We start from the raw sequence: 72,089 nt of genomic DNA, 5'->3' as shown, positions 1-72,089 counted from the left end.
GAATTGAGTTGACTCCCTATTACCCTCAGAGGATGACATGTTAGTATGAAAAATACCAAACTCATAGATTAAAATTTTAAATTTTAATTATGTTTTTCTCTTTAAACCTCAAGTTAATATATTGTTGGCCAGTGGGATCCTCTGAAGTTGACAACTGAGTCGTTTGACGTGGTCCCAATAGTCACTGATTGTTTCTTCTTTAACCAACACAACGATGTTCCAGGGTCTTCTTCCCCAGACCTGCAATGACCCATTTTTCTAAGAAGCACTAGTTTCTGTTAGTGGTAAATAATATTTTTAATACCATTATCTAGGCGATGGGTATTTGGTTAGTCATTGCTTCTAGGCTTCTTTAGTGGAGAGAGCTAGCATTTTTTTGTATACACACACACATCCTATAGTACTGCATAAAAATTCATGTCGATATGTCCTATTCAAATTCAGGACTATAGATTTATTTTTTTACATAATATCCTTTATATGGTAGTTCCTAATTCCAAACTAAATATCCTCTTTGTCAAGGACACAAGATATGATAAAATTACAATAACCTATAATTACTTTTGCCTTAGATATACATTGTTTTAAGAAGAACCCAGGCATAATGAGGTCCCTTTGGGTATGTTGTCATTTATAGATATTCTAGGAAAGAACTGCATTGAATTTGTCCTGCATTTCTTGGCCAAATTCCTGTAATTTTTGTTCTCTTTAGAGTTAAATTATACTTTAGCTTAAGACAATTTTTCTATCATCACAGATAGCATCTTCTTGTTTGGCTTCTCACTCTTCAGTTCCTTCAAAGTGTTAGTTGTGTTAGTTCCAAAAGTTGCTTCTGTAGTCCTATAATAAGCATTTCCTGTTTCCAAATAAATGTCTGCTTTGTTGAGTATTGGATGGTCAAATTGAATGTGAGTCCTGTCACTGTTATCAGCAGCTGTTAAGTAAGTAGAAAAATCAAATAATTATTAATGAAAATTCTTTGTTATACAGAGTTTTTTAATTTAATTCAGAAAAGAAAGATTCCTGTTAGCTGATAAGTAATAGAGTTGTAATGGAGGAAAATCACTACTGGAATACCCTTTCTTCGCCCTTGCAATGGTGGACTTTCCTAAATACTTGCAATTTGACATATTTTATTTGATAATTTAACTGACATGACTTAGTTGCATTATTCACAATATAGAAAAAGAATAAAAAATTACTCAGAGTATTTTTTACTATAAAAGTTCTGCATAACAGTTGTGACCAATTATCTTCTATAGAGTCAAAGAGTTTATTTTCATTTCCTAACATAAATATTGTTTTACATCATAAAATCCAAAAAAGATTATTTTGACAATTAAGTACTGACTGCTTTATATAATCTAGAACTTTATTATTTTAATATTGAACTTTCTGTTCTAAATATAAAATAAACTTGTGTTTGAAGCTATCAGAAGATTATAATTATTAATGTAAATATATCTTGAAGTTCATTTTAGAGTATTGGCTAGTCTTTAAATTAGTAGTTTAAAATGACTTTTAACACTAAAATTTTACTAAATAGTACTAAAATTTTGAACATAAATACATCAAGTAGATTGACTGGAATTGTAATATACTTGCAATTACTGTAAGAATTATTTTGAATAATAAGAGGTACCTGACAAAGAATGTAGAAAATTATATAAAGGATCTTTTGAAGAGGCGTTTGGATCCTGCCCCTCCCAGTGATTCATCAGCCACCTTCCAACAATGCATTTAATCGTGGTACCTAGGCATTCACTGCACACCAGCCAGGGAGTCAGCACTTTGCAGACTGTGAGGCTAAGGATGCCACCAGGATTCTGTGACCTGCTCTTTGAAATCTAAAAAAATTTAAAAGCAAGTTAAAAATCAGAACTTTACAAAAGTTTGACAAAGTTTTCAGCAAGTCTGTTTCTTCTCACTTAGAGACCTTTTGTATTTAAAAAAAGTCATACATATAACTTATATTGCTATAGTCAATGTAACATTGCAATTTCAATAAACTTTAATGATATCGAAACATGACACATTATTTTAGGAAGAAATACTGGTAAGTGATAAACAAATGAGTGATAAAAGGAATTTTTAACTACTGAAGTGAATTCAAAAATTCTGGTGATGTGTTTTAGATTATTAGAATATAATAAAAATGTTATTGGGAGATATGTCAACAATTTTGTAGTGAGTAGACATTGTCAAAGACACATAAAAATATAATATAAGTAAAAATTAATTAGTGTAGAAAAGCCTAATTTCTTTAATCTTTTTTGTAATTAAACAAATTCTAGTTATCACAAAAAGTATACAAAAAATGTAGTGGGGACTTACATTGGATGTGATGTCAGCAATTAGCTGAGTGTCTTATTTCTCATCTGGAATAACTGAGGTCCAGAAATATGAGGTGATTTCTCCAAGGGCTCACAGGTAGTTAGAGATGTGATTAGCAACCAGGATATCTGACTTTCCTTTTCAGTGCCAGTGTTCCAGCACCCATCTGTCTCTTAAAGATGTTTGTACAGACTCAGAACCCTGTGGGTGAGGCAGGGTGATTTACACAGGAAGAGGAATCAAGCCAGGTGAAAGACAGGAGGAACTAGCAAGTGCTCAGGAACCACGAGAGTACCTGCCCTCTTCCAGGCATGAAGATTCAAAGATTTAAAGCATTATGACATCCAGCTAAAGTTTGCCCTCAAGCCAGTCAATGGCCTTTTTGATACCCTAAAGGAATTTTAAGCCACTTAGACATATTCTGTATCTAAAATGGGTAGAATCAAGGGTGCGAAGTGGGGAGAGTGGGGGAGGTGAAAATGGAGACAACTGTACTTGAACAACAGTAAAAAAATGTAAAAAAATAAAATGGGTTCATATAGTATGTTCATAAATAGGAATACAATTTCAATTAGAGGTTAGATATTTTATGCTATGGAATAGTTGTAGACAAAAAGTCTTATAAAGAGTACTGAGTAGTTAGCAGGGTACTCATTATTATAGGGTTTATTTATTTACTTTTATTGATAGCTTTGGAGTTGTTTTAAGAAATCTGTATAATCCATCTTAGCAGCAGCCTCAAGAGTTGACCACTTTGCTCTTGTACAGTGCCTGGCTGAGCATAAAGCTCCACATTTTCTGAGGCTCCAAAAAACAAAGCTTTGACAGTTAAGAACCTGCTCACAGAAAGTAAATAATAGCTATGCATAGGTTTTGCTAGCTTCATTTTTTAATGATTTATTGTTTATGCTGTTATAGTTGTCCTAATTTTCCCCCTTCGGCCAACCTCCACCCAGCCTTCCCGCTGCTTGCACAGTCAATCCACACACCATTGTCCATGTACATGGGGCATTCATCTATGTTCTTTTCATTAACCCTTCACCTCCTTTCAGACAGTCCTCACTTATGTCCTCCTATCTTACTGTTGTCAGTCTATTCCATGATTCTATGCCTCTGGTTGTATTTTGCTCATTAGTTTATTTTATTCATTAGATTCCTCTTATAAGTGAGATCATATGGTATTTGTCTTTCACCACCTGATTTATTTGTTTATATAATTTCTTTATTTAACTTAGTATAATAGTCTCCAATTCCAATCATGCTGTTGCAAAAGATAGAAGTTACTTCTTTCTTTTTGCTGCACAGTATTCCATTGTGCAAATGTACCACAGTTTTTTGATCTACTCCTCTACTGGTGGGCATTTAGACTGTTTCCAAATTTTGGCTATGAACACAGGGGTGTATAAATTCTTTTGAATTGGTGTTTCATGATTCTTAGCAGTGGAATCACTGGGTCAAAGTGTAGTTCCATTTTTTTTAAGTATATTTTATTGATTATACTACTAAAGTTGTCCCAATTTTGTTATCCCCTTTATCCCCCTCCTCCCTGCACCTCCCATCCTCTAACACTGTCCCCCACCACTTAGTTCTGTTTATTGGTTGTATATATAAGTTCTTTGGCTTCTCCATTTCCTATACTATTCTTAATCTCTCCCTATCTATTTTGTGCCTACCTGTTATGTTTCTTATTCCCTGTACCTTTTCCCCCTATTCCTCCCCTCCTCCTCCCCACTAATAATCCTCCATGTGATCTCCATTTCTGTGATTCTGTTCCTGTTCTAGTTGTTTGCTTAGTGTTTGTTTTTGTTTTTAAGGTTCAGTTGTTGATAGTTATGGTTGTTGTCATTTTACTGTTCATATTTTTGATCATCTTCTTTTTCTTAGATAAGTCCCTTTAACATTTTACATAATAAGGGCTTGGTGATGATGAACTCCTTTAACTTGACCTTATCTGGGAAGCACTTTATCTGCCCCTGCATTCTAAATGATAGCTTTGCTGGATAGAGTAATCTTGGATGTAAGTCCTTGCCTTTCATGACTTCAAATACTTCTTTCCAGTCCCTTCTTGCCTGTAAGATTTCTCTTGAGAAATCAGCTGATAGTCTTATGGGAACTCTTTTGTTGGTAACTCTCTCCTTTCCTCTTGCTGCTTTTCAGATCCTCTCCTTATCTTTAATCTTGGGCAACTTAATTATGATGTGTCTTGGTGTGTTCTTGCTTGGGTCCAATTTCTTTGAGACTCTCTGGGCTTCCTGGACTTCCTGGAAGTCTGTTTCTTTTGCCAGATTGGGGAAGTTTTCCTTCATTATTTGTTCAAATAAGTTTTCAACTTCTTGCTCTTTCTCTTCTCCTTCTGGCACCCCTATGATTCAGATGTTGGAGCATTTAAAGTTGTCCCAGAGCTTTCTCAGCCTCTCCTCATTTTTTTTGAATTCCTGTTTCTTCATTCTGTTCCAGTTGGTTGTTTATTTCTTTATTTTGTTTCGAATCCTTGGTTTGAGTCCCAGTTTCCTTCCCTTCACTTTTGGCTCCCTGTATATTTTCCTTTATTTCACTTTGTATAACCTTCACTTCTTCCTTCATTTTGTGACTGAGCTCAATCATTTCTGCGAGCATCCTGATTACCAGTGTTTTGAGGAAATTCCATACTGTTTTTCAGAGTGGCTGCATCAGTCAGCATTCCCACCAACAGCGCACTGGAGTTCTCTTTTCTCCATGTCCTAGGCAGCACTTGTTGTTTGTTGATTTATTAATGATATCCATTTTGGCAGGTGTGAAGTAATATGTCATTGTAGTTTTAATTTGCATCCCTATGTTGGCTAGTGATATTGAGCATTTTTCTTCAAATGTCTGTGGGCCATCTGTGTGTTTTCCTTGGAGAAGTGTCTATTCAAGTCCTCTGCTCATTTTTTAATTGGTTTGTTTTCTGGAGTTGCATAGTATGAGTTCTTTATATGTTTTGGAGATTAAACCTATGCCTGGTCTATCACTGGCAAATATGTCCTGCCATACATTCAGTTGCCTTTTCATTTTGATGATGGTTTCTTTAGCCATGAAGAAGTTTTTTAATTTGATGTAGTCCAATTTGTTTATTTTTTTCCTTTATTTCCCTTGCCCTAGATGATATACCAGCAAAAATATTGCTACATGAGATATATGAAAATTTACTGCCTGTGTTTTCTGCTATGATTTTTATGCCATCACAAATTATATTTAAGTATTTTATTCATTTTGAGTTTATTCTGGGATATGGTATAAGCTGGTGATCTAGTTTCATTTCTTTGCATGTACCAGTCCAGTTCTCCCAGCAATATTTATTGAAGAGGCTATTTTTGCTCCATTGTATGTTCGTGCCATCTTTGTCAAATATTTATTGACTATAGAAATATTGGTTTATTTCTGGGGTCTCTATCTGTTCCATTGGACTATGTGTCTGTTCTTATGCCAGTACCACACCGTTTTGGTTACAGGGGCTTTGTAGTATAGTTTGATATCATGTATTGTGATCCCTACAACTTTGTTCTTCTTTCTCAAGATTGCTGAGGATATTAGGGGTTTTTTTGGTTCCACATAAATTTTGGAATATTTCTTCTAGATCTGTGAAATATGCCATTGGTATTTTCATAGGAGTTGTGTTGAATCTATAGATTGCTTTGAGTAATATGAACATTTTAATGATGTTAATTCTTTTAATTCATGATGATGGTATATATTTCCATTTACTCAGATCTTCCTTAATTTCTTTCTTGTGTCCTATAGTTTTCCAACTATAGGTCTTTTAACTCATTGGTTAGATTTACTCTTAGGTACTTTATTTATTTATTTTTCTTATTGTTGTGAATGGAATTTTTTCTTAATTTCTATTTCTGATAGTTCATTGTTGGTATACAAAAATGCCAACAATTTCTGGATATTTACTTTGTATCCCACTACTTTGCTGAATTCACTTATTAGGTTGAGTAGTTCTTTGGTAATGCCTAATGGGCCTTCTATGTTCACTATCATGTCATCTGCAAATAATGACAGTTTTACATCTCCTTACCAATTTGGATGCTTTTTATTTCTTCTTCTTGTCTGATCACTGTGGCTAGAAATTCTAGTCCTATGTTGAATAAGAGTGTTAAAAACAGATATCCTTATCTTGTTCCTGATTTTAAGGGAAATTCTTCTAGTTTTTGCCCATTGAAGATGAAGTTGGCTGTAGGCTTTTCATATATGGCCTTTTTTATGTTGAGGTTTGCTCCCTCTGTTCCTATGTTGCTTAGTGTTTTTACCATAAATGTGTGCTGAATTTTATCAAATGCTTTATCTGCATCTATTGATATGATCACATGATTGTTGTCTTTCCTTTCGTTTATGTGATGTATCATATTTATTGATTTGTGAATATTTTACTACCCTTGCATCTCTGGATTAAATCCCACTTGATCATGGTGTGTATACTTTTTCATGCATTGCTATATGTGGTTTGCTAATGTTTTGTTGAGTATGTTAGCAAATAAGTTCATCATGGATATTGACCTGTAATTCTCTTGAGTTTTGTATCTTTACCCTGCTTTTAGAATTAAGATAATACTGGCCCTGTAAAAACAGGTGGGGAGTTCTCCCACTTCTTGAATTTTTGGGAATAGTTTGAGAATGATAGGTGTTAGCTCTACTTTGCATGTTTGGTAAAATTCCCCTGTGAAGCCATCCAGTCCAAGGCTTTTGTGTGTCAGGAGATTTCAATTTTTCTGGCTGTTTTCAGTCTATTCAGGTTTTTTGCTTCTTCATGACTCAGTTTTGGAAGATCGAATGTTTCTAGAAATTTATCCATTTTGCCCAGGTTGTCCTATTCTTGGCATATTGTTCCCCATAGTAATACCTTATAATCCTTTCTATTTTAGTGATATCAGTTGTTACTTCTCTTCTTTCCCTTCTGATTTTATTTATTTGGGTCCTCTCTAGTTTTACCTGATGAATCTTGTTAAAGATTTAAATTTTGTTTATCTTTTCAAAAACCAGCTCTTGGATGCATTGATACTTTGAATTTGTTTTTTAATCAATGTCATTTATTTATGCTCTGATCTTGATTATTCCCTTCCTTCTAATCTATTGAGGATTTGTTCATTGTTGTTCCTCTAGTTCTTTTAGATTTAGGATAGGTAGTTTATTGAGATTTTTCTATCTTCTTTAGGTGGGCATGCATTGCTATGAATTTCCCTCTCTGGACTGCCTTCTCTGTGTACCATAGGTTTTGAATTGCTGTGTGTTCATTTTCATTTGTTTCCAGGTACTTTTTGATTTCTTCTTTGCTCTCATTGTTAAACCACTCATTATTTAATAAAATGTTATGTAGTCTCCATATATTTCAATGTTTTTGAGTTTTTTCCTTGAGGTTGATTTCTAGCTTCAAGCCATTGTGATCCATGAAGATACTTAATATGATTTCAATTTTCTTGAATTACTTGAGGTCTGTTTTGTGTCCTACCATGTGGAAATAATTCATGTGCATTTGAAAAGAATGTAAATTTTCTTCTTTGGGGTGGAATGCTCTGTAGATATCGATTAAGTCCATTTGATCTAGGGTGTCATTCTATGGTACAATATCCTTTTTGATTTTTGTTTGGACTATCTATCCAGTGTTGACAGTAGGGTCTTAAAATCCCCTATGGTGACTATATTGTTGTTGATCTCCTTAAATTCCTCTAAGAATTTTCTTATATATTTAGGTGCTCTTAGGTTGGGTGCATATATGTTTATAAAGGTTATATCCACTTGTTGGACAACTCCCTTAACTATTACGTTCTGACCTTCTGTGTTGCTTGTTATGACCTTTGTTTTGAAGTCTATTCTGTCTGATAAGTATTGCTGCCTCATTTTTTTTCTTGCCAACTTGCTGGGATATTTTTTTCCATTTTTCACTTTCAGCCTGTGTAGATCATTTATTCTGAGCTGGGTCTTTTGTAGACAGCATTTATGTGGATTGTGTTTTCTTATCCATTTAGCTATTCTGTGTCTTTTGTTTGGAGCAGTTAATGCACTTACATTAAGGTTATTATTGGTTGGTATTTATTCATTGTCATTTCCCTCTGTGCCTATGTTCCTTTCTCTTTCTCTTTATTTTCCTAAAGCAGTGTCTTTAGTATCTCCTTCAATTCTGATTTGGGGAAGGTGTACTGTCTTAGACTTTTTATTTTTTTTGTCTGGGAACCTCTTTATTATGCCTTCCATTTAAAATAAGAGCCTGTCTTGGTAAAGTAGCCTTGATCGCAGGTGCCTGCTTTTCATTACTTGGAATATTTCAAGCTGTTCCATTCTGGCTTGTAGTCTGGCTGTTGGGAAATAAGCTGATAGCCTTATCACAGTTGCCTTGTATGTTACTAGCTGTTTCTCTCTTGTTTCCTTTAAGATTCTCTCTTTGTCTTTAAACTTTGGCATTTTAATTGTGATGTGTCTTGGGATAGGCCTCTTTGGATTCATCTTGATTGGGACCGTCTGTATTTCTTGCACTTGCATGATATTTTCCTTCACCACATTTGGGAAGTTTTCTGTCATTATTTCTTCAACAGGTTTTCTTTTTAATTTCCACATTTTAAAATTGTTGTTCAAGTACAGTTGTCTCCATTTTCCCCCACCCCCCCACCCCAGCCATCCCCACTTCCCACACTTGACCCTACCCCCCTTTGGTTTTGTCCATGTGTCTTTTATACATGTTTCTGAAAACCCTTCCCCTCTTTTCCTCCATTATCCCCTCCCAACTCCCCTCTGGTTACTGTCAGTTTGTTCTTAATTTCAATGTCTTTGGTTATATTTTGTTTGTTTTTTTCTTTTGTTGATTATGTTCCACTTATAGGTGAGATCATATGGTATTTGTCCCTCACCTCCTGACTTATTTCGCTTAGCATAATGCTCTCCAGATCCATTGATGCTGTCGCAAAGGGTAGGAGCTCCTTCTTTCTCTCTGCTGTGTAGAATTCCATTGTGTAAATGTACCATAGTTTTTTGATAAACTCATTTACTGATGGGCACTTAGGTTGCTTCTAGCACTTGGCTATTGTAAATTATGCTGCTCCCTTGTGTCTTTCTTCTCCTTCTGTTATGCCTATGATGCAAATATTGTTATGTTTCATGCTGTCCAAGAGCTCCCTTAAACTATCCTTGTTCTTTATGAGTTTTTGTTTGTTTTTTTTGTTTGTTTTTACTGTTTTCTTTTCTACCTTATCTCCCAACTCACCAATTCAATCCTCTGCTCCATGTAGCCTACTTTTAATTTCTTTACTGTATTCTTCAATTCAGATATTATATTCTTCATTTCCACTGGTTATTTTTTTAAAGATTTTATTTATTTATTTTTAGACAGGAAGGGAAAGAGAAAGAGAGGGAAACATCAATGTATGGTTGCCTCTCATATGCCCCCTACTGGGGACCTGTCCTGCAACCCAGGCATGTGCCCTGACTGGGAATTGAACTGGCGTTCCTTGGTTCCCAGGCCTGTGCTCAATCCAGTGAGCTACACCAGCCAGGGCTCTACTAGTCTATTTATATTGTTCATGTTCTTTTTCATGCTGATGTAGTGCCCACTAAGTTTCTTGTATCTCCCATAAGGTTCCTTGTAGTTCTCCCTCAGTTCCTTGAGCATTCTTATAAACATTGCTTTGAACTTTGTGTCTGATAAATTGCTTGCCTCGATTTTATTTAGTTATTTTTCTGGGGATCCCTCCTTTCCTTTTCAATTTGGGGTTGTTTCTTTGTCTCCCGATTTTAGTGGTTTTTTTTTTTTTTCTATGTGCTAGATTATCTGCTTTGAATCCCAGACTTCATGTGGTGGACTTCTGTGGTAGGAGTCCTGTGGGACTCTGTGATGCAGTCTCCTTGATCTCCTGAGCTTGTTGCTTTAGTCATTCCATTTATGCAGTTAATATGGTTTCTCTGTTGTATTTAGTTCTAGATTGTTGGCTCATTCATTTTTGGGTTCTCTCCTTGGCTGGCTGCCTGAGTTTTTCAACTTACCTTGTCTTGTATGCTTTTGTACATGTGCTGACAGAACAAAACCAAACAACAGAGAAAACAAAACCCACACTAGGAAAAATACCACCCCCAAAACAACAGCAATATCAATGACAAATGAGCAAAGATTAATAAAGGTGGAAAGAGAATGAGAATAATAAAAGAAAAAATGAATATGAGATCACTAACAGATTTTAAGAAGATAGAAGAAGGAGAGATAATAAGAAACAATGCAAAGACTGGTAAAAATAAAATTTTAAATGAAAATAAGTATGAGAAGGAAGAATGCAAAATGGAGTAAAAAGAGGAAGTGTAAAATATGAGATTTGAAATAAAAAATAGTGAAGAATAGGAACAAAATTGAAGAAAAAGAAAAATGTTCAAGAGTTATGTGAGAGAAAAAATAATGAAAAAGAATGAGGTGGAATTCATCTCATCAGTTTAATGTTTGCTTGCTGGCTTCTCCTTCTGGCTACAGCTCTGGTGTTCTGAAGGTGGTTGTATAAGACAGTATCAGAGGTTTTCTCCATCTAGCTCTAGGCAGTCTGTTCAAAGCTACAAGTTATCCACAGCCTGTGGCTCTCTCCTTCAGGCTTAGCTGTATTTGGGGTGGTCCTTGCTGTTCTGCATTGCTGGCTTTTTATCAGCACAAGGCCCACTGGTAGGTCAGTGACCAAAGGCACCACAGATACTGCCTCCACCTGCCTCTGCCTGTGGTCCTGATGTAGGTTCTTAGTCTAGCTGCCGACCCTTCTGTCTCTGAGAGGGCTTCTGATGGATTTGGGAGCATGGAACCCCTGGATCTCCTGTGGGAGGTGCCATTCAGACTTCAAGTTTTGGTGTGTTCTCACATCTGAATCTGCCCCAGATTATTTTTATGAATTCAGCAGAGCAAAGCCCCTAATAGGGTATCTTGTGGAGCCTTTAGAGCTCAGAGTTTGGGACAGATGGTATTCCTAGGCAACCCAGTGAGGGGGAAGTACCAGTATGGTTCCCAGGAAAATGAATGGAATGACTGTGCTCTAAAGCCAGTCTCTAGCATCCCTGAGTCTGCCTCTGTTACTGTCTCATCCGCAGGGATTAAGATGCAAATTGAGGGAAAGTAAGAAAGATGCTGGGTGGGGCAAGCCAGATTTCAAAGGGAGTGGCAAGTGGGATTCCAGAGGATGGGTCTAGGAAGCTTTCAGAAACTGGGAGGAGTGGTTTACCCACAGGGTGGGGTCATTGTGTTTCCCTGGAGAGGGGCTTGCATTTCTCAAGAAAAGTGGCTGCTGTCCTATGGTGCTATATCCCAGCATGGGCAATCCAGCAGCCACTCCTTCATGCCTCTCCCCCAAGCCTCCTACTCTAGACTCTCCTCATATGACTGTAGACCATTCTGACCTCCTTTCTCCCAAGCCAAAGATGAGTGGCCAGGAATGTGAAACCTGTGTATTTGCCCCTTAGAACAAAATAAAGAAAAGAAAAGAAAAAAAGGTGGCTTTGTCTCCAGCAAGCTCCTTTCTTTAGTGGGCAAAAAACCCTGTGAACTTTCACCACTAGGTGTTGTGTGGACAGGTGATCCCAACACTGGCTCTCTATGCTTGGGATCCCAGTCTGAAGTCCTGTCTTCACTACTGACCAGGGGAAGCTCCCTCAGCCATGTGGTAGCCTCTGTTGCTACCTGTGAAATTGGTGCCAGCTGCCTCTCTTGAAAGTGGTATTGGCTCCTTTCACATCCCTGTCTTTTTTCCAGTCATGTGGGGGTTTCTTCTCATTCTTGGTTTAATATCTCCTGTTTAGGTAGTGCTTAGTTGTTTATTTTGGGTTGGTGTCCCCTTCTGCATTTTTATTTCACCTTGGTTCTGGGAGATGGTGCATGATAAACTCTTCTACTCCACCACCATTTTGCTCCCCCTTGCTAACTACATTTTGAAATTGAATTTGCTATTAAAATAAAAATTATTTAAAAGTACTAAGTACAATCCTCAAAATTAACCCTCATGTATTTAATCCTCATACCAAAACTTTAGCATTTGTTTTAAGCAATTTCCACTATAAGACATGTCCTTAATATAATATTTAACCTTTGTGTTGATGCAAAAATCAATAGTTTTTTTTTACCAGACTTTATTCCAGAATATGCAAAAAGGGGAGAAAAATAGGGTAAATATTTACTGACTGTATCAACACAACATCATAGACACAAAAAGCAGTGTGTCAGATGTCTCAGATGTCTACTTTTGATTGGGGAGATGACATGAACAACAATAGATACCAGTAAATTAGAAGTGTGAAATGTGACTTCTGGAAAAGCTGGAGGCATAGGCAGATATACTTCTCCTCGCATGACCAAAAGAAGGAAAACAAATTTAAAGACAAAAAATAACCAGAACTGCCAGAAAATCAAACTGTATGGAAGTCCAACAACCAAGGAATTAAAGAAGAAACATTCATCCAAACCAGTAGGAGGGGCAGAGATGGGCAGCCAGGGAGGAAAGGATGCACAGCAAGGCAGTGGCTGGAGGACCAGGCAGGCAAGGTGGCAGTTGGCACACTGAGCAGTCCCAAATTTGCATATGGATAACCCAGGAGAAACAACTGGGAAGTGAAACAGACTGTGTAACACAGTGTTCCAACATGGGGAAATAAAGCTTCAAAACCTCAGGTTGTAAAAACCTGTGGGGGTTGTGGCAGTGGGGGAAACCCCTAGCCTCACAGGAGAGTTCATTGGAGAGATCCACGGGGTCCTAGAATGTACACAAATCCACCCACCTGGGAATCAGCATCAGAAGGGCCCCATTTGCTTGTGGGTAGCAGGAGAAGTGACTGAAAGCCAAGGGGGAGTGCAGAGCAAGCAGCATTATTCTCTCTCAGACCTCTCCCCCACATACAGCACCACAATGCAGTGATGTGGGTTGCCCCACCCTGCAGAATCCCTAAACCTCCACCCCTTACAATGTACCAGGCCTGCTGAGACAAAAAAAATATGGCCCAAATGAAAGAACAGATAAAACCTCCAAAAACAGAACTAAGCAATGAAGAGATAGTCAAACTATCAGATGCACAGTTCAAAACACCGGTAATCAGGATGATCACAGAAATGGTTGAGTATGGTTGCAAAACAGAGGAAGAAGTAAGAGCATTGCAAAGTGAAATAAAGAAAAATATACAGGGAACCAACAGTAAAGGGGAGAAAACTGGGACTCAAACCAATGATTTGGAGCAGAAGGAAGAAATAAACATTCAGCCAGAACAGAATGAAGAAACAAGAATTAAAAAAAATGAAGACAGACTGAGAAAGCTCCAGGACAACTATAAATGTTCCAACATCCAAATCATAGGGGTTACAGAAGGAGAAGAGGAAGAGCAAGATATTGAAAACTTATTTGAAAAAATAATGGAGAACTTCCCCAATCTGGCAAAAGAAACAGACTTCCAAGAAGTCCAAGAAGCTCAGAGAGTCCCAAAGAAGTTGAACCCAAGGAAGCACACACCAAGGCACATCATAATTAAGTTACCCAAGATTAAAGATAAGGAGAGGATCTGAAAAGCAGCAAGAGGAAAGGAGAGAGTTACCAACAAAAGAGTTCCCATAAGATTATCAGCTGATTTCTCAAAAGAAACCTTGCAGGCAAGAAGTGGCTGGAAAGAAGTATTTGAAGTCATGAAAGGCAAGGACTTACATCCAAGATTACTCTATCCAGCAAAGCTATCATTTAGAATGCAGGGGCAGATAAAGTGCTTCCCAGATAAGGTCAAGTTAAAGGAGTTCATCATCACCAAGCCCTTATTATATAAAATGTTAAAGGGACTTATCTAAGAAAAAGATTATCAAAAATATGAACAGTAAAATGACAACAAACTCACAACGATCAACAACCGGACCTAAAACAAAAACAAAATATGCAAACAACTAGAACAAGAACAGATTCACAGAAATGGAGACCACATGAAGGGTTATCAGCAGGAAGAGGTGGGATGGTGGAAAATGTACAGAGAATAGGTAGCATAAATGGTAGATACAAAATAGGTGGGGGAAGGGGGTTAAGAATAGTGTAAGAAATGGAGAAGCCAAAGAACTTATATGTATGACCCATGGACATGAACTAAGGTGGGGGAATGCTGGTGCATGGGGTCGTGCAGGCAGAGGGGAGTAAAGGGGAGAAAAAACATAAGAAAACTGTAATAGCATAATCAATAAAATATATTAAAAAATAAAAATAAAAAAACCCTCAAATCCTTAAAAAAAGAGAAGTCTCCTATGTGTGCTGTGGTGTTATAGACAATAATATAATTGTAAAAAAATACTTCATTTTGGCAAAATAGGAAGGTTTTAGATAGATAGAATGGGGAAAAGATACCTCCAAGGGCATAGTTGTAGGATGTCAACTGGGGCATCGGGCGTGTGTGAAAACATCTCTTTATCCAGATTTGCTTAACCTCCAAAGGTACTGTGTACAAAAGGCAAAGATGTTTTGTATCTACAATATGAAAACTGGGAACTTTGCAAACATTCATTTATTTGAAATATACTTCTAAGTAAGCATTAAGAAGATCTTCATTTTATTTATTCAGGAGCTGAGTGAAGCTCAAAGAAGGTGGAAAGAATTGTCTTGGGGTTTTTTAGTCCTAGTCTAGTATTGTGTGCATAGAAATGCATCTCTCTTTCTTTGTGTGACTTTGGCCTAGAACTAACTGTACAACTCTCTGAGCACACTGCACTCAACACAAGACAGATAGAATTGACAGCAGTTTCTCAGTCACATAAACTCACAGCCTGCGGGGGAGGACAGGATTTCACACACTACACGTGGCTGTGCAGGGGTTGCACTCATGAAAAGAGTGAGCAAGCAGGGCTGTGAGAGGCAGGCTTTGCAGTATTAAGTAGTCAGGCAAGTCCTGGTCTCTGTGGTAAGCCATGACGGGCTACTTTGAGTAGTTTTGAGGGTTGGTGAGGAACTGAAACCTGTTCTTTAGGGATAGCAGAAACTGTATTTGGTCCATTTGAGAGGAGGGTTGTTCAGCTAGGGCACATTATATATAGGAGTGGAGCAGAGTAGGGAGAAGTACTTGAGGTTAGGCCATTCCAGACTCCCTTGTTTTCACATGTCAAGACAGCACATAGGATCAAGTTTAGGTCTTTTTCCACACCCTTATGAGACTAAGATAGTATTTAACTTTCACATGATCCTCAAAAAGAAGCTTTACTGGGAATAGGGTAGGGGAAGGTAGTTGCTCCTGGCTATGCCTACAATTGTTGGCCTCATTTTATATTTCTGGAACTTATCATCCTCTTGTTTATTTTCGGATGCTTTCATTTTCTAATTGGCTGCCTCCAAAGAAGGTAAATATCATAAAGGTAAGGGACCCTATTAATTATTTTATTCATTAATCTGTTCCCAATGCCTATGATAGTCTCTAGCATACAGCACATAGTAAATTTTGTTGAATAGAACAAATAAGCATAGCTCTAAATTATAGAACTGAAAGTATCTTATTTGGTGTGAAGGCCGTCCTCAATCAGATTAATATAGTAAACATTTAGTAAGGGCCCTTTCTCTACCAACTTTTGTTCTTAGAATATAGTTTCTACCATTAAGTAACTTCTGGTCTTGAGAAAGAGACAGATTAGTGAAAATACAATTGTAATACTTGACGACAATAGCTATGAGAAAAAAGAGCACAGGGATCTGAAGGTTTAAGTTGATGTTGCACTTGAATAATCAGAAAGGAAGCTATGATTGTTTTAAAAACCAGATAAAGAAAGGCCTCAACTTATTTTAGCTACAAATTCCTATTTTCTGTACTTCTTAAAAACAGGAAATGTCATCAAAGATATATCTTAAGTATTTTGTGATGGGATTTAAGATGAAGCATACATTAAAAAATTTAATATTTTTTAATCCTTGTATGAGTTTTGTCCACATATGAAATGAAGTAGGACATGAAAATGAAACAATCAAAGTAAATAATGAGATGTGGGTTCTCCACATGTAGACAACTATGTTGTTACCTATTTCATTTCTATCTTTGGAAATTGGTCAGATAGACTTATTGGCCAGTCAAAATGGGTCCTGTGGAGTCAGTGGCTTGCTAAGTGCATCCTTCCCATCCCAGAGAATTGAAAATATTTTCCCATATGCCTCTGTGTACTTTACAGAGGTCTGTGTTTACAAACAGAATGTGGAGTCTGAAATCCTGTTTAGTATAATTCCAATTCCTTTATGGCCTTTTTTTTACCCTTTAGCAATACAGACTAGTATAGAACTGTCTCCAAAAGGTGGGTTTATGTTCTCATGTGCATCCCTGGTTTCCCCTTTTTGAAAATTTAAGCAGGAAATTCACAGGATTTAAGTCAAAGTGCTCTACGGGGAGTCTTAACAGTCTTCATAGTGTGATAGAAACATATTGAGGCTGTGTTCCTTCTGTTTGAAGGCAATCTTGGGATTTTCCTGTTCTGTAGACTAAAGAAAGGGATTGATATTGTGAGTTTACCTTGGAATTCAGGAAAGGTAAGAATAATTGCTACAAAGAAGACATTGAATATAAAATAGGGTTTTATATTGTTCTGAATTATAAATTGTAAATCCCCCCCACCCCACGTTAAAGATACATTGTTAGATTGATACCAGCTTCATTCACATTTATTTGGATGGGGGAAGTTATGTTTGTAACTAGATATGCATTTATTTATTTTATGCATTTTAATCATGGCATTTATGAATGGGATATATATTTAAAATCCTTCAAAACATCAAGTCATATAAAGTAGATTTGGTTTATTTTTCTGTGTTTGAGATCCATTTTCTTTTGACTGAGTTTTTATTGTCATTGCCCTTAGGTAAGAAATACGTTATATAGGTAAACCAGAGAGAAGCCTGTTGGAGGTGGGGATAGACTTTGAAGCCACGAAATTGATCCTATGCTTTTCAAAGAGCAATATACTTCTGATTTTTTTCTTTCATTTTTTTTCGCATGTCATGAGTCAGAATTTGAGATCAGATTTTATCTCTCTGATCTTGCTTCAGTCTCCCTTCCTGACTACCCACACTCTTTCTTGTCTTATTTTTTCACCATTTACCCTAGGACATACTAATGGATAAAATTTATTTTGAGATTATCAAACTAAATTTCTTAAAACTTTGGTTATTTGCTTCTGTCTTTCAGATGTGAAATACTACCAGAACCTTAATTTCCTTTCAGATGGCTGCTTTCATCAAATCTTCTTATATGTAAATTATTTCTATTGTTCATTTTTTGAAAATTTTTCTTTTGAAACTAAATGGTAGTTCTTTTCTTTGCAGTTAATTTTGGGGGCTGTGTGATTTTGGTCCTCACAATTACTCTTATGCCCTCTAATGGCAGCCTCAGGTAACTCCTTTTGGATACAATTTCAAGAAAATAAGAAAAATATGTGATAACTTAAAGATTTTAATATTAATAACCTCCACACAGAAAGTATTTTTGCTATGGGAAAAGAACATATGTTCATTTACTAAACTTTGAAAAATAGATCTTCTGGTTGGTTTGCCATAGTTTTTATGGAATTTCTTTGTTTGTATGATTATTTTAAAAACTTGAATCCTTGCTGTTGTTGAAATTGTTATGTAGTGCCATTAGGGTGATAAAGTGTATTTTTTGCCAAAGTGTTTATTTGCTTTGGGATTAGTAAATATATAGAAATGCTTATTCATGTGTAGATAGGAATACCATCTTCATAAGTGGGCTTTGTTATATTTTGTTGTTGTTAGGTGTGAGTGATGAGGAAAGGAAAAATTCAAACTTGCTTCTTTGGAGACTAATGGCATCTCTTTCAGGGATGTATAGAATAAATATGAACTATTCTGCTAAAACACCATAACGTTGTATTGTTTTAGACCTGTGTGTTTATAGAACAGCTGGTGAAGAGGGCCTTAGTCTCAAACTTCGTGGGCTCTCTCAGGAAATTCACTGTCAAAGTTAAAGTCTTGAGGAAAAAGTTCACCACATCTTAAAAGTGTGCTGATATATCAGCTGTTTCAAGCTATGCATTATAAGCAGGTGCTTTTTAAGTATTGATTTCCTTTTTTGCTCCTCATTTTTGATGTTCTTTTCATCTTGTTTTTTTTCCCAGTTCAAGACGGTTGCCTTGTATTCAGTTGTACTTGTTCTGCTTCAATACTATTCTAGAAATGTAGCCTTTGTTCTTGATGATGGCAGCATGCAGAATGGAAACATCTTCCAAATGGTTGGCAAATAAATTTCCTCCCTCTTTATGGCTTGCTTTATGAGTCTTTGTTGGTTGGCCCAAATGAATTACATGATTCTGCCAAAATGCTCTTAGGAAAATTTTTGCCATTAGTGTAAACCTGGATTAAGATTTATAAGCATTGCTAAGACTTCCAGTACTACGTTGAATATGAGAGATGAAAGTAGACATCCCTATCTTGTTCCCATTCTAAGGGGAACACTTGTAGTTTTTGCCCATTGACTGCGATGTTGGCGGTGGGTTTGTCCTAGCCCTAGCAATCAGACAAGAGGAAGAAATGAAAGGCAAAAGTAACTTTATTTATTTGCAGATGACGTGATAATGTACATAGAGAACCCCAAAGTGTCCACCAAGAAACTACTAGAACTGGTAAATGGATTCAGCAAAGTGACAGGAATAAAAGGTTAATATCCAGAAATCAGTTGCATTTTTATATGCTGATAATGACTGTCATAAATGGAAATTAAGAAAACAATCACATTTACAATTGCTTCAAAAAGAATGAAATACCTAGGATAAATCTACCCAAGGTTGTTAAAGACCTGTACTCGGACAACTGTCAGACAACGAAGAAAGAAACTGAAGATGATACACACAAGTGGAAGCACACTCTGTGTTCATGGGTAGGAAGAATTAACATTATTAAAATATCCACGCTACCCAAATCAATTTATAGATACAATGCAATTCTTATCAAGATTCCAGTGCCATATTTCACAGAAGTAGAACAAATATTTCAAAAATTTTGAGGAACAACAAAAGACCACGCATAATAACAGTGTTCCTGAGAAAGAACAATGTTGTAGGAATCACACTACCTAATCAAATAACATTATAAGGCCATAGTAATCAAGAGAGCATGGTACAGTCATGAAAACAGACACATAGATCAGTGGAACAGAACAGCACTCACAGAAATAAACCCACACCTTTTTAGTCATTGATATTTGACAGAGAAGGCAAGCACATGCAATAGGCTAGAGATCGTTTATGTAAAAAACAGGTGTTGGGAAAATTGGTCAGATACATGCAGAAAAATGAAACTAGAAGAAAACATAGGCATTAAAATCTTGTAATTTCTATTATTTATTTATTTATTTATTTATTTATTTATATTGTTATTCTATTACAGTTGTCCCTGTTTTTCCCCTTCCTCCCACCTCTCCTTAGCACAACCCCCACTCCCACAGTCAATCCCCACACTGTTGACCATGTCCATGGGTAATTCATACATGTTCTTTGACTAATCCTTTCCCCTCCTTTCCACCATAATTCCCCTCTCCCCTCCTCTCTGGCCACCGTCAGTATGTTCTAGGTTTCCATGTATTTGGTTCTATTTTGCTTGTTAGTATTTTTTGTTCATTAGATTCCTCTTATAAGTGAGATTATATGGTATTTGTCTTTCACCCACTGGCTTATTTGACTTAGCATAATAGTCTCCAGTTCCATCCACGCTGTTACAAAAGATAGGAGTTCCTTCTCTCTTTTGGCTGTGTACTATTCCATTGTATAAATGTACAATGTTTTTTGATCCACTCCTCTACCGATGAGCACTCAGGCTGTTTCCAGCACTTGGCTATTGTAAATAAAACTGCTATGAACATAGAGATACATAAGTTCTTTTGTATTGGTGCTGTGGGATCCTTAGGAGATATTCCCAGCAGTGGAAACAGTGAGTCAAAAGACAGTTCTATTATTAATTTTTTGAGGAAATTTCATATTGTTTTCCATAGTGGTTACACCAATGCATTCTCACCAACAATGCACAGGGTTCACTTTTCTCCACATGGTTGCCAACACTTGTTTGCTAATTTATTAATGATCGCCATTCTGACAGGTGTGAGGTGATATTTCATTGTGGTTTTAATTTGCAACTCTCTGATGGCTAGTGATGTTGAGCATCTTCTCATAACTCTATGTGCCATCTGTATGTCCTTGGAGAAGTATCTATTCAGGTTCTTTGCCATTTTTCATTGGATTTTTTGTCTTCCTGCTGTTGAGTCATATGAGTTATTTATACATTTTGGAGATTAAACCCTTTGCCAATGTATCATTGGCAAATATTTTCTCCCATAGAATCCCTTCCCTTTTCTTTTTAATGATTTTTTTTAACCATGCAGAAGCCTTTTAATTTGACCCAGTACCATTTGTTCATTTTTACCTTTACTTCCATTGCACAGGGAGATATATTGGAAAAATATAGCTGTGTGGAATATCTGAAATTTTACTGCCCGTGTTTTCCACTACAACTTTTATGGTATCATGATGTATATTTAAGTCTTTTATCCATTTTGAGTTTTTTCTAGTGGGTTGTGTAAGTTGGTGACCTAGTTTAATTTTTTTTGCATGTACCAGTCCAGTTCTCCCAGTACTATTTATTGAAGAGACTATTTTTACTTCATTGTATGCTCATGCCCAAATTGTCAAATATTAATTGACCCAATGGTTTTATTAATTGAAATGGATTTATTTGGGGGCTCTCTATTCAGTTCCATTGATCTGTGTGCCTGTGGGCCATGACCAGGCTCTTTTGATTACAGTGGACTTGTATTATAGTTTTATAGCAGGTATTGTGATCTCTCCAACTTTATTCTTAAGATTGCCAAGTCTATTCCGGGTCATTTTTGGTTCCATATAAATTTTTGGAGTATTTGTTGTAGATCAGTGATATATACCTTTAGTATTTTAATAGGGATGTGTTGAACCTATGCATTCTTTGAGTAGTATGTACATTTTAATGATGTTAATTCTTCCAATCCTTGAACATGGTATATGTTTCCATTTATTTGTATCTTCCTCAATTTCTTTCTTCATTGTCCCATAGTTTTCTGAGTACAGGTCTTTTATCTCCTTGATAAATTTATTCCTAGGTACTTTATTTTTCTTGTTGTGATAGTAAATAGGAATTTTTCTTAATTTCTCTTTCTAATAGTTCATTGCCAGTATACAAAAATGCCAACAATCTCTGAATATTGACTATTTATCCAACTACTTTCATTGATTAGGTTGCATAGTTTTTAGGTAGAGACTATAAAATTTTCTACGTACACTCTCATGTTGTCTGCAAATAATGACAGTTTTACTTTCTCCTTTCTAATTTGGATGTCTTTTATTTCTTTTTCTTGTTTGACTGCTGTGGCTAGAACTTCCAGTACTATATTGAATAAGATTAGAGAAAGAAGAGAGGCTTGTCTTGTTCCTGATCTTAAGGGAAAAGCTTTTAGTTTTTGCACTTTGAATATGATTTTGGTAGTAGATTTCTCATATATGGCCTATATTATATTGAGGTATGTTCCCTCTACTCCCACTTTGCTGAGTGTTTTTTTTTAGCAAAAATGCATGCTGGTTTTTATAAAATGCTTTATCAACATCTATTGATATGATCATGTGGTTTTATTCTTCATTTTGTTTATGTGGTATATTACTTTAATTGAATTATGAATCTGTACCATCCTTGCATCCCTGGGATGAATACCACTTGATCATGGTGGATGATCTTTTTAATGTAATGCTGCATCCAGATTGCCAATATTTTATTGAGGATTGTAGCATATGTTTTCATTAGCAATATTGGCCTGCAATTTTCTTTCTTTGTTGATCTTTGCCTGGTTTTGGAATTTGGATGATACCCGCCTCATAAAAATAGTTTGGGATTCTTCCCCCTTCTTGAATTTTTTGGAATAGTTTAAGAAGCATTGGAGTTAGTTCTTCTGAGAATGTTTGGTAACATATGCCTGTGAAGCCATGTGGTCCAGTGCTTTTGTGTGCCAGGAGCTTTTTGATAACTGCTTCAATTTCACTAGTTGTTTTCAGTCTATTGAGGATTTTGGCTTCTCCTTGATTAAGTTGTGGAAGATTATATGTTAGAAATTTACCATTTCACACAGGTTGTCCAATTTCTTGGCATATAGTTGTTCACAAGTAATTTCTAACAATCTTTTGTATTTCTGTAGTATCAGTTGTTCCTTCTACTCTTTTGTTTCTGATTTTATTTATTTGGGTCCTCTCTCACTTTTTCTTGATGAGCCTGGCTAGATGTTTGTCAATTTTGTTTATCTTTTCAAAGAATTAGCTCCTGCCCTACCCTTTGCAACAACATGGATGGAATGGGAGAGCATTATGCTAAGTGAAGTAAGCCAGGAGGCGAAAGACAAATGCCATATGATTTCACCTTTAAGTGGACCCTAATCAACAAAACAAACCAGCAAGCAAAATATAACCAAAGACATTGAAATTAAGAACAATTTGACAGTAACCAAAGCAGAGGGAATAATGGGGGAGAGGGTGGAAGGGTATTCAGGAACAACTATAAAGAACACATGGACAAAACCAAGGGGGGGGCAGGTGGAATCAGAGGAGGGAGGTGGGGATGGCTGGGATGGGGGAAAAATGGTGGGGGTAAATGCAGACAACTGTACTTGAACAATAACATATTTAAAAAATAAAAATAAAATTAACATAACAGACCAGAAACATTAATTTAACATTATATTAACAGAAATTAGAAATTATTGATGATATTCTTTGGGGGTATTGCATGGCATCAAATGCAAATAAAAATAGACTGTGTATGGAAGGTCAAGTTCAAAACTCTGGCGAAGTCATGCACACAATAATACACATTTATACATTCTGGGAGATGGCCATCTTATCTTCGTTACCCCTACATGGTTATTTTTCAATGTAGTTTATTGAACTACTGGAGTAGTATTGAAAACTGAGTAGTTTTTTGATGTCATGGAGACAAAGACACTATGAAGACAAAACTAATGTGTTTGGATTTAAAGGTAGACAATGAACAGAGCAATAGAATTGAATTTGCAAAAGGAACGTGATGGAAAAATTTGTTTCATATGTCCATTTTTCCATTTGCTTTCCCCTGTTCTATACTGACACAAAAAGCATTAAAAATTAGCCATTTGTTTTAACAAAGAAAAGAAAGAATTAGCTCCTGGATTCATTGATCCTTTGAATTTTTTTTTGTCTCTATGTCATTTAATTCTGCTATGATCTTGATTATTTCCTTCCTTCTAATTTAGCTAGGCTTTGTTTGTTGTTTCTCTAGTTCTTTTAGATGTAAGGTAGGTAGTTTATTGAGATTTTTCTATCATCTTTAGGTAGGTTTGTATTGCTATGAACTCTCTCAGGACTGCCTTCACTGTGTCCCATAGGTTTTGAATTGTTGTGTGTTCATTTTCATTTGTTTCCAGGTACTTTTTATTTCTTCCTTAATCTAACTGTTAACTATTCATTATGTAATAACACGTTATTCAGTCTCCATGTATTTGAATGTTTTTGAGTTTTTTCCTTGATGTAGGTTTCTAGTTAAAGCCATTGTGATCTGAGAAGATGCTTGATATGATTCCAGGTTTCTTTAATACGTCGAGGCTTGTTTTGTGTCCTGCCATTTGGTCTCTCTCTGAAAATGATTCATGTTCACTTGAAGAGAATGCATATTATGCTTCTTTGGCATGAAATTCTCTAAATATCAATTAAGTCCTTTTAATCTAGGATGTCATTCAATGGCACAATATCCATGTTGATTTTTTGTTTGGATGATCTCTCTATTGTTGTCAGTGGGCTATTAAAATCCCTTAGAATGACTATATAGCTACAATCTCCTTGAAGTCCTCCAAGATTTTCCTTATATATTTAGGTGCTCCTATACTGGGTACATATATGTTTACAAGGGATATATCCTCTTGTTGGACAAGTCCCTTAAATATTATGTAGTGACCTTCTTTGTCTCTTGTTAGAGTTTTCTTTTTGAAGTCTACTTTGACTGATGTAAGTATTGCCACCTTAGCTTTTTTTTCATGTCCATTTGCATGGAATATTTTTTTTTCTTCCCTTCCCTTCCAGACTTTGTAGATGTTTTGTTCTGAGGTAGGTCTCTTGTAGACGGTATATATGGGGGTCATAATTTTTTACACATTCAGCTATCTTATGGCTTTTTTAAAAAAAAATTTATTGTTATTCAATTACAGTTGTATGCCTTTTCTCCCCATCCCTCCACCCCACCCCAGCTGAACCCACCTCCCTCCCCCATCTCCACCCTCCCCCTTGGTTTTGTCCATGTGCCCTTTATAGTAGTTCCTGTAATCCCCTCTTCCCACTGCCCCCCCCCCCCGTTATTGTTAGATTGTTCTTAACTTCAATGTCTCTGGTTATATTTTGTTTGCTTTTTTCTTCTATTGATTATGTTCCAGTTAAGGGTGAGATCATATGGTATTTGTCCCTCACCTTCTGGCTTATTTCACTTAACATAATGCTCTCCAGTTCCATCCATGCTGTTGCAAAGGGTATAAGCTCCTTCTTTCTCTCTGCTGCGTAGAATTCCATTGTGTAAATATACCATGGTTTTTGGATCCACTCGTTTGCTGATGGGCACTTAGGTTGCTTCCAGTACTTGGCTATTGTAAATTGTGCTGCTATGAACATTGGGGTGCACAGGTTCTTTTGGATTGGTGTTTCAGGGTTCTTAGGGTATAATCCCAGCAGTGGAATTGCTGGGTCAAAGGGCAGTTCCATTTTTAGTTTTCTGAGGAAATTCCATACTGTTTTCCACAGTGGCCTCACCAGTCTGTATTCCCACCAACAGTGCACGAGGGTTCCCTTTTCTCCACATCCTCTCCAACATTTGTTTGTGGATTTGTTTATGTTGGCCACTCTGACTGGTGTGAGATGGTACCTCATTGTGGTTTTAATTTGCATCTCTCTGATGGCTAGTGATGCTGAGCATCTTTTCATATGTCTCTGAGCCCTCTGTATGTCTTCCTTGGAGAAGTGTCTGTTCAAGTCCTTTGCCCATTTTTTAATTGGGTTGTTTGTCTTCCTGGAGTGGAGTCGTGTGAGTTCTTTATATATTTTGGAGATCAGGCCCTTGTCTGAGGTATCATTGGCAAATATGTTTTCCCATACTGTTGGTTCTCTTTGTAATTTGGTGCTGTTTTCTTTAGCCATGCAGAAGCTTTTTATTTTGATGAGGTCCCATTTGTTTATTCTTTCTTTTATGTCCCTTGCTTTAGGGGACATGTCTGTGAGGATGTTGCTGCGTGGAATGTCTGAGATTTTCCTGCCAATGTTTTCCTCAAGGACTTTTATGGTGTTACGGCTTATATTTAAGTCTTTTATCCATCTTGAGTTTATTTTCGTGTATGGCGTAAGTTGGTGATCAAGTTTCATTTTTTTGCACGTAGCTGTCCAGATCTCCCAACACCATCTGTTGAAGAGGCTGTTTTTGCTCCATTTTATGTTTCTGCCTCCTTTGTCAAATATTAATTGACCGTAGAGACTTGAGTTTATTTCTGGGCTCTCTGTTCTCTTCCATTGGTCTATGTGCCTGTTTTTATGCCAGTACCAGGCTGTTTTGATTACAGTGGCCTTGTAATACAGTTTGATATCAGGTATTGTGATCCTTCCTGCTTTGTTCTTTCTCAAAATTGCTGCAGCTATTCGGGGTCGTTTATGGTTCCATATGAATTTCTGAAATGTTTGTTCTATATCTGTGAAATATGTCGTGGGTACTCTAATAGGGATTGCATTGAATCTATAGATTGCTTTGGGTAGTATGGCCATTTTGATGATGTTAATTCTTCCAATCCATGAGCATGGTACATGCTTCCATTTGTTTGTGTCTTCCTTAATTTCTTTCTTCAGTGTTGTGTAGTTTTCTGAGTACAGGTCTTTTACCTCCTTGGTTAGATTTATTCCTAGATACTTTATTTTTCTTGTTGCTATATCAAATGGGGTTTTTTTCCTGACCATGACCAAGTGGGATTCATCCCAGGGATGCAAGGATGGTACAATATTCGCAAATCAATAAACATAATACATCACATCAATAACTGCAAAGACAAAGATCACATGATCATATCAATAGATGTGGAAAAAGCATTTGATAAGATACAGCACCCATTTCTTACAAAAACACTCAGCAAAGTGGGAATAAAGGGAGCATTCCTCAACATAATAAAGGCCATATATAAGAGACCTACAGCCAACATCATACTCAATGGACAAAAACTTAGAGCTTTCCCACTAAGATCAGGAACAAGACAAGGATGCCCTCTCTCACCACTCCTATTCAACATAGTATTGGAAGTCCTAGCCACAGCAATCAGACAAGAAAAAGCAATAAAAGGCATCCAAATTGGAAAGGAGGAAATGAAACTGTCACTGTTTGCAGATGACATGATAGTGTACATGGAAAATCCTATAGACTCCACCAAAAAACTACTCGACCTAATAAATGAATTTGGCAAAACAGCTGGATACAAAGTCAATACTCAGAAATCAAAGACATTCCTGTATACCAACAACGAAACTGCAGAAACAGATATCTTGTGTCTTTTGATTGGAACACTTAATCCATTAACATTTAAGATTATTATTACAAGTATTTATTCATTGCCATTATTTCCCTTTGTGCCTGTGTTTCTCTCTCTCTCTCTCTCTCTCTCTCTCTCTCTCTCTCTTCTTAAAGGTGTCTATTTAGCATTTTAAATGAGAGCATTGCTGGGTAGAATACTCCTGATTGCAGTTCTTTGCTTTTCATTACTTCATGCCATTCCCTTCTGGTTTGTAGTTGTTCTGTTGAGAAATCAGCTGATAGCCTTATTGCAGCTCCCTTGTCTGTTACCAGCTATTTTTCTTTTGCTGCCTTTAAGATTCTCTCTTTGTCTTCAAACTTTGTCATTTTAATTATGATGTGTCTTGGAGTAGGCCTCTTTGGGTTCATATTTGTTGGGGCCCTCTGTGATTCCTGAACTTTTATGACATTTTTCCTCACCAAGTTAGGGAAGTTTACTGTCATTATTTTTTCAAGCAGGTTTTTTTTATCCCTTACTTCTTTCTTCTCTTTCTTTTATCCCTATGGTGTAAATATTGTTACATTTCACATTGTCCTGCAGCTCCCTTGAACTCTCTTCATTCTTTTTCATTCCATTTTTTGTGTTTGTTGCTCTGACAGGGTGTTTTTTCTATTACATCACACTACTCACAATACAATCCTCTGCTTCATCTAGTCTGTTTTTAATTCCTTAAATTTTATTCTTCACTTCAGATATTGTATTCTTTATTTCCTCCTGTACTTATTCATAGTTTCTATGCCCTTTTTCATGCTGATGTACTTCCCACTAATTTTTTTTATCATGCTGACTGAGTTCCTTTAGCATCTTTATAACAATTACTTTCAACTCTATGTCTGATAAATTGCTTGACTTAATTTCATTTAGCACTCTTTCTGGGGATTCTCCCATGTTTTATAATTGAGTTTTGTTTCTTTATCTCCCCTTTCAAATTAGCTCTTTTTGTTTGTTTTTCTATAATAAATTGGTCTGCTTTAATTCCCTGTCTTCGTGGGGTGGTCTTCCTTGGTAGCAGTCCTGTGGGACTCAGTGGTGCAATCTTCTTGAACTCCTGAGATGGATGCTCTGAGGATGTTCTTTATGCCATTTATGTGGGCTCTCTTGTTGTAACTGGGATGTGATTGAACAAATTTGTTTTGGTTGTTGTTGGCTTGTTCATTGATGGGTGCTCCCCTCTGGAGGCTGACTGAGAGTCACAACCCCCACCATGACTTGTATGTTGTTGTACAGGAGCTACCAGAACAAAACAACCCATCTTACAAAACCTACACCAGCAAAAATACCACCAAGACACTACCATGATATCAACAACAAATGAGATAAGATCAATATAGGTGGAAAGAGAATAAGAATATTATACAAAATGAAAGAAGAATATGAGATAACTATTGGAAAGAAAAATGATTTTGAGAAGATAGGGGGAAATAATAAGATTACAGGTTAGAAACAAGGTGAAGAATGGGAGTACAAAAATTTACAACATAAATAAAATAGGTAGGGAATAGAGCAAAATGGAGTAAGAAAAGTGAAGAATACACAATGAGGTTTAGAGGAAAAAAAATAGTGAGAAAATAGGAGCGAAATTGAAGAAAAATAACCATTGCAGTGATATCGACCACAGATGAGCAAAGATTAATAAAGGGGGAAAGAGAATAGTATTATAAGAAAGCGAAAGGAAAGTAAAGGAAGAAATGATTGTGAGATGCATAAAAGAATATTTAAAAGATTTTAAAAGGATAGAGGGGGGAGAAATAATAAGCAGAAGGGTTAGAAACCAGGCTAAGAAAGGGAGAAAATAAAATTTAAAATGAGCAGAAGACAGGGAAGGAGAAAGGTGAAAGACTAGGACAGCAGAGAGTAAACTATGAGATTTAAAATAAAAAAAAAATAGTTAACAAGTAGGAATAATATTAAAGAAATGTAACAACAATACCAATATCAATGACAACAAAGTAAAAATTAATAAAGGTGGAATGAGATTAAGGGTATTATAAGAAAGGGAAAATAATGTGAGATGAATAATGGAAAGAAATATGGTTTTGAGAGGATGGAGGGAGAAGAAATAGAGTGAGGAATAGAAACAAGGTATAGAAAGAGAAAAAATAAAATTTGAAACAAAAGTAAGAAAGAGAAGGTTGAAGGCAAAATAGAGTAAGAGAATGGAAAAGTAAAATAGGAAATTTGAATTAACTAAAATAAAAATTAAAAAAAGAACTGAAAATATATATACAAAATAAAATAAAAATAGTGAAATAATAGCAAAAATTGAAGACAAAGGAAACAATTCTAAAAAGCTATGCAGGAGAATAAATAACACTAATGTAAAAAAACAAGGTTGAATTCATCTCAGTGTATCTATTGTTTGTTCTTGTACTGTCTTCTCCTTCAAGATTCACCCCTGGTAATGTCAGCTGGTGTCCTAGGCTTGCTTTAGGCAGCCTGTTTGGGGCTATAAGCAATCCACAATCTGTGGCTGTCTCTTTCAGGCTTGGCTGGTCCTCACTGTTCTGCCCTGCTGGCTTTTTATCAGTACTTGGCTCATGGTTGGTTCATCTAACATCTGACAGCACTGCATGTACCACCTCCATCTACCTCCAGAGGAGGCCTCTGTGTGATTGGCAGGGTGGGATTCCTGGATCACCACCCTCCTCCCATCCCTGCCAGCAAATGCTGTTCAGTCTTCAGAAAAGATGGTCTGTCCCATATTATTTTCAATCATGTATAGCTTCTGATGAATTAGCTGTCTGTTTCCCATGAGGGGCCAATCTTTGTAAAAGGGTCATCTCTTTCTTGCTTGGCACTGATGGCAGTTTGGTGTAAGATCCAAGGTTGCGTGGGGCCCTGAGTACCTCTTGCTGCACCAATTTCTTATCTGTCTGCTCTGCTATTTTCAGTGGAAATGGGCCCAAGGAGGATCCAGCATAGTATCTGATAAAAATTCAGTAAGAGCTCTTTTGGAGATTCTCTTTCTTTCTCCTGCTGCTATCCCCCTGGCAGGGGGTTCTTGAGCCTGGCCTTGCTGTTCTGTGGAGTTTACAATCCTGCAGGTCAGGGTTGTGCATGTGTTCCCCTTTCCAGAGGTTTACTCAACAGTGTGCATGCCCCTGCCTGGACACAAAGAATCTCAGGTCCTCAGTTCTTGCTGATCTGGCTCCTAGCTCACTGCTCTCTCAGGAGACTCAGACCTAAACCCTCCATTCTGCATACAGCTCCCTACTCACCACCTGTACTGGGTGGGACCACACAATCCCTTTGCCAGAGCAGCCTTCTACTCTTCCTGGTCAGCTGGAATAAGTGATCATGAGCTGCTCTTTGAATCTAGTTTCTTTGCTGGCAGGGCAAAGAAACTAGATTCCACTAGATTGTTCAGGTCATTTGTTGGAAGAACAGGTGAAAATCTGTGCTGGGGGCATGAGCAAGTGGGCTCAGCTTCCACCTACTCAGCTACCATCTTCTTCATCCCAAATCTTGTACATTCCTGGTAGCAATATTTTTTCTTATGTATCTCCTCAAGTAAGGGAAACAAAAGAAAAAATTGAAAAATTGGACTACATCAAACTAAAATATTTTTGCACAGCAAAGGAAATCATCAACAGAATAAAAAGACAACCCATGGAATGGAAGATCATATTCATCAGTACATATGATAAAGGGTTAATAATTAAAATTTATAAAGAACATTTAAAACTTAACACAAAAATAAAAAGTAAACAATTCCGCTAAAAAAATGGGCAAAGGACCTGAAGAGACACTGCTCCAAAGAGGACATACAGATGGCCAACAAACATATGAAAAGATGCTCAATGTCACTAATCACCAGAGAGATGCAAATTAAAGCAAAAGAGATATCATCTCACACCAATCTGGCTATCATCAATAAATCAACAAATAACAAGTGCTGGCAAGGATGTATAGAAAGTGTCCATCAGTAGATGAGTGAATGAAACAACTATGGGGCATTTACACAATGGAATACTACTGGGTCATAAGAAAGAAAATTGTATCTTTTGTGAAAACATGGATGGATATGGAGAACATTATGCTAAGTGAAATAAGCCAGTCAGAGAAATACAAATACCATATGGTTTGACTTATATGTTGAATCTAATGAACAAACTGAACTATCAAGCAAAAAAGAGGCAGACTCGTAGATTGAGAGCAGACTAAAAGCGCTGGGGTGGGGATTACTGTGTGTAGGGACATGATCGTGGAGGGTAAAGGGATATGTGGTAACTGAAAAGATATGATTACATTAAAAATAATTAAAGATATAAAATAGATTCTTAAACTCTTGCAAGCCTTTAAATACATATAAAAGTATCCTCAAAAAGATAAAAAAGAAATGTTTATAAAATTTTTGTCTCCTTAATAAAATTTAAATGTTTGTGATATTTTATTAAACCAAATATTGGAGTAGTCTTTAGAATTATGTATACATATAAAAGAGTCTAACACACAAAACTCTTCCAGTCAGGAATTGTAACACTAATTATAACAGCTCTCCTTTATAGAACACATACAGTGTGCCAGGCCCTACACAGCTCGCCTCTAATATTAACCTTAATTCTACCAAAAGAATTAACTGGTCTGCCCTAGCCAGGCAGCTCAGTTGGTTGGAGCATTGTCTCATATACCAAAAGGTTGTAGGTTCTATCTCTGGTCAGGGCACATTCTTAGGTTGAGGATTTGATCCCTGGCCAGGGTGTATAAGGGGGCTGGCAACTGATTAATGTTTCCCTCTCATATTAAGATTTCTCTCTCTCTCTCCCCCCTCACATTTCCTCTCTGTCTAAAATCAATTATATATATAATTATATGTGTTATAATTACATATACACACACTAGGGTGACCATTAAAAAATATCATCCTTAAAAAAAGAATTAACTGTTCCCATTTGACTCACAAGAAAACTGGCTCAAAGAGGTGGCTATTCTCTATCCAATCTTCTATCAAAGGACACTTCAGTTTTTTCCTTGTCTTGGTGAATGCAAATAATGATGCAATGAACACAATGGTACACATATGTTTATGAATAAATGTTTTCAAATTTGGGGGCTAGATACATAGAAGAGGGGTTGCTGGGTCATATGGTAATTGTATTCTTAATATTTGAAGGAACCGCCATATTGTTTTCCATAGTGACTGTCCCAGTCTACATTACCACCGGCAGTGAATGAGAGCTCCTTTTTCTCCACAACCTCTCCAACGTTTGTTATTACCCATCTTGTTGATAATAGCCATTCTAACAGGTATGAGGTGGTATCTCATTGTAGTTTTAATTTGCATTTCCCTAATAGCTAGTGAAGTTGAGCCTCTTTTCATATATCTGTTGGCCATTTGTTTGCCTTCTTGGGAGAAGTATATGTATTTTCTCTGCCCTTTTAAAATTTAATTGTTTCATGTTGTTGTTGAGTTGTATGAGTTTATATATTTTGGATATTAACCCCTTATTGGACATGTTGTTTGAAAATGTCTTCTCCCATTTGGTTGGTTGCTTTTTTGTTTTGTTGGTCATTTCTTTTTTTGTTCAGAGGCTTTGTAGTTTGATATAGTCCCATTCATTTATTTTTGCCTTTATTTTCCTTGCCTTTGAGGTCAAATTCATAAAATCCCCTCTAAGACCGAGGTTTATAAGTTTAGTAGCTATGTTTTCTTCTGTGTAATTTATTATTTCAGGTCTCATATTTAGGCCTATGATCCATTTTGAGTTAATTTTTGAGTATGGTGACAAGTGACATCTAGTTTCTTTCTTTGCATGTGGCTTTCCAGTTGTCCCAGCATCATTTATTGAAGAAGCTTTCTTTTCTTCACAGTATGTTTTTGGCTCTTTTGTCAAAATTTATTTGCTTATATATATGTGAGTTTATTTCTTGGCTCTTAACTCTGTTCTATTGTCTGTGTGTCTGTTTTCTGCCAATACCATACTGTTTTGATTATTGTCATTTTGTTGTGTAATTTGAAATCAGGGAGTGTGGTACCTCCAGCTTTCTAATAACATTTTTAATGCATTTGAATACCTGGGACTAAAATGAAGTTTCTTTATCTGGCAGCTCTAAGGGTTTGTACTAGTTTGGAAATGTGGAGAGGTGGAATTGTTTTCTAAAATTAACTGGGGAGAGAAACCTTGGCTAAGGGAGTTGGAGGGGCACTAAATACTGTGTTGAGAGCTATAAATATATCATCTTATTAGAAGCTCACAACAATTCCTATTGAATATGGATAAATTTTTAATCATCCATTATACAGATGAGAATCTGAGATTTAGGAGTAGCTAAATAACTTGCTTAAGTTCACACAGCTAATAAGAGATACAGGAATATGTCCAGCCCCAGAATCAATCATAATTGGCAGCCCCATATCCTTTTTATTGTGTATCAAGTGATTTTCATTTTAAAAATAACCACTCAGAAAAACTAGCATATTATAGAAGGAATACAGAGAATTGCTGCAATGAGGCTTGTTTGAATGAACAAAAGAGCACTGAAACTAACCTTTCTAATATTTGGAACATGGCTAAACTTCCTTCACACGTACTTGCTGAAAAATCATTTCGTTAAGGCAATTGTAATAAATTAACAATCACTAAGTGACAGAGAAGTAACAAACTGCATAGTAAATTATTTTGTTCTTATGCTGGATCCGGGGGGCATCCAGAATGACAATACTATTATTTGGGGGAGGCCTACATGTCGCTTATGGTAGGTTACCATATTATCACCCTCCCAATTTGAATAAATTAAATTCTTCATTTCATGCCTGAACAGAGAAGTAGTAGATAGCTTACTGATATCCATTCTAAGTATGCAGCTGTTTTATTGATTCCTCCTGGAGGAACTTGCTGACTTCAATAGATGATATAAGAATAAAGGAATTCAGCTGTTCATATTTCTCAAGGGCAGAGATATATGTCTTCTTTATCCTCCAGCCATGCAGACCTCTAAGCATCTTTTTCATAATGCATCTGGTTTCTCTATTTGAGCTATTCTCTTATCTTCAGATACTTTGTAGCACATCCCCAATGGAGCTGCAGTTTGCTACCTCAGCAAGTTAGCTGTAAAACTTAAAAACTTTAATGTTTAATAGTGAGAGTCTATGAGGATCTCTCTCCTAAGTGATGAATATCATAAAACATGGAATTATGTTAATTTCTGGTACTATTTAATGTATTTTATTAGAACAGAAAATACGACCTAAAAAACAAGAACACCCAGATCTTAGAATATGAAATTGTAAATTTCTACACAACTAAAGAATGCATTTACTTACATTTTAATATGGGTTTTAGAAACATCATTATTAGCTTTGGAAACCTTGAGTAATTATGGGGGAAAAAAGAATAAGGAACATGGCAGTGCCAGTTTCCAATCTGGTTCTGCTATCTGATAGCTTTGAGAAGTAATTTGCCTCTCTAAGTCTTAGCTTCTTCATTTATACAACAGCAGTAATAATGCCTGTCTTTTTATCTCACCAGGATCTTGTGATGGTCATGAAGTAGTGTATAAAAGCACTTTAGGAAGTACAGTCCTAAAAATGTAAATTATTTTTATCTTTTCTGATAGCCCTATCTGTGATTTTAGAAATTCCAGTAGCTTTATTATTTCTGGTTAACAAGAAGAGTTTGCAAACATGCCCCGAATCTCATCAAATGATGGCAGGTGATGCTAAATACATGGTGCCAAATACCTAGGAGCATTTCTCAGCTTCCATGATTTTTTATTGTTGAAATTATTACAGATGTCCCCCACTTTCCATGTTCTGGGGTAGCCAGAAACCTGGCCAGAAACAACCACATACACTTATTTAAGTGTGCTTTGCAAATTCTATTATTTTCTGCGTATGCATGATGTGAGAAAATTGGGAGGCCCTGTCAGCATTATTAAAAATGCCCCCCCTCTTTTAGAAGTTTATAATCTGGTACAGCAGCCTACTGGGTACTATGGATGTCATGTGAACAACTACAAAGCACAGGATTGGGTTGAGAAAGCTCAAGCACTGTTTGTGTCCATTGGAATGTAAAAGATTCAAATACATGGAGTAAGAATAATTTACCAATTCAGCTTTAAGCAGGCCTTGGACATGAATTGCATACAGAAGGAGATCCTTCCTGGCTGGAAATGGAAGGAGGTAAGATTCGGAAGGAAAGAAGATGAAGCTGATATGCTGTTTAAAGTGGGCCAAGTTAGGCTGCCATGAGAGACAGGTCTATTCTATTATATGGATAATTAGATGGATTATTTCAGGGACCAAAAACCTGTGTAGACAGCAAAGATGGTGGACAGATGGCCGTGACAGGTAGAGCTCATCATCATGACCATTGTCTCCTACCTTATCACACTTTAATGTTATCATTGATTTACTTGACAGCCTCACCCATCTAAATTGCAAGCAATTGGAATTAGCACTTCCTCTTCCTTGTCTCTACCCACCTCCTCCTTCTTCATCTTCTGTCTCATGTCTAATAAAATTTTCAGTCCATAGAAGATTCTTTATATAGCTTTCCTATAGATCAACAAATAATTATAAAATATAGATACAAAAATATCCCATTTCCATTAGCAAAAGCATCTATAAATAAACTTAACAGTATATCTGAGAACCTTTTAGAGACCATGAAAAATGAGGAAGTTCTTAGTTGAGAACTTTTAATAAAATTAATATGCAAGCGCTGACTAAATTAACGTACAAATTTAAGGCAAATTTTAATGGGATTATTTTTATAATTTGATAAATTGAAACATTTATATGAAAGAGTAAAGATATTAGAAGAACCAATTTTGCTTATGGAAATATACAAAGATACTTGTATTACCAGGTATCAGTAAGTAGTACAATGATATTAAATCAGTTTGGCTCTGGTGAGATAGATAAAGATGTGACAGAGAGGAGACCCCTAAAACAAATGTGTGTGAGTATACTCATGTTGAAGATATCATTTCAAATTAGTATAGAATGGCTAGCTCATTCAGGAAACAGTTTTGTGACAGCTAGCTAATTATATAAGACAAAAGTGAGATCCCTACCTCCCACCATAAAAAATAAAGATTATCATATTTTGGTAATTAAAACTCATGAGCTAGTGAATTAAATAATCTTATATTGGAAAAAGCATTTATAAACAGACCATATCTACATAAAATTACATTATAAAAGGGTAGCAGATTTGATTATGGAACAGGACAGGACACAAATTATTAATTTAGGAATTTTGTTTAATTCAGGCATCCTAGCTTTTTAACAATAGATTGTCAAAAAGGACCTTATAATTGTCAGCCCAATTTAATTCGTCACCCCCTTTTGTTTTAGGGAAATTGCATATTTTTTGTGAGAAATAGTCAATGGGCACAATAAACTTGAAAAAGAGTGCAAGAGAGCACACGCCCTGGAACAGGAGGGAAGAAATAGAGAAAGGGAGGAAGGATGGGAGAAGGGAGAGTGATAGAGGGGGGAAAAAGCACATGTTCAAAAGTTCAAAGATATAGGCTGTGGAAAAGTATGTTTTGGAAGTTTTATAGGAGGTTTCACTAATAAGGCAGCCTCTGAATTTGGATTCTATTTTTTGAGCAAAAGAACTAACTCCATGGTGTGGTATATGGGGTAACAATCAACCCAGAGTCACATACTTTAAGTGCAAGGTGCAGATGCCTCAAGCTGTGCATTATCTCATGCCATAAGGAAGAGAGAGGAGTATGGAAGCAGGAAGTCACTCCTCTTCACACTTCCACCACCAGCCAAGTGACCCAGTTTCCCAATCATTGTATATTTGGCATGCTCCCTCTGGCACAGCTCTTGATATTTATTTCACTTTTCACTTGGGTGCAAATATTATGGTAGCATGGAATAACTTGCTCATAGGACCGTACTTCTAGAGATGGCTCTATAGGTAAATTCTTCCTCTTAGGTAGAATAACTACAGATGGAGCAATATAAGTCCTGGAGGGCTTGTTAAACTAGTGAGTTCAACAGAGTTTGCTTTTTCTTTTACAATTATGTGAACATGATATACCAAAGGAAACCCAAAGACTGAAGTCTCATCTCAATGGAATCTGTGGTTTTGGACTCATGGAACATATTTAGGTGAAACTTACTTTCCCACAGCCGTGCCTTAATCTTCCCATGGCAAGGATATTTACGTCACTGCAGACAGCTTAGTGAACACATCTGCTTAATTTATTGCTCTGGTCAGTTCTGTCAGCAGAGCAAAAAATTAAAATAAACCTATTAGACTATAGTTATGTGATAACAAATTGAAACAGACATTCTAAAGGCTGAATTTTGAAACATAGATGGAATATGAATAAGTGGATGATGCTGTTGAATATTCATTAAACCTAAGAAATGCAATTTTTTACAAACTGATGCCTTAATAATGGTCACTACTAGAAAAATAGCAATATCATCCTATCACATCTCATGTCTGTAGAAAAATTTTATGAAAGGCCTAACCTTTTATAAAATGATTTGTAGGTTATAGTTAAATAGAATTAGAGCTAAATCAGTGGATTTAAGAATTCATAGTACTACTGTTTAATAGAGCATTAGAGATATGTTTTAGTCATTAATGTAAAGTATCATTTTGACATAGGTTATTTCAATTGGTAGAATTAATGATTAATTATTTTATAAATTAATCTTCTTAAGCATTTTATGATTGTCATAGAATTGGATATTTGAACAAGCCACTGAGCCTCTGTTTTTATTTTTTTTGAATAAGGGTGTGGAATAGTTTAACTTGAACTACCTATTCATCTCTAAACATAATTCCAATGATCTTTGAGAATGGAGAGCACATCGTATACCTTAGCTTTGCTGTTACCAACCAACAAACAGAACAAAATAAGCAAAACAGAAGTCTAGCATTCCTATGAGGACATTTATTTTGTGTGGTTCATATAACACATATGGGATTCCTACTGCCATAGGTCAATTTTGAGGGTCACTCTTTTCCTACATTTTAATATTTTTGAGATTGGGATTTGTTTTTAGTTTTTCTTTCTCTTTTTTTTCAAGAAGACAGTTTCGAATTTATTTAACCATCCTACTAGATTATTTTTATGTTACTTTCTCAGGTTCAGTTATTATAAAGTAGAGCAATGATAATCACAACACCATAGAATAGGCAGTAAATCAGACACAGAAAAATGGAACATTATCGAGAGCCCAGAAATAAGATCATACATGTATGGTCAAATAACTTTTGACAAAGGAGCCAAAAATGCAATGAAGCAAAGAAACCCTCTCCAGAGAAATAGTGCTAGGAAAATTAGAAAGCCACATGCAAAAGAATGAAATTTGACTACAGTTTGTCCCCATATACAATAATTAATTAAAAGTAGATCAAAGACCTAAATATGAGACCTGAAACAATAAATAGTAGAAGAAAATATAGGTTCTAAACTTATGGAGCTTGATCTTAGAGAAGAGATGACTTTAACTCAAAGGCAAGGGAAGTAAAAGCAAAAACAGATGAATGGGACTAGATCAAATTACAAAGCTTTTGCATGGCAGAAGAAACTGGCAATAAAACAAAAAGGCAAAAAACCGAATGGGAGAAGATATTTGCAAACAATTGGTCTGACAAGGAGTTAATATCCAAAATATGTAAAACACTCATACAACTCAACACCAAATAATTTAATTACAAAATGTGCAGATGACCTGAATAGACACTTTTCCCAATAAGAGTTACAATTGGGCTTAGTTTGAGATGTGATGGTATGTCATAACTCAATCTTTGACAGTATTTTTTTTTCTTGCAGGTACCTAAAAATAAGAGCTCAAAATAGTCTCTATGAAGTCCAAGGGTTAATGAAATTCAGTACACATCAAGCAATATGTTGCATGCTGAGGATACTTGGTTCCTGCTCTGATAAACTATCTATTCTCAATACATACAACTAAAACAGGAAGAATTTGCATAAGTGAAAAACTGCTTGAGTAACTGTCCTCATATTCTTAGGCATTTAGGTTGTTTCCAATATCTCTTTAAGAGATAAGTGGGCTTTTGATTTATCATTAAGCATTTAATTTTTTATTTTTATTTATTATTTTTATATTTTAATGTATTTATATTGTATTATCCCATTACCTTATCCCCTTTATTCCCTTCCCCCTGCAGTCGTAACACTGTTGTCCATGTCCATCAGTCCTTTTTCCTTTCTGCTCAATCTGTTCACCCCCCAACTGCCCACCCCCACCAGAGCTGTCAGCCTGCTCTCTATCTATGAGTCTGTCTCTATTTTGCTTGTTAATTCAGTTTGTTCATTAGATTTGACATGAGTGAAACCATATGGTATTTGTCTTTCTCTGACTGGCTTATTTCACTTAGTATAATGTTCTCTAGGTCCATCCATGCTTTCACAAAGGGTAAAATTTTCTTTTTTACGGCACAGTAATATTCCATTGCGTAAATGTCCCATAGTTGTTTTATCCACTCATCTACTGATGGACACTTGGGCTGCTTCCATATCTTGGCGGTTGTAACTAATGCTGCAATGAAAATAGGGGTGCTTATGTTCTTTTGAATTAGTGTTTCACGTTTCTTTGGATAAATTCCTAGAAGTGGAATTGCTAGGTCATAAGGCAGTCCCATTTTTAATTTTTTGAGGTACCTCCATAGTACTTTCCACAGTGGCTGCACCAACCTGCATTCCCACCAACAGTGCAAAAGTGTTCCCCTTTCTATACATCCTTGCCAGCATTTCTTGTTTGTTGATTTATTGATGATAGCCATTCTGATTGGTGTGAAGTGGTATCTCCTTTGGTTTAATTTGCATTTCTCTGATGATTAATAATGTTGAGCATCTTTTCATATCTATTAGTCATCTGTCCTCTTTGGAGAAGTGTCTCTTCAGTCTTTTGCCCAATTTCTAATTGGATTGTTTGCTTCTTTGATGTTGAGTTTTATAAGTTCTTTGTAAATTTTAGATATTAACCCCTTATCAGATGTATCAGCAAGTATGTTCTCCCATTCCATGGTTGTCTTTTTATTTTGTTGGTGGTTTTCTTTACTGTGCACAAGCTTTTATCTCCTCAAGCAAGAGAAAACAAAAGAGAAAAGTTAACAAAAGGGACTACATCAAACTGTTGTTAAACATTTCAGAATTTTGACATCAAAATGATTATTTGCTCACAAATAATTCTTGGTGAAAGAATGATTAAAACTATGCATTGTTTGGCTAGTAAGATTTAAAGTGAAGATTCAGAGGCATTATAAGTAAGTATATGCTTCTTGTAAATAACATGTTTAAATTATTTATATTACAGTAACTATTAAATGTTTTTGGTATTTTAATTAAAGATATAGCATTAGTTCTTAAAAAAGAAATTTAATATATGGATTTCACTTGTGAATAGCTAGGCCTAATAAGATGTAAATGATCATATAAACTTGTAACATGATTTTTAGAAATGCTACTTAACCAAACACAGTGGCATTATGGAAAGGAAGAAATGTTCACTGAGAAAGAAACCTAAACTTTGAACAAGCCTTGGGAGACATTTTTTTGGAACTAATCCTAATTTTGCTAAGGGATGTAACAGATGATCTAAGAATTCCTTTGTTTTCTGAGACACTATGATAAAAAGATAATTCATGTTTCATTGTGGTACGTGGGGATTTAGAAACATTACTCACACCCATCACCTGCTCATTGGTGAAAGATCCTTATGAACGTGCACATGTTTGTGAGCTTCATACATTCCTTATAAGTGCTTCTGATGTGAGTGTCCCTCTCTCATATAACTACCTCTAAAGCTTTATGGGCATTTTTTTTCTAGCCATTCCCACAGGATCTGGACATGAACATATCAGTTACCTCTTTTGGTAGACAAGTAAAAATAAATAAAGCATCATTTAATGCAACAGCTTTAATTTTCAAATAATATAAAATCAATTTGACAGGCCAATTAGGCCATTAGGAAAGGGCTGCAAATGGTATAATTAAGATACAATTTTAAAAACAAAAACCAATAAAAATTTACTTAAATATCAAAGAGATATTGATCATAGATTATTCCTTTTTGACATGATAAATTGGTCTGTTTTATTCATTATTATAGAGAGGAATAATGTTACATAGTCAACATTTCCAAATAGAAATTTTTGATTACAGTGATATTGGTTCCAAACCACTGTTTTTTTTTTTTTCTGGCAGAATTTCAGTATTACCACTACTATGAGAGAGAAAATAAGACAGCAAATTTCAGTAGGAGAAAGTGCCTGAACAACTATGCCACGTAAATCGGTTGCAGAGGTAAGCTAAACGATGAACAGAATGATAAAGCAGTGTATTTCAAATGGCTAAATCTCATAGGGTTTTTACCTTTAGCACTTCACTATCAAGCATTGCATGACCAAAATTTAAAGTACAAATTTCCATATAATCCTAATTGAGTTTTATTACAAAAAGTCTTCCTGTTCTAAACCATTTAGAGATGTTGCATACAACTCCATAACTAATTGGAGAATGGCCTCTAAAATATACTATCTAAATAGTGGGCGGACCTCAGCATGCTCAAGCACCTGAAACTGAACCTCATGGTGTCACTACGTTCATTCACTAGGCATGGGCAGTCCATATGTGTATAACTCTAGCTTAGTAAAAGTCTCGATGATATATTTATAGTGTGATTAAGAGACTATTGTATTGATAGGGTTATAAGGATCCAAGTTAAATTTCTGTTTGTAGAAGTCTGTTTTACTTGAAAGTATAACACTAGAAGTCCTTTTGGTGGTTATGTCATCATCAGAGTTGTGTCAGATAGCTATAAATGAGAAATGATCCTCAAATGAGCAGCCAGACATTCTGAGGAGGATCACACAATGACTAGGAAGTAGAACTTGGTCTTTTTGCTTTGAATGCTGCAAAGGTAAACTAAAGAACAAACGATTTTGTGGAAGTGGGAGTAATGATCGCACATCCATTCCTACTTGTGCTGCCACAGCTGCACCTCACCCTAAGCTCTGGCTTCATTCTCTCTCTCCTCATCCATTCTCCAACCTGCAGTCGAAGACCCAGCTCTGACCGTGCTTAAACCTTCAGTATCTCCCAATCTCTACTTATCATTGAACATAGTATTGTCATCTCTAATCACTGTCATGTACTTCATCTTTATTCATTTCATCTCTTTAGTTTTGTACTCCAGCCATCCTGGATTACTTGTGTTCCCCAGGTGCACCCTGCTCAGGATGGTGCACATGCTGCTTCCTCTTGGTGCCCGTTAAAGATCTCTGGGCTGCAGTCTGTAGAATCCTCAATACAAACTGTCTTAGACAATACATGTATTACTTCACATTTCAGAATATTTGAGACAGCTCCCCACAAGAACAACAAAAAATCATTGATAATGTCATCAAGAACTCAGATTCTTTCTTCCCTCTATTAACTTTGGTCATTAATTGCTTTTTCCAGGCTGGAAAAAAAAAATGAGTGTAGCAGTTCTAGGACAAAGTTCTAGCACAAAAATGTGAGTAACAGAAGAGAGTTAGAATTTGACAACAGGATCATTCCAGAACCATTGGAATTATCCTTGAACCTGTGGTTCTACACAGAGGGTGATTTTGTCCCCCAGCAGATAATAATTAATATCTGGAGATAATTTTTATTGTTACAAGAAAGAGGGAGGGTATGCTAGTATTAGCTAGTGACTGGAGGCCAAGGATGCTTCTAAACATTTTACAATGTACAGAGTAGCCTCATCATTCTCCTCTCAAAACCAAATGCAAAGAATTATCCAGCAGCAAATGTCAATAGTGCTATGGTTGGGAAACTGTACTGTAGACTGATCAGAACCATTTAAGGATCTGGGCAGAGGGTTTGCATTTTCTGAGGCATCTGGCTGTGTATGGGCTGGGTGCCTGGCTCAGAAAACTCAGGTTCTGTTGAGAAGAAATAAGAATGGGGAAGCATATTGTATTTGTAACCAAGAGTGTCCACTGTATCCTATCTACGTTTTTCTTTCTTTGTTTCTCATCACATGTCCATGTCCAAATCATGTATTCCAGGGGTGTCAAACTCATTTTCACCAGGGGCCACACTAGCCTCTCGGTTGCCTTCAAAGTGCTGAATGTAATTTTAGGACTGCATAAGTGTAACTACTCCTTAACTAGGGGCAGGGAGCTCGGCACTGCCATTGGGTAGAAACAAGGTGCCAGGCCAGATAAAACAAGGTGGAGGGCCGGATCTGGCCTGCGGGCCTTGTGTTTGCCACTTGTGATGTATTCTCTACCAAGGATGTCCAACCTTTTGGCATGTCTGTGCCACACGGGAAGAAGAAGAGTTGTCTTGGACTATAAATTATATACATTGAGACATGTTATCACAAAAAATCTCATAATGTTTTAAGTAAATTTATAATTTTGAGTTGAGCCTTATTCACAGCCATCCTGGGTTACATGTGGCCCATGGGCCACAGGTTGGACACCCTTGCAGGGACAGTACCCTTTTAAAGGACATCTTCCCTGAATATAGTCCCCCTTTCCACAGTGCTTTCTCCTGGATAGATTGTATGCTTCTCATGGACTCCTAAAACATGTAATACCTTAAATTATTATTCTCATCCCATGGAATTTTGATTATTCTTTACTTATCCAAATCTGTCACTAGTGTGTAATTTCTTTAGATGGTAAAGAGTATGTCCTTTTCACATAAGCATCTCCATCAAGAGACATGCCAAATAGTATGTGAGCAATAAGTGATTGTTAAATGAAAAAAAGTGACTCACATCTCTAAATTTATCTCTTTGTGACCCAGACCTCTGGGAAGTTCCTGAAGTTCCAGAAGTCAATCCTGACTTTGGGATCAAGAACCTGATGCAAAAATATAAAAGTGTACCTCATTCTACACCAGCTTTTTACCTTAACCCACTACTCCCAGATGGCTTCTAGCCATGGCGACCCTTCTGCGTTTAGCATACAAGTCATTATAGCCACTTCCATCATGAAAATTCCTGAGATGGCAGTCTTTTTTCTACTTATGGAATGAGTTTTTTTTGTTTTTCCAGTATGTTCTTATTAAGAAAGGGCAAAACAAAAGAATTTTTCTTGAGACCTAACACTAAAGGGTTAATTTGTAAAACTTCTATAAGAAAATTGAAGTCTTGGAAAATCTCTCTCTATTTTAGCTTTACCAACTGGTAGGAGGAAGAAAAAGAATTTTTTTTATTAACCATACAAATTTTTATTATTAGTTATTATTATTATTAATTTCTTGGCCACTATCTATAGACCAAACATTGTATTAAGGAATTCACATGTAGCATCTAATTAAGTCCTCACCACGATGTTATTCCTTATAATGGAAGAGGAAAGGGAGGCTCGGAGAACTTGAGTGTTCGGTCCCAATTCACTTCGCCAGTGTGTGATGGAGCCAGGATTCAAACAGTCCGACCCCATCAGAGGCATGCAGGAATGCCTGGGGCAAAGGACAGGTAGTTTAAGAGAGCCTCCCAGGTGATTATCTCATCTCCCCAGTCCTGCACATCTCAAATGATTAGGAGACAGCAGCTCTATGAGTCCTGTTTCTCTCTGGACACTTCCTGGTGCTAGGAAACAGGTCTCTTAGGCAGCCAGTTCCAGTGTGTGGTCCTTCCAATTGTTGCATACTTGTATATTGATACCATATCAGCCCCCCAGAACTGCCATCCTTGGATCCTGTTCTGTCACCCAGAGTCTCTTTCTCTGTAGATATTTGCAGGTGCTGGTCTTACGCTCCTGAATCTTGTGATTTTCAGGCTCAACAGCTTCCCGCCCCCTACACACATACCTATAAGCATGTCCCATATGACTTCACCTCCATGTCTCTATTGCCCTCCAGGTAATCAACACCCATGTAAAATACAGACATAGGATTGAGCTCAATGAAAAAGAATATTTTGACATGAAGAAGGTACTTCAATTACATCCTTACAGGATCAATTGTTATTTTTTGTTGAAGTAATAAAAACAGAATTTTGATTTGAAAGTTATCTGATAAGAATGTAAATAGCTGTTTTTCATGTTTCTTCACAGGAGCTTTATTTTTTAAAAACAATTATTAATATCAAGTGTATCTTTCCTTTCAAAACCAGAGGGTTTATAATAGATTTGTATTCATATAATTTTATTGTATATCAGAAAGCAGAATACATTCTCATTAAAACAGCAGGGGAAAGTAAAGAAATCTCAATTTAATTAAAGTGATGTTAAAGTTGATGTAGTTAGAAATGCATATGTGTTCAATGTAAACTGCATTTAGGGGTCTGTACGATGAAGGTAAAGTCTTCTTAGGCAGAAAGTTTTAATAAACACACAAACCAATGTACGATATTCTTGAGAGAAGATATTTAAATGAAGAGAAAATAAGTATTTATATGATTATTTTTAATGCACTATTTCAAATTACTTTTCATACATGGGGTACACCTCACATAATACTCTTTGAAATAATCCATTTTAGAATCTTTAGGTCAAATAGCACTGGCTTTTGTAGGCATCATAGGATCTTTATTCCATTCACTTGCCCCATCTCCACCATTATAATTTTGCATACAGCACTGCCACTTCCTTCTGAGCTCTTGAAATGGCCTTCTGACTGCTCACCTTCCTTCCATTCATACTCCCCATACAAGCCCTTCACCAACTAAAACATTGAAATCAGTATGTCATTAATTTTCTTGAAACCATTCACTAATTTTTCATGGTACTGACTAAAATTCAAAATCTTTAATTCAATTTACAATGACCCTTGTGGTTTATCTGCCTCTCCAGGTTCTCTCACGTTCACTAGGAGGGTCCTTGTGTCCCTGTTTTCACAGTGAGACTCCATGGTTTGGCTTTCTCACCTTAAGCTCTTCTAGTGATGCTTTTCTCTTGGCTCACTCTTTCAGCCATACTGGCTTTTGATTATTTGTTGCCTAAATAAACCAAGTTCATTTTCACCCTAGGGCCCTTAAATCGCTCTTTCCTCTGCCTGAAATCTTCTTCCCTCAGATATTTACTTGGCTGACCCGTTCTTGTCAGTCAAAACACAGTTAAAATATCAATTCCTTAGAGGAGCTTTTTCTGCCAGAACATCTATAGTGAACTTTCTCCTAACCCCGGTTATTCTCTATGCCGTGTTCTAACATTGTTTCTTAGAAAATCTATACTTGCCCCATCCTAAAATTGCAATCTTCCTCTACTCCCCTTCTCACCCTCCTCCTTTCTTTTACATTTATTGTTTTTCCCTACTGAGTGTGAGCTTCATGGAAAAAGAAAACATTTTTTTTGTTACCTCAGTACCTAGAATGAAACTTGGCATATAATAGGAATTTAATTATTGTTTTTGAATTTTTAATAAATAAAACTCCTCTTTAAATAGGAATTCATACAAACTGATGCTGACTCATTTTATCTACTTTTATTTTATTTTTTTAATTGCAGTTGACATTCAATATTATTTTACGTTAGATTCAGATGCATGTATAGTGGTTAACATTTCTATCATTTTCAAAGTGATTTCCTGCAATAAGTCTAGTAAACACCCAGTACTGTATATACTTATTACAATACAATTGGCTATATTCCCTATGCTGTATTTTATATCCCTGTGACTTGTTTCTAACTGTCAATTTGTACTCCTTAATTTCTTCACCATTTTTAACCAATCCCCAATCCCCTTCCTCTCTGGCAACTATCAGTCTGTTCTATCTATGAGTCTGTTTCTATTTTGTTTGGTCATTTATTTTGTTCTTTAGATTCCATATATAAGTGAAATTATATGATATTTACTTTTTTATGACTAACACTTCATTTAGCATAATACCCTCTAGGTCTATCCATATGCTGTCATAAATGGTAAGATTTTATTCTTTTTATGTTCAAGGAATATTCCATTGTATATATGTACCACAGGTTTGTTTGTTTTTTTTATCCACTTGTCTATTGATAGGCACTTGGGCTGCTTCCATAGCTTGGCTATTATACTTAATGCTGTAATGAATATAGAGGTGCATATATTCTTTCAAATTATTGTTTTGGGCTTCTTCAGAGATATACCAAGAAGTGAAATTTCTGAGTCATGAGGCAGTTCCATTTTTAATTTTTGGAGGACCTTCCATACTGTTTTCCTCAGTGGCTACACCAATCTGCATTCTAACCAATAGGTGTCAGGTGATATTTCATTGTGGTTTTAATTTGCATTTATGTGATAATTAGTGATATTGAACATCTTCTCATATGTCTATTGGCCCTCTGTACGTCCTCTTTGGAAGAATGGAATGACACAATTTAGAATTGGGATTGGCATAAAACAAATAGGGGAGGTGTTACCCACCCAGAGAAATCCAAAGTTTTTACTACATTTTTGTTTGTTTGTTTTTTGACAATCTCCTGGGAAGATGCTCTGTAACTTCAGAACCTACCTTTGCTAATCTCAGGTACCTTGGAGTGGATGTTGATAAGGGAAATGTCCCAAAGATACAAAACTATTCCAACCTTTCAAAACATGAGCTATAGTCTCTTAGTAATTTGGTCTACTACCAATTTTATACTCTGACAAAGGGGCATTCACCGAGGTCACTTCATGTAGTGAGACAAACTTGTGATATTGAATAAGATTTTGACGATGTCCAGAGAGACACAGCAACCAGTGATCACAAAAGTAAAAGTTATTTTTTCCCTTCTTCCTGAGGGTCATATTAACACCAGATATTGAAAACAGACACCATTGTATGAATTCATTGGAATGATTTTTTATCCTGTAATTACCACAATCGTAATGAAAAATGATCCATTACATGAAATCTGCCCTTCAGCAAAATAATGCTTATATTTTCCAAGAAGTGAGATAATGTGACTTAATCTATTATATATCCTAGATATAGATTCAGTGTTGACTTATGTCAATGGAATTGAACCTTCATCAGAATTCTGGAGATAAGCTCTTAATATATGATATAGTATATTCTTATAGAATTTCTTTTATGATATTCATCAAATGGGCACTAAATATAGTAATCCTAAAGTTTTCTGGTTCTCAAAGCCTTGCCATTATATTTATTTAATTAAACTATAGCCAACAATTTTAGAATTTTAGTATTACAGTTTTTCTTCCTATTCTCATCTATTTATAAGCCCTCTACATATTTCTGATTTTTTCAGTGCATGTGCTCAGTGAAAACTCATGCATGTTTCACTTAATAGGATTAATTATCAGCCTTTCACTAATTATAATTAATGTTTCCTCAGGTAATTGTTTAGTTAACTTTGGCAATCCACACATATAGAAGAGTATTTTGTAGAATAGTAGAGCATTGTGCTGCAAAATACAGTAAGTAGAACAAAGGTATGAATACTGAATAAAATAATTCAGAGCTCTAATATATTAAGCTTTTCTTATTTGTGTTGCTATGTACCTAATTGCAAATTGTTCAACTGAATATATTACATCATCTATATATGTTAATGATCCCTTAATGCAAACTTTATGACAGACAGTAAGCATTTGTACTAAAAATTACTATTAAAATATATAACTATTTTTCTCCTCTCTTAATAGATATTAGTGTTCTAAATTCTTATTAAATAGCTTATGATTTAGAAGATAAATGCCCTCCAAACTGGTAATTTGTATGCAAAACAAATGAAAAAGCGTTTTCTCAAGCATCTATCCGTTAATGTACAAATTAAGGCTTTCTTCATTTATAAAGCTTATTTTTTAACTTTTATTTATACCTAATGGTTAGTTTATATGTTACTACATTAAGTAGTCGGTGATTTGAAGATCCATATGACACTGAAATGGCCATCTTTTGAAATTATGGGATGCTTCGCTGCAGAGTCAGACGCTAATCTGCAACCAATTTGTGTCAGCTTCTGCATAGAAAAAATCTCAAATCCTCTCTTAAACCAGGAATCAAGTGAAGGTTTGCCTTGGTTTCATGAGCCCAGTGCAATTAGGCAGCACGTGAATGTGGGCCACATGCGTTTATTGCTCTTCGTAGCATGTGTTACTTTGATGTGTTAGGTCGGAAGGCTCACTCTTTCCTGGGCAGCCTTCCTCCTGGGTCTTTATGCTGCTTAGCAGTTGCATCCAGACTTTGAAACACAGCCTAATTTAGAGGTGGATGCTGCAGCTGCTGCTGTCATTTCAGACGACTTTTTTTTTTTTTGCTTTGATGTCAGCTTAGAATCTTTGGTGTTGTATCAGTAAACCAGTGTCTGTGATTCACAAAACTGAAAGCACACTATTTTAAGCTTTTGTTTTAGCCTTTAAATTGAATTTCAGTGCCTCCTAAATGATTAAAAAATTGTGGTTGAGCAAAAGTATATGGAATTCTGTATATTACTAATAGTACAAAAATTACAAATAAATAATATGTAGCTCTATTGGCATTAATTTAATAATTGAATTAATAGCTAAAAAACATTGATGATAAAATATGTGGAATGTAAATAAAGTGGCCTCTGGCTTCTTCATCTTGTTCTTTCTGAAACTGATCAATGGGAAACAGAGATTTTCCCTCCAAATGTTTGTCTGATTCATCTTTAAAGCATTTTGAATTAATTATTGCCACTTTGTTCTTTTGAACTATACGTTTTACCTTAGCAGAGCTCACTAAATCCTTTGGGGACAAGACAAATAATGGACCGGTTTATCTTCATTTTCACTAATTGAAACCACTTAGTCTGAGAAACTGTAAATCTACTAGCTTTCTAAGTTGGAAATAACATCAGCATCTCCAAATCGTCTGTTACTTAATAAGAATAGTTTCAAAGCCTAGAAGAGTGGATTTGGGGATTAGACATCACCAAAGCTCTAGGACCATATGGATAGATTTCCTCAGCTGATGGAAAACCAAAAAGGCACGGAGTATGCCTGCTCTGCTTGTGCTGTTGACAAGAAACACTTACCATGAGCGATCTCAGAAGAGCACCTGCCTATGTGTATGCAAGCATTTTCTTTGTGTGCTGTTATTTCACATACATTTACAGAGAAAAACTAACTGCAACTTTTTTGTGGCAATAAGGAAAGTCTAAATTTTAGTCCCCCCCCGATTTTGTGAATATCCCTTCATTTTTTCCTTCAGTCTAGAAATTATTATAGTATTTTCTAGGAAAAGTTCTCTCAGAATATGATCATTACAAATTTTCTGAGAGCAAAAACTATATTTATTGATTAAAAAAAACAGAACTTTTATTTCTTATTGTTGTTCAAGTACAGTTGTCTGTATTTTCCCCCCAACCACTCCCCAAAAAATTTTTTTAAAAAGTGAACATTTATCCTAGTCCTATTTTAATATTAAATTTTGAAAATAGCATGTATTCTAAAAGAGAATTAAACACAGCCACTCAGTGGAATACTACACAGTCATCTAAACTGGTTACGAAGACTCTTTAATAATATTGTCCATTACATAGAAAAATATAGCAAACTTAGACAAAATAATAAAGGAAACACATAAAATGGTTGTTTTGGTTAATTGGCATGTAGGGTTTTTCTACTCTCATAACTTTTATAAAGTGATAAGGTAAAATTATTTAAAATAGCAATGTGTCCCACTGTACACAATTTACTACATTTATATAAATAGAATTTGTCCACCTGCTGTGTTTTATAATGTGTAAAAAATTAAGTTACTTCTGATTTAATTCCTTAGATTTAGCATGGACATAAAAGGTTCTTATTTTCTTTTTCTTTTATTATTTTTGGATGTTTTTTTCAAATGCAGAATTTTAACTTTACATATTTACTTTGATTATGCCAAGTATTTCGGAGCTATATGTAAGTGTTATAATAGAACTGCATTTCATTTTTTTATATTTTAAAAATTAAGTGTTTGACTTTCTAATAATGACTGATTTAGGGAATAATAGCTATAATCCCTCAACTTTCCTAAAAATATTCTTTTTATTATATACTATTATTATATATTATTTGTTATTTTTAAATGGTTTGAAAATAATAGATAATAAGGAATTATAGCTAAATAGTGATACTGAAGCCACACGTGTTCTCCTGAGTTCAGGTTAAATTTGAATGGAACTGCAGTGTTCAGTAGGGTAGCCCCTACACACTTGTGACTGATTAAATTTAAATTAATTAATTACATAAAATTAAAAATTCTTCAATCACAGGAGCTCCATTTCAAGTGCTAAATAGCCACATGTAGCTGGTGGCTATGGTATTGATTAATGCAGATACAGAATATTTCCATCATCACAAAAGGTTCCATTGGAAAGTGCTGGTACAAGATACTATTCTGGATATTTGGTGCTGTGCTCCTGATTTTTATCCTTTCTAGCATGTTTAGAGAAGCAAATTTCTAGAAGGTTATCTCAACTTTTAAAAAAATTTTGCCATCACAGAGACACTTTTGAGAGAGAGGGAAAAGAAAGATTAGGCCTTTCAGCATATTTTGTGAGTTTATGTGACAAAAGAATGTGTGATTGAACAAGAGTCTGTGGTAAAATAAAATCCATCTTTCATGCCTTTGTTCTTACAATATTTGCTTTTTTCAAAACCCAGATGTTTCTTTTTCTACTTTAACATGAGCAATAGGGCACAGAGCCTTGTATAAATAGAAAGTGTGGGAAAAACCTGGAGGCTACTGGCCACGTAAAATGAAAGGTGAAAGGAAGATGTTCCTTAATCAGGAGAGGATAAGAGAGAAGATAAACCCCACTATAAAAATACTGCTTTAAGTTAAAAAAACACAATGGCATAAATATGGCGCCATCTTTTAGGATATTATATACAATCTTTTGTAGCACGCTGGAGATCTTTTCCCAAAGAGTAACTGTGCTGAGTATTGTGCAGTGAATTTCAGATCAAAGCAGAGATCAGAGTCATATTGAAAGAAAATACTTTGCTTTAAATCATAAATATAGTAATTCCCAATAAATGTTAGAGGAAATATAGAAAGCATTAAAAGGAAATAAAAAGAAGCCTTCATTACATTTTCACTTAATTATTATATTGCATAATAAAAATACATTTATTTTATAAGAATAATGCTTTACCTTAAATAAATTCTTTCTAAATATTATACTATAAGTAGTTATCAAAACAATTAAAAGATCTTCAAAAACTGTAATCTTAATTATTTCACTTCTGTGTTAAATTTATTTAACTGGTCTATCCCTTTGGAATATTAGGGTTATTTTGAACTTTGTTATTTAAATAATGCTGCTATAAACAGGGTTTTTTTTTGCTTGAATAGAATTGCTAGATTATAGAGTGCAAGTTTATAAGTCTCTTCTTATTGATACATTTCTTTACAAAAATGTGATGATGTGCATTCCCACTAGCAATGAATATGAAGATCTGTTTTTCCTAATACACCATTATTAGAATGGCAAATAAAAGCATAGTGTCACTAAAGGTGGAAATTATTCAGTATATTTCTATTTACTCATTGTAATAAATTCCAAAGAAGATGCTCTCAAAATTCATTTAAAGTAGGATAAAGCATCATACTATATTAAATTTATTTCTTTAAAGAATTAATTACTATTATACTGAAATGGAAAGACTTTCCTTTTATATGTACAAATCCAAATTCCTTAAAGTGTGAAAGACATATCAGATAAACAATAGCATGGTGGTATAGCATCAATTTTCTTTATTTTTCCCTCCAGTTTTATTGAGACAAAAGTTGCATATATTCAGGTTGTATAAATTGATATTTTGGTGCACAGATACACTGTAAAATGATTACCACAATCAAGTTAATATATCCATCACCTCACAGTTATCCATTTTTTTTAAATGAGAACACTTGAAATTTACTCTCAACAAATTTTAAGTATATAACACATTACAGTTTTTAAATTTTTATTGTTATTCTATTACGGTTGTCTGAATTTTCCCCTTTGCCTGCCTCTGCCCAGCCAATACATTATTATTATTAACTATAGTCACCCTTCTGAGTATTAGGTCTCCAGAACTTATTTACCTTACATTGAAAGTTTTTTCCCTTTGGCCAACATCTCATTTTTCATTCCATTTCATCAAAAGTCCCTGGTAACCATCCATCTACCTTTTCTTACTATGAGTCCAAATTCTTTTCTTAGATTTCATGAATAAGTGAAATCATGATGTATTTGTCTTTCTGTGTCTGGCTAATTTCATTAGGATGATGTCTGGCAGGTTCATTCAAGTCACAAACGACAGAATTTTTTTTCTTTTTTAAGACTAACATTCCATTGTATTTACACACCACAGTTTCTTTAACCATTCACTTGTCAATGAGCAGTTAGGTTGTTTCCATATCTGAGCTACTGTGATTAAAACTGCAACAAATATGGGGTTGAGAATATCTCTTTGAGATACTAATTTTCTTCTTTCAGATATACAACCAGAGGTGAAATTGCTGCATCATGGTAGGTCTGTTTTTAATTTTAAAGAAATCTCTACACTATTTTTCATATGGTTGTACCAATTTATATTTTTATTGAATTTATTGGGGTGACACTAGTTAACAAAATGATGCAGGTTTCACTTGCACAATTCCATAACAATTCATCTATACACTGTATTTTGTGTTCAACACCCCAAGTGAACATTTTCACCAAAAGTGCAAAAGGATTCCCTTTTCTCCACATCCTCACCAACACTTATCTTTTGACATTTTGATAATGCGCCACCCTAAGTGATGTAAGACACTCTCTTATTGTGGTTTTTATATTCATTTCCCTGATTATTAGTGATTTGAGCATATATTTATATATATATATATTCTCCATCCATATGCCATTTTTTGAAAAATGTTTATTCAAATACTTTGTGCATAAACTTCTTTTTAAATTGCTGTTGTTCAAGGACCTTTGTCTGCATTTTCCCCCCACCACTCCCCCCTGCCCCACCCACCCCACCTCCCACCCTTGTTCCTACCCCCTTTTGGCTTTGTCCCTGAGTCCTTTATACATGTTCCTTGATGACCCTTCCCTTTTCCCTCCCATTATTCCCCCTCCCCTCAGATTACTGTCAGTTTGTTCTTTATTTCAATGTCTCTGGTTATATTTTGCTTGCTTGTTTGTTTTGTTCATTAGGTTCCAGTTAAAGGTGAGATCATATGGTATTTGTCTTTCACCACCTGGCTTATTTCACATAGCATAATGTTCTCCAGTTCCATCCATTCCCTGTCATGAAGGGTAGGAGCTCTTTCTTTCTTTCTGCTGCATTGTATTCCATTGTGTAAATGGACCATAGTTTTTTGACTCACTCATTTACTGATGGGGACTTAGGTTGCTTCCAACACTTGGCTATTGTAAATTGTGCTGCTATGAACATTGGGGTGCATAGTTTCTTATGGATTGGTGTTTTAGGATTCTTAGGGTATAATCCCAGCAGTGGAATTGCTGGGTCAAAAGGCAGTTCCATTTTTAGTTTTCTGAGAAAATGTCATACTGTTTTCCACAGTGGCTGCCCCAGTCTGCACTCCCACTAACAGTGTACTAGGGTTCCCTTTTCTCTACAACCTTGCAGCAGTTGTTGTTTGTAGATTTGTTAATGATGGCCATTCTGACCACTGTGAAGTGGTATCTCATTGTGTTTTTAATTTGCATCTCTCTGATGGCTAGTGATGCTGAGCATCTTTTCATATGTCTCTGGTCCCTCTGTATGTCCTCCTTGGAGAAGTGTCTGATTAGGACCTCTGCCCATTTTTTAATTGGGTTGTTTGTTTTCCTGGAGTGGAGACATGTGAGTTCTTTATAAATTTTGAAGATCAAACCCTTGTCTAAAGTATTATTTGCAAATATAATTTCCCGTATGGTTGGTTCCCTTTTCATTTTGCTGATGTTTTCTTTAGTTGTGTAGAAGCTTCTTATTTTGATGAAGTCTTATTTGTTTATTCTTTCCTTTATGCCCCTTGCTCTAGGGGACATATTGTTGAAAATACTGCTACATGGAATATTTGAAATTTTCCTGCCTATGTTCTCCTCTAGGCCTTTTATGGTGTTGTGACTTATTTTAAGTCTTTTGTCCATCTTGAGTTTATTTGTGTGTATGGTGTAAGTTGGCGGTCGAGTTTCATTTTGTTTTGCATGTTGCTGTCCAGATTTTCCAACACCATTTGTTGAAGAGGCTGTTTTTATGCCATTTTATGTTTCTGTCTCCTTTGCCAAATATTAATTGACCATAGAGACTCAATCAAGGTTTTTTTATTTGTTTGTTTTTTGCTATTAAGTTATATGAGTTCATTATCTAGTTCTGATATTAATCTGTTGTCAGACATATAGTTTACTGTGAAGAATGACTTAATCTTACATGTACTTCCACTTGTTTATTTTTGCTTTTCTTCCCTATTATTTTGGTGTAAAATCCAAAAAAAAAAAAAATCATTCCCAAAATCAATGTGAAGGATCTTTTCTTTCATGTTTTATTCTAGAAGTTTGACAGTTTCCAGTCTTATATTTATGTTTTTAATCCACTTTGAGTTGAATTTTTTGTGTGATATGAATCCAGTTTTATTCTTTTGAAGGTGGTTATTCAGGGTTTTTTTTTAACACCATTATTTAGTGAGACTATCCTTCCCCCATTGTGAACTCTTGGCACCTTTTCAAATATTGCTTGGCCGTATAGGCATGGATTTATTTCTATCCTCTATATTCCATTAGTCCAAGTATCAGTATTTATGCTGGTACCATACTATTTTGATTACTGCAGCTTTTTAATGTAATTTGAAATTAGTCTTGAGTTTTTGAAAATGAAATATAATCTAAGACTATGAAAAAATTTAAAAGTAATTTAGAAGGTTATTAGGAAAACAAAAGGTATTGAGAAATAGATCTGATGTATTCATGATTATTTATCCATATTGTCTTTTTAAGTGCATATTACCAAATTAAGCCTATATATAAATATATATATATGAGTAAAATTCCATTACACCATTAAAGTTCTTCCAAAATATCTTCTAAGAATCTCAGTTAACAACAATGACAACAACAGCAAGACAGCAACAAAAACATCAACAAAAAAACAAGCACACCAGTAAAGTCACTTGTGATGAATTATATAACATTGTGTACTTTACTTTGCAATTGTCTATAAATTTTATAGAGCACTCTTGGAAGTAGTATTTATGAAATAGCTGTTATGCAGTAAAGCACTTTAGAAACTTTAGGCCCAAAGTCATTTTGTTAATTAGCACAAGAGCTGAGGCTTGAACAGCTCCAAGTCCATATTTTAACACTGAGCATGTTTAGTGTTGTTATTGAGATGTATGCCTGATAGTGGAACTTCCACAAAGTAAGAGTCTAACCTCAAGAAGCCTAAAATATATTGGGGTAGATATATACAGAAATATATTTATATCACAATAATTTTGTCATATTGGTCAAGTTTAAAATGTAGATATAAATACAAATCAATACTACCATAAAAACACACAGTAATTGGTTCTGTTTGCTGGAAAAAAGAACCTGTGATAAATACATATGTATGAATAGCTTTATCTACTCTATAAAATACCATAAGTCAAAAAAAAATCTGTTTATTTAATATTTGTATAATAGTCCTGAAATAGTTGTATAGTCTGAGAGGGGACTCTATGGCCCACAAAGTCATACTAAGAACTAAATTTTTTCCATATTGGTGCTTGATGACTTTCTAGGGTGTTTCTGTGGTTTATAGGTAATGTTGGCTTGTGAGTAGCACATGCACTTGTCACCCCAGGAGAGGCACTTTGTCCAATGTTTTAGGAGTATGCTTCCCTTGCCCCATAAGTCACTCCTATTCATACACCATTGATAGGAATTAAACCACACCTTGCTGCAAGAAAACTCAGGAAATGTAGTCTCTGTCTGGTCTCTAATGTTCCCTCCTAAAACATGGTGGAATGGATGTTGTCCAATGATGGAAAGAATGGATAGCGGAGAGGGTATTTCATGCTTAACTGAACACACTGATTCCTCATTTTCCTAATAATTTTAATACTTAGTTTAAACAATTTTAACTAGATTTTTTTCTCTCTCATGGTATGTTTAGAACTTGCTGCCTATACTCTTCTATAATCATAGCTTTTTTCCCATTCCTAAACACTGGAGGGAACCACATAAGTGATTTATTTTAATTCCAATGTCTCATTGATGAGAGAAATTTGGCTTAGAGAACAGCAGTGTATAGTTCAAATTTCTTTTGCTAGTGTCAGTTGAGACATTAATTTAGTTTAGCTTTAAATCTAAATTATAAGCACTCATTTCTTTTAGTTTAGTTATTTAAAAAACTGTTAAAATATGAAATCATCAATAGCTACATTCATACCTTAAACATGTTTTTAAATTTATCTTAAAATATACATCTGGTTTTGTTTATAAATATGCTGATTAAAGATCCTCAACATCTTTTTTTAATAAATCTCAACACATTTTAATTATCTATACTATCTGGTTTCATTGTCTTTAAACTAGAGCAAGAATTTAAAAACACATTTCAAGTAATCTACATTCAGTGTTCTTCTGGATTAAAAATATTTTCTCTATTTTTTTATGGTTATCCTGCATAGATCTAACTATGCAACACTTTTTTCAACCATTGGCCTTTATCTATTCTTTGCAAAATATTCAACTTTCATGAAAACAAAAAATTATTCTTTTCTCTGCTTTCATATTCTACTGGCTTATTTCAAGACTAATTGAAATAAATATTTTGGGTCCATACATAAGTGACTTGTTTTTAAACCTCAACCAAGGAAATGTTTTCATTGTTTTTGAGAGAGAGAGGAGGGGAGAGAGAGAAAAATCATTGTGAGATAGAAGCATCAGTTGCTTGCCTTCTATACACATTTAGAGTGGAGACCAAATCCTCAACCCAGGTATGTAGACTGACTGGGAATTGAACCCACAACCATCTGGTAACAGGATGATGCCCCAAACAACTGAGGCACACCAGTCAGGTCCATAATTGACTTTTATTAAACTCACAACTCAACAAATAAGGCAGACTTGGGAAGGTGTGATAAAAAGGTTGTGAGTTCAGTGCTCTGCCCAAGGCATGCATCAATAACTACATTGTGTGGAGGAATTGGAGAACCTTAAAGAGAACTTCTATGCTACTACATGTGCAACCAAAATTAATCCTTGTTGATTGCTCATATGTTAAAGTTTATCATTTCTTCTCCATTACCTTCATTATCATTATTATCATCCTCACCATCATTAATAATTAATATGCTAGCAATTGTGGAAACCCAGAATTTTAAGATATGTTTCCTAACTTCAGTGGACTTAAAATTTAAGTCCCCTCCATTCCTGTCTCTCTAACATCATAAAGATGTTCTCGGAAGAGGATAAAAAAAGGAAGTTGATAATATAGTTTTAACCACAGTTATGTAAAAAGGGTCACATAAAACCAAGAAAAAACATATACTGTAGAGTTTATTGATGATTTTAACTTTTCATTTATACTTACTTGTCACCAGTTTTCCTAATGCACCATTTAACATATGTGTTTTTTAAAAATATCCAGAGGAGATAAAGTGCGTCCCAGAAAGGTAAAGCTAAAGGAGTTCATCATCACCAAGCCCTTATTATATGAAACATTAAAGGGACTTATCTAAGAAAGAGAAGAAAATTAAAACTATGAACAGTAAAATGACAACAAACTCACAACTATCAACAACTGAACCTAAAAAAGAAAAACAAAAACAAACTAAGCAAACAACTAGATCAGGAACAGAATCATAGAAATGGAGATCATATGGAGGGTTATCAGTGAGGAGGAGGAAGGAGGAGAATGGGGAAAAAGGTACAGGGAATAAGAAGCATAATTGGTAGGTACAAAATAAACAGGGGAAGGTTAAGAATAGTATAGGAAATGGAGAAGCCAAAGAACTTACATGTATTTCCCATGGACATGAACTAAGGAGGAGAGGATTGCTGGAGGGAATGGAAGTACCAGGCAGAGGGAAAAGGGGAAAAAAATGGGACAAGTGTAACAGCATAATCAATAAAATATACTTAATAAAAAGAAATAATAAAAAAATAAAAATATCCCTTACGATTTGCAATTTCACAAAAAATTTAATTCTTCTTTCATCTTGATGAAGATGAATTTAAGTTACAAGTAGCTATAGAATGTGGGTGGCTCACCCATAGCAAAGGACAAGGAAAGGGCATTGGCACTTTCAACTCCACAAGTCTTATTAAATGATGTGTGCTAAATTTATATACCTTAAAAAGTAATGTAGCTGGTAATTGTTTTCTGAAAAGGAATAGCATTAGCAGAGTAAAATTAAATAAAAGGTATGTTTTACTACAGTTAATATAACTCAAAATTTTGTTATAGGATTTTTTTCAAACATGTGGTATTAAATGAAGACTTAAATACATGACAGCTGTCACCTAAGTTCATTTCAGATAATCAGAAGTTCATTTAAGCTACTTTGTAAAGGTTAAATAACATTTTTATATTTTAGTTTGTTAGGGGATTCTGTGGTGAAGATAATGGAGTTTATGAAATTGGATCAGAGAAAATGTGACTAGTAATGGGTTGTCCAAATGTGGAGTCAGTAAGTAAAAAAAAAAAAAAAAAATTACTTTCTTCAGTTTGCTTATTGCCTACACTTTAGTTCCTGTGCCTCACTTACAGTCTTCTTGTCTAACTTTTGTTAGAAAAGGTCATATTTTGAGAAATTGGCTGAAAGTATAATTAAAGCTAATTAACAAGTAATGCAAGCAAGACTGCACAATTATAAAAATGATTTTTACAGTGATGAACTATAGCAGGAAGTTATAATGTTGTAGCTCCTAAAATACATTTTTCCTTAAGCCTTGTTTAAATTACATCTATAAGATAGAGTCTAAGAGTAAAATTAAACAATATATTTGACAATGTGATTTTTTTAATTGTTATTTCAGCTTCCAATTTACCCAACCCATCTATCCCTACCAAATTTAAATGGACATGAAGTTCATTTTTAAAATAACACCACAGAAAAGATTGCTTTTTATAGGTAAATTAAATATGTAGAATAACAAAGTCATATTTGGCTTGTTTAAATTAAATTACTAAATATCAGTTGATATCAGATTTTAAAACACTTAATGCAACACTAACCAAAGAATATTATAAAATACTTTAAAATTATGACTATATTGAGGAAATTGGTGGAAAAAGATTACTTTTACAATATGCTATTTTTAAAATTCTGATTCTTTACAACCTAATATGCATATAAATATAGAGTGGGACAAAGTAGGTTTACAGTTATGAGTTCATGAAATACAGAATTTATTCTTGCATTATTATTATTGTATTATTTTCTTTTTTTATTGTTGTTCAAGTACAGTTGTCTGCATTTCCCTCCCACTACTTCCCCCACCCCAGCAATGCCCACCTCCTGCCACTGATTCCATTGCCTCTTGGTTTTGTCCATGTGTCCTTTATAGTTGTTCCTGAAATCCTTTCCCTGCTTTCCCCCCACTATCCCCTCCCACCTTCCCTCTGTTTACTGTCAGATTGTTCTTTATGTCAATGTCTGGTTATATTTTGCTTGCTTTTTTCTTTTGTTGATTAGGTTCCAGTTACACGTGAGATCATATGGTGTTTGTCCCTTCCACCTGGCTTATTTCACTTAGCATAATGCTCTCCAGTTCCATCCATGCTGTTGCAAAGTGTAGGAGCTCTTTCTTTCTGCTGCATAGTATTCCATTGTGTAAATGTACCATAGTTTTTTGATACCCTCATTTACTGGTGGACACTTAGGTTGCTTCCAGCACTTGGCTATTATAAATTGTGCTGCTATGAACATTGGGGTGCATAGGTTCTTATGGATTGGTGTTTCAGGGTTCTTAGGATATAATCCTAGAGTGGAATTGCCAGGTCAAAAGACAGTTCCATTTTTAGTTTTCTGAGGAAATTCCATACTGTTTTCCACAGTGGCCTCACCAGTCTGTATTCCCACTAACAGTGTACTAGGGTTCCCTTTTCTCTACAACCTTGCAGCAGTTGTTGTTTGTAGATTTGTTAATGATGGCCATTCTGACCACTGTGAAGTAGTATCTCATTGTGTTTTTAATTTGCATCTCTCTGATGGCTAGTGATGCTGAGCATCTTTTCATATGTCTCTGGGCCCTCTGTATGTCCTCCCTGGAGAAGTGTCTGATTAGGACCTTTGCCCATTTTTTAACTGGGTTGTTTATCTTCCTGGAAAGGAGTTGTATGAGTTCTTTATGTATTTTGGAGATCAAACCCTTGTCCGAGGTATCTTTTGCAAATATACAGTTGGTTCCCTTTTCATGTTGCTGATGTTTTCTTTAGTTGTGCAGAAGCTTTTTATTTTGATGAAGTCCCATTTGTTTATTCTTTCCCTTATGCCCCTTGCTCTGGGTAACATATAGGTGAAAATACTGCTACGTGGAATATTTGAAATTTTCCTGCCTATGTTCTCCTCTAGGACTTTTATGATGTAGTTACTTTTATTTAAGTCTTTTGTCCATCTTGAGTTTATTTGTGTGTATGGCGTAAGTTGGTGGTCGAGATTATTTTGTTTGCATGTTGCTGTCCAGATTTCCCAACACCATTTGTTGAAGAGGCTATTTTTACACTATTTTATGCTTCTGCCTCCTTTGTCAAATATTATTTTACCATAGAGACTTAATCAAGGTTCTTTTGTTTGTTTTTTATTTTTGCTATTAAGTTATAAGAGTTCATTATCTTGTCTGCATATTAACCCGTTGTCACACATAGTTTACCGTGAAGAATTTCTTTAGCATTATATGTACTTTCACTTGTTTATTTTTGCTTTTCTTATTCTTGCATTATTATTTATTATTGTATTTATTTTCCATATGGACAACTGTAAACCTACTTTTGCCCCACCCTGTATATTATAGTTTTTTAACTTAGTTGATTCAGTCTGCTTTTGGATGGTTTTGTTTTGAAATATACTAGTTCTGGAAGCCACTTGTGGCACTTGGTACCTGGTTGTAATGATTTTTTCCTTCTCTCTGCCTTGTTTTGGAGCTGGTCACCTAAGGTCACATTGACATTGCTATTCCTGATGGTTTGTAGAAGATTTGTAGAATTGGAAGTCAAACTTATGAAGAAACCTGATGAAGGTTGACTGTGCTATTTGTTTTCTTCAGGCCTCTGTCTAGTTACAGAACATTTCCTAGGCACCCACAGGGAGGATACTGTTGTGTAAAATTCGTTTGGTTGCAAGTAATTTTGAAAAATCGACTTAAACCAGCTTAAAGAAAGGAAGGAATTATTGGAGGAATATCTTCTTATTTTAGGGAACTGAAAGACAGCAACTAGGGTGGCTCCACAAGGGACTAGACATAGGGTATGGGGAGCCATCAGAGACTTAGCCCCCATCACCCACATTTTGACCCTACCACATTCTCTCATTGTCTACGAGCTTTCACTGTCTCCGGTGTTATCCAAATAAGTTCCTTAAAGTCTATTTTCACATAAGTATACCTAATCTTTTCAGTTAATATTTGCCTGGTATTTCTTTTTTATCTTTTAAAGCCTTCGCATGTCCTTATGTTTATACAAGTCTCTTGAAATAGTACTTATCTGGATTTTGTTGCATTTATGTGTATTATAATTTATTTTACTTAGATCTATTTCTGTCATCATAATTTATTATTTCAGTTGTCATTTGAAACAATTCACTGTTTCATTTTAATCTTTTCTGGTTTTTTCCGATGGAAAATTTTGATATCCAGATATCCTTCCCAGTAAGAACTTGCTCCCTTCTGCTCTCATTATGTTACTATTGCCTAGACTGGGATATTATTGATTGTTTAAAAGATAATAAATACTATACACAATAATACTACTCCCAATAGAAAGGCTTTCCTTTTAAGAAATTCATTTATGTATTCATTTTCCAATTGACCCTAAGCACGGACTTTTTCCAATGCAAATTTTTACCAAACATTTATCCTCCAGATAGGCAAGTAGGAAGAATAACAAAAAAGTTCTCATGCTACATATGTCAGTTTAATATGTTACAGTGGACTTAACAACAATAAGTGGCAAGTACATAGAACTTGAGATGATTTCAACAATTATTCATCCTTAGGTATGAGTAGTTAATGATAAATTTTTCAGGGAGAGGTTGAAATATTCACCATGTTGTCTTTCCTATTAACATTTCATGCAAATGGCTTTCATACACTAAATGCTATTTTCTCCTTTTTCTGTTCATCAGATGGATGTTCACTAGAACATTGAAGTAACCTTCAGCATCTTCCTTTCCAGGATCATAGTCATATGATGTGTACAAGGGAATGGGCATTGCTGGGTAGTGGGGACTAGGAGCTGAAATCCATCCCCAGGGTCACTTCTCAGACTGTGGCCCTACTGTCTAAAAGTGTGCATTCCAATGTGGGTACCTTTTTTTTTTGTGCTGGACAAATTAGACAATTAGCTGGACAGTGGGGCTGGTTGGGTTCATGTGGCCTTCTGTCTCCCTCTCTCTTTGTTTTTTCCTTTGTATTTGTTTTCTTAGTTAATGCTCTCCAAGACTCCTTAGCTCACATTCAACCAACCTCCACAATCCAGTGATGCTCTTGCCTCAAAGAATTTCAAATCCATTCTTTCATTCCATTCCTCCTGATCCCTCCTTTGTTTGGACCAATATAAATTGCAATAGTTTTAAATTCTTCTTGCATTTTACAGTCTCTATTTATCTATAATTCATTCTTTTTCTATGAAAACATATCTTCATCAATTATCGACACTTTTTTATATATTCCCATGACTTCTAAGTACAATTTTGAGTAGAACATTCAGACAATTAGTATTTTTTCACATTACATCTACACTTAAAATATGGTGGTTCTTAACATGATTTAGAACATCAAATGATTCTTCATTTTTGCTTCATTGTAGTGCTTATACATCTTTGCATAAGTGAATTTCCCTTTTATGATTACTGTGTGCTCCCTGTGTTCCCCTGTTTCTATCAGTCACCCAAGACTAAAACCATTCAGCCTTCATAACTTGTCTAATGAGCCTTAGCCAGCAAACAGTGAAGCCTAGACTCACATTCAGTCCTTATGAATTTAAAATACAGTATTCCTCAAACTATGAGGTATATATAAATTTCCTGGGATCTATTTAAATTGAAGAGTTTGATTCAGTGGGTCATGGTGGGTCCTAAAATTCTACATTTCCAATAAGTTTTTAGCTTGTGTTTATACTTGTTTCTGCTTTACCATGGTATCAGTTGCTTGAGTATTACTATCAATGATTACCTATCTAGGTAACCCTGAGAACTACTTACTACTTTGGCAAATAAGCTTTCAATTCAACAAATATTTATGAAACAGTGGCTACAAGGGGCACAGAGTTGAATAGTATCTATTCTTTGTCCTCAAAGAGATTATAATTTAATAAGGAAGAAAAGCCAGGGATTAAAACAAACACTACAGTACAAGGTATAAATAGAAGGGCATGGAGTAGGAAGGCATGTGATGTAGCAGTCATGTCTAACTGAGAGAGAGCAAGGAGAAGCAGGAGAGATGTGGCATGTGAGAGCCGTGTGGAAGGTAAGTACAATTTCAAGACGAACAGTATTAATAATATAAGAAAAAATAGCAATAATGAAAAGAACATTCTGGATTGAAGAAATTGTTACAACATAAGCACAAAGGTAAGACATGGAGAGTATTTGTAGAAAACATAAAGAAATCCTGTTTGGCTGTGTTGTTACGTGAGTAACACATGGAAGAGCACAGGAAGGAAACTTGGAAGAGGTTCAAGAAACAAAGAAGAACATTTCAAGGGTCACCAGATGTGAACGTGGCCTATACTCCACATGGGAAAGATCAGTACGATACTGTGTTTAAGGCACAGACTGCGTATTTCCAGACTACATCTTTTAGACTAGCCTAGGCTAGTCACCTCCCTTGGAGCAATAGAGCCTTTTTCAGTTTCTCTGTTCAACTCAGCAAGTATGTAATGTGTAAGATACAGGATGAAGTAAGCAGATAAATCCTAAATAATTATTGATCAGATGAATAAATTATTGACCTCAAGGATATATTAATGCCCAGGACAGGCATAATGACTATAGTTAAGGATATGATTGATGGTATAAATGACTTCTATCTACTCCCTTTATGTCTGGCACATAGATGACATTCCATGTCATCTATGAAAGGAGGGAGCTAAACTTCTTAAGAATATTTCAAAATTCTATTTCTCAATCACATACAGGTTCTTATACCTGAATAGACCAGTGATTTTTCAAGGAATGTGTCATAAGAATTTCTGAAACATGCAATACATGACTATTTAGTCAGGAGCATTGACCTCTTTTCCCGCAGATTGTCAAATTAAAAAAAAAATGACAGCAGTCAACACAATAGCCATTTGGTGTGAATGAATCAAAATTATACCTATTATTTTTTTCAGATTGGCAAAAAATATATTTTTTGGTGTGCCACAAAATTTTAACAACTAGTTTATATGTTCCATGAGATGAAAAAGGTTGAAAAACAGGTGTATAGATACTTACTCTGATAAAACTTGTTGAAGCATATAATTTCTGGCTTACTTTGATCTCCCAGGGACTCCTCTGGTCTTCCTGATTCACTGTACCCATGAAAATATCAGATTCCTTTACTGTGTCTCTTTTCTTCACTAAGTCACCAATAAAGATACAATCTAAGTTAAAAAAAATAGTGCTTGCTGAACAAATTATTCAAGCCATCTGAAATGAATATGCCATCCAATTAAAAAATAGTTGGCTTTTTTTTTTTTGTCACTTCTACACAATCCCTCTAGTCTCCTATTTAAATTATATTATTGGTCCTTATATTCTTCTATATAAAATTCTGGAGTTGCACTGTCAAGAATAATCTGGCACTACAGAGAATTCCCTCACTACCTGCTTTCAAACTTTGATAGGTTAATTGCCAGTTATTTTTTTAATCAGGTTGACTCAGTATTATATATAATTGCTAAATATATATGTCCTTTGTTTTATTTTATGAGGTCAAGTTTGTTCAAAAAGGCAACAACAATGCTTCAAACTCTTAATAATAATAATATAATAATACACTCTGTATAAGTATTTTTGGGATGTAGTAACTCAGGATCTGCCCTCATGGGGGCCCACAGCAACCAAAGTAGCAAAGTAGCTGTACCTCAAAGACTTTCTTCAGAGTGATGTATAGCACAGAAATATATAACTCCCAATTACAGACCCTTTAAGATTTAAAAGCTGTTTTCAGAGATTTTTCCTCCTCTACATATTTTTTATTCTTAGTTTCCTTGCTAGCCTGGTGAAGTGGACATTTGTGAGTTTCCTCTGGATTTTTTTTTAATATTTTCTTTTTTTTTTGAACATTTGCCCTAATTGCTTTATTTTCTACATAAATAGATAGAATTAGAGAGATATAGAATTATGGAACTAAATGTATACATATGTATTTCCTAAAGTATTTGAGAGTAATTTAGAGAACTTTTACCCATTTATTTGTACATATCTATGTATTTGTTAAGGACAGTCCTATTATTGATATAATAGGTCTGTCATCTAATATATAGTCCATATTTAAATAGAATAAATTATCTAAATAATTTACTTAGAAGCTATTTTTTTCTCTGCCAGAATCTAATCTAAGAATAAACATTGTGCCCTAGCTGGTGTAGCTCAGTGGACTCAGCGCAGGCCTGCGAACCAAAGGGTCACCAGTTCGATTCCCAGTCCGAGCACATGCCTGGGTTGCAAGCCAGGTCTTGAAATGGGGGCACACACATTAATGTTTCTCTCCCTCTCTTTCTCCTTCCCTTCCCCTCTTTTATAATAAATAAATACACCCCAATGTTCATAGCAGCACAATTTACAATAGTCAAATTGTAGCAACCTGGAAGCAACCTAAGTGCCCATCAGCAAATGAGTGGATCAAAAAACTATGGTATATTTACACAATGGAATTCTACGCAGCAGAGAGAAAGAAGAAGCATATACCCTTTGCAATAGCATGGATGGAACTGGAGAGCATTATGCTAAGTGAAACAAGCTAGGCGGTGTGAGACAAATACCATATGATCTCACCTTTAACTGGAACATAATCAACAAAAGAAAAAAGCAAACAAAACATAACCAGAGACATTGAAGTTAAGAACAATCTAATGATAGCCAGAGGGGAGTGGGGAGGAAACAGTGGGGAGAGGGGTTTACAGAAGCTACTATAAAGGACACATGGACAAAATCAAGGGGGAGGGTGGAGGAGGGGGAGGGAGGTGGGTTAGGATAGGGTGGAGTGGAGGGATGGGGAGAAAATGCAGACAACTGTAATTGAATAACAATAAAAATTTTTAACAATAAATAAAATCTTAAAAAAAAATAAACATTACATGAATGTCTCCTTATTCTCTGAATATCAGTAATATTTCTTGGCTTTTCTCTGAATTTTTTGAGACTAATGCTTTTTTAAGAATATGAACCATTATTTTGTAAAAGTGTCTTTTGGGTTTGTTGGATGTTTCCTCATGGTTAGATTCATAGTATGTGTTTTTTTCAGGAAGAGCACAAATGTGACAAGTGTGTGTTTCTCAGTGCTTCATCGGGAAGCACTTGATGAAGGTCTGTTCCAATATTGGTGATCACATGGTAGACGTGGTGTCTACCAGTTACCTCCTGTAAAATTATACTTGTTCCTTTACAATTAGTATTCTCTGGAGTATGCTTAAGTCTGTTTTCTCTTTATCAGACTGTCATATAGTAGTTTTAAAGTTCATTGATTATTTTTAATTCTATAACTTTATTTAACATTTGTTAGTCTACTTCCAGAAACCCTTTTTGCTCTCCTGCATTTACTTGTTGATTCATTTATGTATAATTTTATAAATTTATGGATTTTTCATTTATGAAGTGGTTATAATCCATCATTCATTTTGATACTTACAATTTTCCTGGTATAGCCAGTGAGGGACTCTTCAAGCTGTCCCAAGTGTCTGTTTCATATTTCCATTAGGCTTTGAAGCTTTGTATTCTTTCTGGTGTTATAAGATATTCCAAGTTTATACGTTTTTTTTTTTTTTTTTACTTCCTCAGCCCTATAATCAATCACTTATTCAAGGATATCTGTTGTGTCATTTCTTCTAGGCCTTTACAGTGAAAAGAGTATATTATATTACATTATATTACATGCAATATTATTGTATGTGTATTTCTAATTCGATTTTAGTACCACAGCATCTAGTTAGTCTTCTTCAATTTAATATTACTCAATAGTAATCCATTCTCCAACAGAGAGAAATCTAGCTCCTATTATGTGGGGGGACTCTGCCCGCAGGGCCCCCTCGGCTGCCACAGATGAAAATAAGTCTACCAAGATATGATCTGCTTGGGGAGGAAAGGTGGCCAATCTCTCAAAGGAGAAGGGCCAGGAGCCTTTTCCTCAGTGGGCTTTTATTGGGTTCAATTTGCACAGAAATACAGGTAAAGCTCCTCAATCATTGTCAGGCAGTAAGGATCAAACTATAGATAACATACAAAGAACTCTGAGGGCTTATTCTGAGTCAGGGTCAGAGAGCCAAAGGGCCATAAAACTTTGGGAAACAAACTCATTTTGTGCTTGGATCCTTATCATTTAAACTGAGGTTATTAGCAAAGCAGGTTTCACAGGATTTTATGCATTCTTTCTTAGGCCTGATTGCCCTGGGGAACCCGTCCTTTCCAGCCACAGGACTGCTACACCCTCTGTCATTGTTTCAGGCTTAAGTCGGTCGCGGAAGTAAGGCAGCCAAGAGATTAGGAGACTTCTTGCAGACAGAATGAGGACTCAGGCTCTGTTAAAGCTAAGGGGTGAAGGTCCATCACCCCCTTTTTCTATAGCCCCCCAAGTCCTTCCCTGTGGGCCTCTTCATGACCATGCCTGTCTTAGGTCATCCTTCCCTTGAGGAATCTTACCCATCATTGGCTAACTGGTCAGGCTCAAGACCAAGCAGGGTAAAGTAAAGTGGGCAGAGATGGCGCCCCTGCCAGGGAGATAAGCTTTGTCTCCTTAGTGGCTTCTGGTCCGAAGGTCCCTGACTCAGCCTTAGCCATGGGGATTTACAGCTTCTGAAACCAGGCAGGGAGGTTCCCAACACTATTATCTATATGTTTATTTATTAGCTCTCATTTAGAATACAAAGAAGTAGTTTCAGAATTTAGTAATTAATTAGAGCTCAACATTCCTTTACATTAAGTATTAAGTAAAATTTTATTTTTAAAATGCACAAATCTCAAGCTATAGTTTAATAAGTATTGAAAATCTTATAGACCTATAAAAGTATAGAACATTTTTAACACCCCCTAAAGTTTCATCATATCCAATTTTTTATTAGAGAAGCAACCACTATTCTGAGTTGTTTTCCACATAGATTAACTTTGCCTATTCCAAATCTGTATCTAATAATCATTCACTAGGTACCCTTTTGTGTTCAGCTCCTTTCCCTCAAGTGTAATATCCAGGAGACTCATCCTTGTGATGTATGTAACAGTTATATTTTATTGTCTTATAACTGTTTCATTTTACACAATCATTTGTTTATGCATTTTCTTGAGGGCATTTGTTTTTGTTTTTTCCAGCTCTTGAACACAGTTGTTATAAATTGAGAAAATGCTCCAGAAAATGGCAGTTTTACCACTTATACATCAGAATCAAGGGGAAAACATAAAGTGGTTACATGAAATCCATTGGTGGGAGATTAGGGAGGCAAGAGAAAGCAAAGAAGATAAATATCTGAGATTGGATAAAAAATACAACAGATACATACTTCTTTTACATTAGTGGTGCAGGATTGTTAAACATTAACATTTATAGCACATGGGAATGGTGTTTTGGCAACAAGATAGCAATGAGGGGTTCCGTGGTCTCCTGTTCTGGTAGGAAATTGTGCCTTGAGGGTTCTGGAAAAAGGGGATTAGTCTGACATTCCAAAGGTATGTTATTGTTGATGCAAAAAGACAATAGACAGGTTCAGTTAAGGTAAAGATCAACCTTTGTCAAGGAAGATACAAGCCTAGGACAGGACTACCCACCGTGACTTGCTTTTAGGTGGAATATTTAAATTTCAGAACATCCTATATGGTTACTTTAGGTCTGTGAGATATTAAGGCCACCATGCAAGCCTCCCCTGAACTTGTCAGGTTTAGTACATGGCCCACTTTTTGTCCAAAGATGTAAATAGTATATAGTTTTAAAAGTTAAAAAAGGTACACCTTATTTATACATTGGCAGTGAAAATCAGAAACTACTTTCAAAGGAATTTTGAGGCAAATGATTAATAACTTCTGGGCACAGTGTCTGGTGTTTGTGTCAATCAGAAACATTTGTTACACTGATGGCACCACATGTTAAAGGAGTGGGAACAAGTGTGATATACCTTGTTCTAGCCAAACTTTCTCAACTTTATCAATTGCTTTTAGTGGAAAAAAATTTCAGGAGATCACCATTATCTCCAAGTATCAAAAATTAAAGAGACTGTTAAAATTGTATTGAAATAGAATAACAATAAAGAAGAAAAGAATGTATTGAAATAAAACATGTGATTAAGTTTCTCCCTTTTTCAAAGCTAAAAAGCAACGTTCTTAATATTACCAACATTTTGAAGCAAACATATTCATAAAATAGTTCACCAAATTTATACTTGTAAATTTTAATTCTAAGAAGCTGCACCCACTGAATGTTTCTCAAACCACATTCCTTAACAGGCCTCATCGCTTGTCTGAAATAACCATAAGCCATGACACCATTGGCCATTATTAATAATGAAGACCATACAAAAGCACGTGTTTAAAGCCTGATGAAAGTGTACACGAATAGCCTCTATAATATCCTAGAACACCAAGATTACACATATTGACAGTGAGTGAAATGATTGGAGATAAAAAGGATTTTTGATCTTAAGGAAAAAGACATCCAGGTAGAATATACCCATAAAGCATATTTTTGCAGCTACTTAAAACTGAATATATTTATAAATCTCTCCCTCTCTCCTCCCATTATGTCTCAAAAAAGAGATCATTTACAGATTATAAGTATAGTCCAAAGAAGTCACAGGAGACATTTCACTTTTATAAGTATTTTTGAAAATCAAATTGAAATTTACCAAATATACCTTTCCTTAGGTTAAATTGATAAAAACTGATAAGGGTTGGGTTCATTTTTAAATACTTTTACAAATAATACTACTAATAAACTTGCTATCAAAAAAAAAGGGAAGGAAAAGAACTCATGGACAGAGATAACAGTGTGGTGATTGCAGAGGGCAGGGGAAGTGGGTGGAGGCAGAAGAGAGTATGGGGGATAAATGGTAATAAAAAAAACACAATAAAAAATGAAAAAGTCCTTTGCCCATTAAAAGAAAAAAAGATTGTCAGTCTTCTAAATGAAAATGCATAGTGCCCAATTAAATTGAGTGGTAAGGAGATGTGGTTTGGATTGTGGAATGAGTGACGTTCTGAGGAAGGCTGTAATCAAACTGAGACCTGAGTGACGTTCTGAGGAAGGCTGTAATCAAACTGAGACCTGCAGAATTTGAGTGGAAGGAATAGAAGGCTTTAAAACTAAGTTGAAAGGACCTTGGTGAGTTTCATAAACAGAGAGAGGTCATGTGTCAAGAGAATGTTGATTCAGTAATTCAAAATTAGTTTAGAGAATCAAGCAGGCCCAAATTATATAGAGCTTTGTAGGCTATGGATAATAATTTGGATTTTATTTTAAATAAAATAAAGAGATTCTAATGGTTGCATGAGACAAACATTAAAAAATTGTATACCAGTTGCTGTTATGTGAAAAATGAAATGAATGGGTGAAAGGGGGTTTGTAGGGGGAAATTAGATTGTTGTTGGAGTCTATCAGACTAATCTAAGGAAAGATGATGATAGTTTTAACTAAAATGGTAGCTCTGTTTCGTGATGGAGAGAAGTCATATATTCAGATATATATTAAGATTTGGTTATGATATGTTGAAGGTAAATGAGAGGATCCATCAAAAATGCTTGGTTTCTGGTGAGACAAATTGAACACATAAAGGTACCTTTAATTAGGAAATGAAATTGTCCTTTATGCCACCCTTATCTATTGTTGAAAGTGTAGCATTGATGTCTCCAACTCTTATTGGTACATTGTCTATTTCTTCTTTCAATTCTGTCAGTTTTTGCTTTATATATTTTAAGGTCCTGTTGTGAAGTGTATATACATTTACAGTTCTATTTTCCTGGCATTTTGACCATTTTATCCTAA

This window comes from Desmodus rotundus, chromosome 2 (assembly GCF_022682495.2).
Source record: "Desmodus rotundus isolate HL8 chromosome 2, HLdesRot8A.1, whole genome shotgun sequence".
NCBI classification, from domain to species: Eukaryota; Metazoa; Chordata; class Mammalia; order Chiroptera; family Phyllostomidae; genus Desmodus; species Desmodus rotundus.
Note: the sequence above shows the minus strand (reverse complement) of the source record.